At 39.3% G+C, this 72,089-nt stretch overlaps 1 long non-coding RNA gene and 1 pseudogene across 3 annotated transcripts; both read right to left on the reverse strand.

Moving 5' to 3' along the window:
• Positions 1–4,334: 4,334 nt before the first annotated feature.
• LOC144710880 (9-cis-epoxycarotenoid dioxygenase NCED1, chloroplastic pseudogene) lies at positions 4,335–10,920 on the reverse strand (annotated as a pseudogene). Its single transcript, XR_013583431.1, has 2 exons — positions 9,710–10,920; positions 4,335–5,635 (listed from the first exon to the last, which is right to left on the reverse strand). The product of XR_013583431.1 is annotated as a 9-cis-epoxycarotenoid dioxygenase NCED1, chloroplastic pseudogene (transcript).
• Positions 10,921–19,989: 9,069 nt separating this feature from the next.
• LOC144711486 (uncharacterized) lies at positions 19,990–23,981 on the reverse strand. 2 transcript variants are annotated; one of them, XR_013583564.1, is made up of 4 exons: positions 23,904–23,981; positions 22,963–23,102; positions 20,840–21,039; positions 19,990–20,736 (listed from the first exon to the last, which is right to left on the reverse strand). It is a non-coding gene; the product is annotated as an uncharacterized LOC144711486 (long non-coding RNA). The 2 variants fall into 2 exon arrangements; XR_013583563.1 differs by having other exon boundaries at positions 19,990–21,039.
• Between the last annotated feature and the right edge of the window lie 48,108 nt (positions 23,982–72,089).

The following is a 72,089-nucleotide window of genomic DNA, read 5'->3' on the forward strand; positions in this document are numbered from 1 at the left end:
TTTTTATTCTCTTTACCTTATTAGTCTTATATATCTCCCTCTACTCATCTTATCTTACACTTCAAATAATTTTCGTTATCTTACGTACTTCCCGTCTCCAATCTCAATAAACTATTTTTCCAGAAAAAGGATATAGTAAATATCCGACAACTTGCAAATTAACATGATTAATTGATGAATTTTACATTATATTTCCGTGTTTTAATAACCACATTTTCATGTTATCATATTAAAATGAAGATAAATGACTTACACTTTGATTTTACTATTATTTCTAATTTTATCATTTTTTACATGGTATTGAACCTCATTTCATTGAAGAATTATTCTTTACAGGGCCTTAAATACTTGGCTAAAGGTTGGTAGGACTTTCCTCAGTTTTCTGGAATTTTTCTATATTTTTATATAATTTTCTGACAAATATTTAGGAATGAAATGGTTTTTTTAAATTTAAATAATGCATATATTATTTATATCGCATTTCAGACAGTATTTTTAATATATATATATATATATATATAAAGGGGCATCCACGTCATTCGCTCGAAATTCAGGCGAATCAGTGGATGCATATTATTTAAATAATCAAGAGAGAGAGAAAGAGCATTATTGGCTCCTTATGGCATCGCAAATTGCAATGCCATAATGAGCAAATCATGAGCTCAAAATATATTACGATGTGGCATGGTCGGCGAGAGAGAGCTACAATTTTCATTTTTTCTACATTTACTTTTCGTGTAGTAAATGCACCCGGAGAATTGATCTCTGCGTGCATTTATTAAATAATAATATTCCTCGTACCACAGTCAGTTAGCCGTGTGCATTAAATGCACATGAAGGCCGATGATGCATGCATCAAAAAAATGGCAGTAATCTCACCACTTTAGTGATTTTTTATTTTAAAAGGGGCTGAGTAGAGCAACATGGCATTTTGTGAACCATTTTAGTGCAGGAATCATTCTACAATGATTGTGTGCTGCGGACGCGGACAACCACGTGTCAGATCGCGATCCGAGAAGGGGGAAAACGAGAAAAATATGAGGCAGCCAATCAGAAAGCGCCATTTCCTAGCTTCTTGGGGGAGAGATCAGTTAATCCAACGTCTAGGATTAATCATTAATAAAATGACGATATCTTGAGATCTAGGCATCCGATTGGGTGAAATTTTGAGGGCATGTGTGTTGCTTCCCCCTCTACAATCCACACGGTCGGATATTTAAATAGAGTTATGGAAAAAGGCAAAAATTATTTTTTTAAGCTCTCCCCAAGTATTTGGCCAGGACGGACACGGGAGTTGCTTTGGAAGTCGAAAGATCTTGATTCTACATTCAAAGTTTTAAGTTTCTGATTTGTATTTTGAACTTCTTCTTGAAAGATTCTAAAACGCCTTGGCATGGGCGAAATGTACATGCCCTAGAAGTTGTTTTGAATGAAATTAGGGTTGTAATTTGAGTCTGATTTGAGAACTGAATTTTAATCCTTAGTTTTAAATAGATTTTAAATTAGGGTTGGATTTCACCTTTTCCCCAAATTCTTCACTCTCTCCATCTATGGTAATTCATCTAGTTTCTGCCTCTAGATTTCAAAATTGATTGTTTGGAAATTTAATTCAAGATATACAAACCCTAAATATAAATTGTCATCCAAAAATTCATCCATCTTGAAGTTCAATTTCAAAATCCCTTTCTTGAGTATTAAATTCTCGATTTTAATTCTTAAAAATTGTCTTAAAATTTTATAATAATTGGTAAATTAATGATTCAAATTAATCTGCTTTTATAATTAAATTGTCCTATTTTGAGTGTTTTGACCCAAAATCTTTTAAATCAAATTTAAGTTTTTAGCTTATTTTGATTAATTAAAAAGATCATTAAGTATAATTAAGGTCTATTAATTGCAAAATTAATTCATTCTTGAATTAATTTATTAAAACTTGGATAAAATACTTGCTTTCTGCCTCCCCGTGGTTGGACTCCTTGCTTGCTCTATACTTTGTATTTTGTGATTAAGGGTATTTATAAATTTTATTGTATAAGTCTAAACGCTAAATCAACGACATTTTCACACGTCTTTTTTAGGCTTATCAATATCGTACCATATAATTCAATTATTTATTTCTCTGTTTCTTTCTATCAACACTTATTATTACATGCTATACTATAAAGTCATAATTTCTCCACTTCCTGACCCATCTCGTTCTAATTACTCATCTTAACCTTTTTAATATCTTTATTATGATTATGGCTTCTCTTAGCCAACTTTTAGCTAATCTCTTGAATAACCCTTATTATCATCTTGAGTTATCCGTCACCCTAACATAAGTATTAATTATACATCTAAAGGCCAGGACCTGTGACACTGACCTCACTCCTGATATTGTAAATCCACTTTTGCTCCATAACACCCGCACACATTACCATGGTAAGCTTCATCTAGCTGACAGAAAGTTTTCTCAGGCCAGTCATGTGGTTGCTGGCGACATTCTTCGTGTACTAGTTGGCAGGAACCAGATGATCTCCCTCCCTCTTTTGTAGTAATGCATGATATTGAGTTTAGATCAATGTCATGGTCATTGCTGACTCGAATTTCTGTTCAGTGTTGATAATATTCTTATCCTCTTTGTTCTCTCTTTGTTGTTCTTAAGAAAAATATCCAAAACTCTCACAATTTCAACATTAGTTTCAATATATCTCAAGGCTTATAGTATTTATCATTGCCCCATCTATTGCCTCCAATATTGCACCAATAAGATCTTCCACTACTACAATAGCATCCACATCCACAAGATAATTCATCTTCATGGTTAATTCTAATGCCTCTTTCTAGAATAACTTTCTCCTCCATCCTTCGATTGGTGTTATGCTGATATGATATTGTAAACTTGTTTTAAGATTCCACTTCTACCATTGTCAGCAGTCCAACTCTGAAACAGCTAAATAGAGGATGTAATTGAGTCAAATTTGTCTGGAGTGGCTTTAAGAAGCTTGTCACCAAAGCTCATTTGCTCCTTTTTCTATAGTTTCTCCGATAATCCATTGCTAATTGAACCAATTCGAGATATTTATCAGAAAGTCAGCTATAGGTTCACGTTCTCCCATGGTCAGATCGTAAAACTCGCCCCTATGGGCCTCAACTCTGGCCTTCTGTACACACTCAGCTCTTAAATTCTTCATATTCAATATCATACATGTCTAGTTGCAATTCAGCTCATCAGATATTGCGACATAGATAACTTGCCATCCTTCTTCGTCGCCATGTCTGCCTCACTAGCTTAACATGTTGGATTTAGTTTTTAGTTTATGGAGAATCAAGTATGTACATATATAATTGCATTCCTTTAAGCTAGTAATTATAATTTTTGTGATTTGTTAAATTGTAGTGATAGGATTAAGATATTGATAACAAAAAGTTTTGCTATTAAAGGTATAGAGGCTATGTCTATCTTAATAATAATAATTTGATAAATTAAAATGGACTGACGAGGTAAAAGTACAGCCTCTTCCTATAAATAGGGGCCGGGTCCTTGTGTCATATGGTAACTGACTTTTCTCTAGAGCATTCCATTACTCAGATAGACTTCAGGAAGTGATTCAGTATTGTTCCAAAATATCTCCATTAAAGACTGTTTGACTGGACTAAGAGAAGACTCAATGGATCGTGGTATGTTTTACATTCATTCTCATTCATGTATGATATTCATGATCCATAAGAACGGGAGCGAGCATCCTGTGGATCTAACGTCCCATAGAATGTGTGCCTCCAACAAAACTTGCATTCTCATCGCCCAAAGAAAATAGTTGTACTCAGAGTGATTAGGAGATCCGTATCCAGTCTCCACTATAGACCTGTTCGATGGGAAGCTGGACCTTCACACCTTCGGATGTGTTGAGCATGAAGAAATGATTGTAGATCAGGATAAGAAGACAGGAGTGAATCCTAAGTTTTAAACTTTACATTTCCGAAATAAAATAATACATATTTATAAAGCAAAAGAAGATAGAAAACTGTAATCACTAGCGAGATTTACTTTCCCAAATAGCTGACCATCGATGGACGGAATAAGTCATGTGAAAATGGGGATAGTGGCAGTAGTAACTGCATTCAACGGACTGGGCATGATGTAAAAAATATCTAGGCATCACCTCAAAGGATCCAATAGAGCTGCCATCCAATGAAGACATCCCACCAGCTTGAAACAAGTTCATGAACTTGTCTACTCGAATATGAAGGAGAAAGGAGAACGAAATAAAATATGTGTTGTAAAATCCATCCTTCAAAATAAAGGAGCGTCACCCCATCTATGAATTGAAGTAGACGATTTCATGCAGAAAGTTTCATGGCTTTTCCGTCTTTGCCTTTTGTGCGTGAAGCTCGTCGGCGTAGAGGAAGATGCCATGAAAAGTGTAGGGCACACGATTGGGGAGTGTGATCTAGGCTACCACCTCCAGCTCCCGCGACCTCGCGTCCATCACTAGAAAGCTTGACTCTTTCGCTCCCTCATTGCAGAGAAACATGATGAGATATCCATCATCCTCCTTGCTCCCCTCGTCTGGTGCCGACACGAAGATGGGCTCACCGTCGAACCTACCCTTACCAAACAAGCGTGCCGCCACGACGCAGTCCCCTCCACCGATCACCTTCCTCTTCTCCATATCCAGCTTTTCTATCCCCGCTACTTTGGGATAGAGAAGCTTGATAAGCATGATAAGCGTGCGGCCCCCCAATGCAAGATAAGCGTACCGATTCCTCCAACCTTGATACGTTGGATTAGTCACCCCAAATTCTAAGTTACCGGCCAAGAGCGGAGTCCTTGTCAGAGCCCAGTACTCAGATCAATCTGTACCATCTCCACGGTGCAATAAACCAACTCTGGCATATCTAGCGCGTGCTCCACGCACAGCACATTCGGCGCGACGAGAACGAGGACGTTGCCATCTTCTTCATCCCAGGCATTGATCGTGTGGATCAGGTTGAAGCCTGGTGTGTCGTGCCATCACATCTCTGACTCGGATGTGCCGTAGCAGGGGAGAACGCCGATCTTGGGCACCTTCCCAGTGTCTGCCCTGGCTGGAGACCCGCTGCGGAGGATCATCTCCATGGGCTGCATCATGATCTGGATGTCGAACAACAAGGTGAAACACTTGGTAATGGCAAAGTTGTGGAGGAAGGACGGCCGGGGAATGGAGAAGACGGGGACGTCCGCGCCGATCTTCTTCCCCTCGGCGTCGAAGCGGAAGTAGGTGAGGAATGACGTGACGGGGCCGCAATGGAAGCCGAAGATGTCACCGGTTACGGGGTCTTTTTATGAGTGAGCTGTCATGTTGCTGACAAGCTTCCCCCCGAAGGCGCAGCGGCCGAGCGTGGCGAAATCTCCAGTGTCAGGGCAGAGGTGGACAGCGTAGGGGAGGTCGGACTCACCAACGGCAAAGAGGCGGCCGCCGAAGAAGGCCAGGGACGTGTTGGCGAGGCCCTCGCCCTGGGAAGGGTCAACCTGCCCCGTGACGGTGCGAGCCACGCTCGCGGTCCCCCCCGTCAGCCCAGCGACATCGTGGAAGCTGGCAAAGAAGTTGGGGAGGACGTTGTGTCTTGCCTCCCTCTTGACCAAGTACTTGTAGGTGAAGGAGTTTCGCCCAGTCTGCAACACAAAGAGCAGACAACGAATTAGAGAGAACATGGGTGGAGAGCAAGAAATGAGAGAATTAACAACCACACCTAAATCTATTCACGTTGAACATACATATAAAGTTTCAGTGTGAACCAGGTCACACGTAAAGAGAGAAACGTGGATCTCAACTTGCTCAAAGAAAGACTAATTCAAAGACGAAAAAATGAGCCTACATGAATCCACGATTCTTGTTTATTTTGCCACGCCCTTTATTTCAAACATGACAGGATTAACCCCAACAATTTCCTCCTTAATCTTGCTTCTCTCTCTTGATAATGTGAAGTCCGAACTTCAAACACATTCCTGCAAACTTCAATCTTCCCAGAACTTTAGTAAACATGTCTGCTAGCTGCTGATCAGTCTCCACGTGTTCCAATTCAACTTTCTTCTCTTCCAAACATGAACGAATGAAGTGATAACAAGTGGCGATATGTTTTGAACGACTATGATGAATTGGATTTTTGCTAAAATTTATGGCTGATTGGTTCTCAACCTTCAGCTTGATTGGTTTCGCTTCTTCACTTGTTAACTTACCAATCAAACGAGCTAACCAAAAACCCTGGCAGGCAGCAACAGTGATAGCAATGTACTTAGCCTCGCACGATGATAAGGCTACTACCTTCTGCTTTTGTGAGGTCCAGCTGATTGCTCTGGACCCAATAAAAAATACAAGGCCATTGGTACTCTTCTGATCTTCTGTATCACCAGCATGATCGCTGTCACTATATCCAACCAGACATTCTCCAGCTCGACCCTTCTCATAAAAGAGTCCATAATCGAGCATCCCTTCGACATATCTAAGGACTCTCTTCACTGCCAATAAGTGTTAAGTGGTTGGATGCTCCAACTACCTACTGAGAATTCCAATAGAGTCCATAAGATCTGATCGGGTGTGAGTTAAATACCTCAGACTCCCAATCAGACTTCTGCAATGAGCTGAATTTATAGTTGAAACTTTTTCATCTCTGCTGGATTTTGCCCGTGCTTCCATAGGAGTTAATGTAGGATTGTATTCAGCCATCCCAGATTGCTCAAGTATCTTCAATCCATAAGCCTTTTGATTTAAGATGATGTGAGAATCACCTTGAATAACATCTATGCCTGGATAAGAATTGAGTAAGCCAAGATCACTCATCTCAAATAATTTCATCATCTGGTTCTTGAAATCCTGAATATGGCAGAGTCTCGGACTAGTCACTATCAAATCATCAACATAAACTCCAATTAGCAACTGAGAATCCTCAGAAAGATTCAAATAGACAGCATGCTCATGCACACTTCTAGTGAATCCAATAGAGGATAAACACTTTTCTAATTTTGAATACCAAGCACAGGGGGCCTGCTTTCACCTATACAGAGCTTTATTTAACTTGAGTACATGCTGCTCACTACCGTTCTTGATAAACCCATCGTGTTGTTTGATATAAATCTCTTCTTCAAATTCACCATTTAAAAATGCAGATTTAACATTTAAAGGATGCATCTCCCAATCTTCTTGTGCTGAAAGAGCCAACAGCATTCTGATGGTTTCCATCCTTGCTACTGGAGCAAATACTTCATCATAATCTATGCCATACCTTTGAGAATACCCCTTCACAACTAGTCTTGGCTTATGAGTGATTATTTCACCCTTGGAGTTCTTGTTTGTCTTGAATACCCACTTGAGATCAACGGGTTCGCAGAGATCTAGTAGTTAAACAAGTTCCCACGTATGATTCCTTTCTATTAGATCCATCTCTTCTTGCACTACAAGCTTCCATACTTCTTCCTTGTTGGCCTCTGAAAAATTCAGTAGTTCTTCAGTGACATTCATACAAATCTAAGGATTAACATTCACCTGAGTTGTTTCACTGTAGATTTGATCTACAGTTCTGAATTTTCTTGGCCGATCTTCTTCAGAGGTAGGACTCTCATCAGAAACAGCTTCAGCTCTTTCTCCATGCTCCATGTTGGATATATTTTCAATAGTCTGCTCGAAATCATCATCAGCAAGATCCTAGAACTTGGAAAGTTTAGATGTACCTTTGTTCTTGGATTTGCTGTCTTCTTCCCAGTTCCATTGACTTTCTTCTAAAAAAACCACATCTTTGCTGATATGAAGTTTACAAGTAACTAGATCATAACACCTGTATGCCTTTGTTCCACTTTCATAGCCAATGAAAATCATTAGCTGACTTCTATCATTAAGCTTCCCCAATCTCTTTCCAAGCACATTTACATGCACCAAAGAGCCAAACACCCTAAGGCGCTCAACATTTGGTTTTGAGCTAGTCCATTTTTCATACGGAGGGGTACCATCAAGGCTCTTAGAAGGGCATCTGTTCAAAATATAAACCGCATTACTTACAGCTTCTCCCCAGAATTTTGGTGGCAGTTTATTCTCTTTAATCACGCTTCTAACCATAGACATAATGGTCCTATTTCTTATTTCAATAATGCCATTCTACTGAGGAGAATAAGGGGCTGTCATCTGATGTCGAATTCCATGATCATCACAGAATTTGCTTAATTCATCTGAGTTGACTTCTCCTCCATGATCTGATCGAAAACATTTGATCTTCAATGATTTCTGTGCTTCAGCCAATGACTTGAATCTTTTAAAGGCTGCAAAAGCTTCAGATTTTTTATTGAGAATAGAACTCCACATTAATCTGGAAAGATCATCAACAATTAACATGAAATACTTACTCCCCCCTAATAATGATGGAGAGATAGGCCCACACAAGTCGCCATGAATCAGTTCAAGCGGTTGTGTTGCTATGTGAGTCACTACTGATGAAATTGGAGTTCTATGTTGCTTTCCAGTAGTGCAGCTTTGACATATTTGTGAAGGTGCTTCAAGAAGAGGCACCCCATTCACCAGCTCCTTGCTAGTTGCATGAGCAACTTGAAATTCAAGTGCCCAAAACATTGATGCCAAAGCCAAGCTGAAGATTTATCCGCATCACCCAATAAACACCTGTTGAAATCGGATAACTTCAAAGGATATAGTCTCCCTTGAGTTCTTCTTGCAGATAGAAGAAAATTCCCATGCAAATCATAGATAGAAAGCATTCCAGCTTTTAGGATAACCTTGTATCCTTCTTCATCAAGTTGCCCCATACGCAGAATATTTGATTTCAGCTTGGGATTATAAAGAGGATTTTGAAATTTCAAGATCATACCATCTTCATTTCGTTAAGTAATGTTACCTTTGCCAAGGAGCTCCACCTTTGCCCCATCACTAAAATGTACTGCTTGGGTTGAAGTTTCTCCAATGTCTTGAAATAAGCTCTTGTTTCTAGTCATATGATTGCTTACACCAGAATCAAGATACCACATATTTTCTTCAAGAGGTTGGCCACCTGATCCTTGAAGAAGAAGCTCCTGAACCTCTTCACATCTCGCCATAAGAAGAGTAGAGTTGGGCTTCTCTTCAACATCTGCAAGATGTGCTCTCGCCTCCTTCTCTTTGTGGCATTCTGATGCAAAATGTCCATACCTGTTGCAATTGTAACACTTGATCTTGGATTTATCTCGTGGTCTGCCTTCTTCTACCTTCCCACGATCTTCATTGTTTCTCCCACGACCATGACCACGTCCTTGACCACAACTGAGTTGTCTGCTCTGAGGAAAACCACCATCTTCTCTACCTCAGTGAATGGTGGCGCGGTGGGGGTCCTCAATTCACTCAACTCTCTAGCATTTTGAATCATAGTGCTTCAATCCTTTGATTTTCCTATCTCCTACACACCCACTAGGTATCCTAGCCATTCGGAAATTGACTCCCATATTATCCAAAATCATGGTTTGTTTAATTTTTTGCATGATCATGACCCGCTATATAAAGCCAAACTTCCCTATACATGTAATTCGAATTCATGGATGAAGAATATCTCCTAAAGGTGGGTTTTTCAATTATACATGGAATTATATGTCACAAATAAAATTAAAGGTTTGCACTCCTAAACACATAAAATGTTCTGCCCCCCACTAAATCATGCAATGTCCTCAATGCATGGGAATAGATCAAAATTTATAATTCGGAAGTTCAGAATTGCAAACCTGCTTAGGCGTGATCTTTGAAGAACTTACTAATGATGAGCTGACATCTCGTGTTGTGTCTGAATTGTACTGCTTAATCTTCTTCTTTATTCCTGGAAAGGCCATAAACTGAAAACCAAATAAAAGAAAAATTGAGAGCTAGGGAATCAGGTTAATTCCCCTTATTTGCAGAATCAAAATGCAATAAAAAGAGAAAAGTTATAGAATCCAAATCCTAGGTTGATGCTTCGTGTACGGTGGGTTTGATCGGATTTAGCAATACTGTTGCTGTAGGTTGCGATAAATCTTCTGCTTCCACATATGGTTTTTATCGCATACCATTTACTGTGAACTCCTTCCCTGTCTTAGTATCAAAAATCAAAACAGCTCCATTATCATATATGTCAGTAATTATAAATGGTCCATCCCATCTTGATTTTAATTTTCCTGGAATGATTTTCAACCTTGAATTATAAAGCCAAAGCTTTTGTTGTTTCTGAAAATGCTTACGGTTAATGTTCTTGTCATGAAAATGCTTCATCCTTGCTTTATAGATTCTTGAATTTTCGTAAGCTTCGTTCCTCAGCTCCTAGAGTTCGTGCATCTGCAATAAATGCTGTTTTCCTGCTGCATCTAAAGAGAGAGTAAGTTTCTTAATAGTCCAATAAGCTTTATGTTCTATTTCCACAAGAAGATGACATGCTTTACCGAAAACAACCCTATAAGGAGACATCCCTAGTGTGTTTTATAAGCAGGTCTATATGCCCAAGGCGCATCATATAACCTACTTGACCAATCTTTCCCATCAGGCCTAATAATCTTTTTAATAATTTTCTTGATCTCTCTATTTGAATTCTCAATTTGACCATTGGCTTGTGGATGATATGGGGTAGTGATTCTATGTTGAACCCCATATTTTTTAAGCATGGTACTGAATTGAGAATTGTTGAAATGACTTCCTCCATCACTAATAATTGCTCTAGGGCAACCAAACCTGCAAAATATATGCTGTTGAATGAATTTAAGCACTACTTTATGATCATTTGACCTAGTGGGGATTGCTTCCACCCATCTGCAAAGATAATCAACTCCCATCAAAATGTACTCATGTCCATCTGAATTTGGGAATGGTCCCACAAAATTGATTCCCCATAGGTCAAATATTTCTACTTCAATGATGGGCTGTAGTGGCATTCTATCATTCCTTTTGATATTTACCACAGCTTGACATTTTAAACAATGATGACTCTAAAATATGTCATCAAATAATCAAGTTCTCAAGTTTAAATTCATTACAATTATCTTGTGAATTCATGCTAAGTTCATGCATATGTATTGTTTTATGAAATCACTAACCCCACTTGATTCTTTGAATCAAGTGGAATATATTTAACGTTTTATGGCTAGTGAACATTCAGAAACAGGTTAAGAAGATCAAGGAAGAGAGGAGGATCAACAGAAGTGGGCAAAAAATTCGAAGTGGCAAAAATTACGAAAATGCCCCTGGGCATGACTTAAGAGAAAACCTATAAATACTCTCTTGAGAGAGGAGTTTAGGTGTTCAGAATTTTCTCGAAGGAAACTAGGGCTTGGAGAAGAGGATTTCTGCACCCTCCAGGAGCTGATGAGGTTTTGGAGTTGGAGAGGAAGAACAGACTGAAGATAGCTTGGATTGAAGAACCACGCCTCGCCGCAGGGCGTGACACCCGGCGTGGGAAATCGCAAGCTTCAGCCCTGTAATCCTCTCTTCTCAGACAATTTTGGTTGGGTTGGAAGAGTCACAAGATCTTCCAATGTTTCCCAACTGAGGATTGTTCGTTTAGATTTGATTTCAGTTTAAACTTTGTTCCTTTGTTGTTCAAATCGTCTTCCCAAATCTTCCAAAAGAACAGAACTCCTCCGCATCTCCACCACGCCGTGTAGGAAATAGCCGCGCCAGCCGTGCGCGTCAGCGCAGCGGCAGCGCAGCACAGCGCAGCCGCACGCAGACCCAACCGCGCAGCACGCAGCCACGCCGCAGCACGCAGCGCCGCAGCACGCTGTTGCGTGCAGGCATTCCGTGCATAGGCAGCCGCCGCGCTGCATAGTCAGCGCGCGAGGCCGCCAACGCAACACCTTGCGCGCAGGTTATCCTGCACGGTGTTCGATCCTTTGCCCCTAAGGGCAAAGGATCTGTCTACAGAGAAATTCTCTGTAGACGGCTTGATTAAGTTGCACTTTAACGTACTGAAAAGGAATTTCCTGCTGTTTTCTTTTGCTCCCTGTGGATCGACCCTCACTCGCCCTAACTTGTGAGGTTTATAAATTCGTTGAATAAGCTTAATCCTCACACATGTTACTGATAAATAACCAGTAAAAAACACAGTAAAATTGAGCTTATCAACTGGCGCCGCTGCCGGGGAGCACGGTATTACAGTAGAAAATTCTATTTTCTCTGAATCTACAGTTATCTCTCTAAACCTACAGTCATTTTGGTGAATCTACAGTCATTTTTGTGAATCTACTGTCATTTCTCTAAATCTACAGTCATTTTTGTTGATTTTTCTAGAGCTGCAGGACTTGACAATCCTTAGCTCATTGTTATTCTAACCGTTTGCCGTAGATTTATGGTAGTAACACGCTCAGGAGCTGGTGAAAAGTCTGCAGAAAAAGACATTAGAGACGCCACTCCAGATTCTACAGTGACAGAACCAGAAATTCAGCAGAGAAATATGGCTGAAGAGATGCACCAGAAGAATGAGAGGAGGAGGACTATGCTTGATAGGTCCACACCGTCGGGAAGCTTGCGTCAAACCGATGTAAATCTGAACATCGGTGACGGTATTTCCTTTCGATATGACAATGCATTAATTCATTCCTTACCTGAATTTAATGGACTGCCTGCTCAAAACCCATTAGAATTCCTTGATGATTTCCACATTAGGTGTTCATCTCAAAACGTTCCAGGGAAATCTACAGAAATTTTAAAAATGAAATATTTTCCTCTAACCTTAAAAGATAAAGCATTTTCCTGGTACCGCAATTTAGGAATCACTTTTAATTCATGGGAAGAGATGCAGGGAAAATTTCTGCAGAAATTTTACCCTCTCTCCAAAACTAACTTTTATAGAAGGGAAATTCACAACTTCCATCCTCATGATGGTGAGGCGTTTAGTGAATCATGGGAGAGGTTCAATGATCTGTTGAGGAAGTGCCCTCACCATGGAATTGAACAATGTCAACTAGCTCAGATATTTTATGAGTCTCTCTCTGATTTTATGAAAAACAAGGTAAACCTCGCCACGGGTGGGACGCGTTTATACTGCATATGAGGATGAAGTCTTTGATATTTTGGAGAGAGTTGCAGAAACTGATTTGCAGGAGATTGGAGCCAATCAGAATGGGAGGAATGTGCAGCCCAAGAGAGCAGGAGTTCTGCAGGTCAACGCCAAGGAGGGAGAGCTACAAGCGGGCCTAAGGGAGACCAACCAGAAATTGGAGGAGCTCACCTCTACCTTGAAGAATGTCTTCCTAGGTAACTCTCCCATCATTAAAGCTAAGATCTGCTCTCTCTGTTTTAGCAGGGAACATGAAGATGGAGCTTGCCAAGCCATGGAAGAAGAGGTGAAGGCTTTCAACCAGCCGCAACAACCATGGGCGGGTCAAAGCGGTCAAATTTCCAAACGGAGAGGCCTTCCACCAAGGAAACAAGCCGGCAGCTCAACCCCGTTCAGCAGAGACAACAATTCCAGCACAGGCCTCCACAACAGTATCAGGTTTCATCGCAAACTCAACCTGATTTCTCCACATTAACTCCCGTCATTTCAGATATGATCGAAAAGCAAAATCAAAAGTTGCGGCGGAAATGGAGATGCGGATGCAAGTGATGATGGAGTTTCAAAGCGAAGCAAATGCTGGATGCTCAAGAGCAGATGAGGAAGATGCTAGAAAGCCTCAGACCTGTCCAATCTGAACACCAAGGTATACCGTTAGATTCTCCTTGCACATCTTATAAACTTCCCACGAAACCGTCCATCAATCCATGCAACTTGCATCATGTGCAGCATTCCATTCATGATGAGACGAATAGAGATGATCCTGAGGTTCTAGCCATCTCAAAATTGAGAAATGGGAAAGAACTTCAGGATCCCTATCGACTTCTATAGAGAATTCTAAGAAGGAACCGAACCACAAGAGGGAGAAGGAGAGGACCCCCTCGTGGAGGAGCCTCTACCTTCTACGAGTGGGCAACATGTTCCCTACCCTTCCGCTTTAAATAGAAAAAAACCGATATTTGATTATGAAAACCGACTGCTAGAGAATTTTAGAAAAGCCACCATGACTGTTACTGTCGAAGATATGCTTAGGTGTGCACCTTCCCTAAAGAAGTACCTTAAGGACTCTTGCACCATTAAGAAGCCTAGGGAAGTGGTTAAATTATCTGAAAATGCCTCTAGCATTCTTAATGCCATCCCTATCAAAATGAGAGACCCGGGCCCCTTTCATTACATGCGAAATAGGAGGAAACACCTTCTCTAAAGTTTTATTAGATACGGGAGCAAGCATAAGTATCATTCGACCGCATTATATGAGGAGAGTGGGTTTGGAGAGTTGGAGGAAATTCATATGGACCTACTACTAGCCGACGGCACTGTTAGGCAACCCGAGGGAAGGTTAATCGATGTCATGATCACTGTAGAGAATTGTGAAATCCCTGTAGACTTTATAGTGACAGATGTAAAGATATCGGAGACATTAGTTTAGCTCCTATCATCTTAGGTAGACCATTCTTGGTTACGGCAAAAACGATTATGGATTGGGAGAAGGGGACGGTTGAGTTTAAAATTGGAAAGGAGAGAGTTCAACTGGATATATCGAAAATGATGAAATGTCCTGTAGGAAGCAATGAGGAGTTAAAATTGTGTGCAGAAGATGAAGGAGAGGATGTGGTTAAAGAATACTTGTCACAAGTAGAGGGTAGAGAGCTAGAGGAGAGATCATAGACCCCCTTCGGTAGAGGTAGGGCCAGAATTGAAACCTTTGCCTCATCCTCAAATATGCATATCTAGATGAGCAGAAAATCCTACCGGTAATCATATCTTCATCACTATACTTTGAACAGGAAAAGGACTTGCTAGAGGTACTTAGGGAGCATAGAAATGCCATAGGTTGGACCTTTGATGATATTAGAGGAATTCCATCTTTGATCTGTGAACATAGGATATTTTTAGAAGAGGAAGCAAAACCTTGTAGAGAGCATCAAAGGAGACTCAACCTTACATGAGAGAAGTTCTTGAGAAAGAAGTGATTAAGTGGTTGAATGCAGGAATAATTTATGCTATATCCGACAGTAGATGGGTGAGTCCTGTACACATGGTACCAAAGAAATCTGGAATTACCGTGAAGTGAGCGAAAAGGGGAATAGGTGCAGAAAAGATCGACCACAGGGTGGAGGGTGTGCATTGATTACAGGAAATTAAATAAGGCGACAAAGAAGGATCACTACCCACTACCCTTCATAGATCAAATACTAGAAAAACTGTCAGGGCAGCAATATTTTTGTTTTCTTGATGGTTATTCAGGATACAACCAAGTAAACATCCATCCTGATGATCAAGAGAAGACAACATTTACGAGTCCCGTAGGGACATATGCCTTCAGGCGTATGCCCTTCGGGTTATGCAATGCCCCCGCCACATTTCAGCGATGTATGAATGCCCTATTTTCTGATTTAGTAGGCGAATGTTTAGAAATATTTATGGATGATTTTTCAGTATTTGGATCTACCTTTGAGAACTGCCTCCTAAGCCTCACCAAAGTATTGAAGAGGTGCATTGAGTCCAACCTTGTCCTAAGTTGGGAAAAATCTCATTTCATGGTGCAGGAGGGAGTAGTGCTGGGACACACGGTCAGCAACCGTGGATTGGAAGTGGACAAGGCCAAAATCGAAATCATCCAGGGCCTTCCACCTCCAACCAACCTAAAAACCCTTAGGGGTTTCCTCGGCCACGCGGGTTTCTATAGACGTTTTATCCTTGATTTTGCTAAAATTTCTAAACCTCTTACAAACCTTTTATCGTCTAAAAATAATGATTTTGAACTAACACTAGAGGCTAAAGATGCATTTTATAAATTGAAAGAAGCTTTGGTTAATGCACCTATCCTGCAAGGGCCCGATTGGACCCTTCCTTTTGAACTAATGTGCGACGCTTCTGATTTTGCAGTAGGTGCAGTGTTAGGCCAAAGAATTGATAAGAAACCCGTGGTGATCTACTACGCCAACAGGACCTTAGTGGACGCACAACTGAATTACACCACCACCGAAAAGGAGCTGCTGGCCATTATTTTCGCTTTAGAAAAGTTTAGGTCTTATTTACTAGGTAGTAAAATAACTGTTTATTCTGATCATGCAGCTATTAGATACTTGTTAACGAAGAAAGAGACTAAACCGAGATTGATTAGATGGGTGCTTTTATTATAGGAATTTGATTTGGAAATTAAAGACAAGAAATGGTGTGAAAATGTAGTAGCCGACCATCTCTCACGAATCATAGGCGCCCCACCTGAACAAATTAATGATGCATTTCCTGATGAATTTGTCCTAACTGCACAAGGAACATTCGTTCCTTGGTATGCACATATTGTCAACTTTTTAGTTTCAGGACAAATTCCTACAGGTTGGACTTCCCACGAGAGAAAAAAGCTACTCAAGGATGCGCGATTTTATTTTTGGGAAGATCCGGAGCTGTTTCACCAAGGACAAGATCAAATTCTCCGATGATGCATCCCCGAGAGCGAGCAACGAAGCATCCTAGAATTCTGCCACGCAAAACCAGGAGGGGGTCACTACTCGGCCAAGGTAACAGCTCATAAGATTGTTGAATCGGGTTTCTTTTGGCCTACATTATTTCATGACGCCAGAAATTTTATAACAGTTGTTTAGCATGCCAAGCATCCATCAATATCAATAGGAAAGATAGAATGCCCCTACAACCCATCTTAGAAGTGGAAATATTTGATTTATGGGGAATTGATTTTATGGGTCCATTTCCTAGTTCTAACGGTTATGAATACATCTTGATGGCTGTTGACTACGTATCCAAATGGGTAGAAGCCATTCCCTCCAAAACCAATGACAGTAAGGTAGTGACCAATTTTATTGAAAAACACATTTTTTATAGATATGGATGCCCACGAGCGATCATTAGTGATGGAGGTTCACACTTCACAAATTACAACTTTAGGAATCTCCTCAAAAAGTTTGGTGTTCATCATCGAGTCACTACCCCATATCATCCTCAAGCCAATGGACAAGTTGAATTGTGCAATAGAGAGGTGAAGAAAATTTTGAGGAAAATAGTGCGTCCAGATGGGAAAGATTGGTCCAGGAAGCTAGACGAGGTGTTATGGGCTTATAGGACAGCTTACAAAACCCCTCGGCATGTCTCCTTCCGCCTTATCTTTGGCAAAGCTTGTCACCTACCACTTGAGTTAGAACACAAGGCCCTTTGGGCTATTAGAAAACTCAACCTAGATTTGGATAGAGCCGGCAAGCATAGACTTCTTCAATTGAATGAGTTGGAAGAGTTAAGAAATGAGGCTTATGAGAATTCAAAGATTTATAAAGCCAAGATGAAGATGTTTCATGACAAGAGCTTGAGGAGAAGAATTTTTGTGGAGAATCAAAAAGTATGGCTTTACAACTCTAGACTAAAACTCTTTCCAGGTAAATTGAAAACGCGATGGGATGGTCCCTTCCTTGTTCAACAGGTTTTTGAGAATGGAGCCGTTACAATTTTAGATCCTACGTCTCAAAGACGATTCACTGTGAACGGGCAACGGCTCAAACCCTACTTAGAAGAAGAAGATCTTCACAGCCCCATGAATATTACGTTAGAAAAGCCATCGCATGATAGCTCATGATCCGATTAGTTTTTGTTTTTACTACATTTCATATTCTCTCTGCTTGATTACTTTCCTTGTTTTGTTTTTGTTTCTGCATTTTTGTTTCTATTCTCGTGTGCAGCCACTCCGATCCACGCCCACCTAACACGTCCCTGGACAACACGCATGCTGATCGCCGCCCTTCCTTCCATGGTTTGGTATTCCTTTCTCCTTCCTCTCAATTACGATTTGTCATGTAGGAACATGCCTTTTATTGAGGGGGGGTGGGGAGTACATTTACATGCATTATCCATGAAATTTTTTTCGTTTTTGCATGCACAAACCATGGATATTTGATGATCTTAGGAGATGATTGTCCAATGATATGCATGATAATTCGATTCTTTTCAAAAGGGTAGAAATGCAAGAGTGGCCAGCTAGGTAATCCTAGGTGAAGTAAGCCTAGCTAGGTGCACTACGATCCATACCACGACAGTCATATCTATTACCATTATACTTCTCTCACCTCACCATCCACCTCGGGTTGAGTTAGCACTTACATGCACGAAAATTTTTAGCTTTAGTGGAGAGTAGGGTTAGTGTTAGCTCATTGGCAGTATTATTATGACGTGAGTGAAGCTCCCTGACCCATGAAGGATACATAACTTCGTCGGGGGAATAAGCTGCCGGTCTACTAAGGACGGCACATGGGTAGTGGATAAGCGCCACCAAACTATCAAGTGAAAGCTGCACTGCGCATAAACAAACAAAAGCTTGCATCATAGTACTCAAGTTGATTGTCATCAAAAATGACCAACAAGCAGCAAATGCCAAATAAAATAAAGGTGGAAAAGCTGTCTCCCGTGTGTTTGAGCCGATGCTACTATAGCCATAGTATTGAGCTAGCATTAATGCCACTCTCTACGCCTCGTTCAGTAGTGCGCTTGGGGTGTTAACTCGATCTTATTCCATATACTATGTACTTACTATATGTACTCCATAGATCATGTGCACTTAGTTGAGGTTTAAGGCTGAGATAGATCCTAAATTTCTTCTACGCTGGTCAATTTTAATTGCTGAAAATACTCCTTGATAAGAGCATGAATCAAAGTTATCGGAAGTCAAAATTCACCTTGAGATCATCCTTTAATCTCACCTGCATGTCATTACTAAGGGACTAGTAATGATCTAAGTTGGGGGGTGTTTGATGACTCTAAAATATGTCATCAAATAATCAAGTTCTCAAGTTTAAATTCATTACAATTATCTTGTGAATTCATGCTAAGTTCATGCATATGTATTGTTTTATGAAATCACTAACCCCACTTGATTCTTTGAATCAAGTGGAATATATTTAACGTTTTATGGCTAGTGAACATTCAGAAACAGGTTAAGAAGATCAAGGAAGAGAGGAGGATCAACAGAAGTGGGCAAAAAATTCGAAGTGGCAAAAATTACAAAAATGCCCCTGGGCATGACTTAAGAGAAAACCTATAAATACTCTCTTGAGAGAGGAGTTTAGGTGTTCAGAATTTTCTCTAAGGAAACTAGGGCTTGGAGAAGAGGATTTCTGCACCCTCCAGGAGCTGATGAGGTTTTGGAGTTGGAGAGGAAGAACAGACTGAAGATAGCTTGGATTGAAGAACCACGCCTCGCCGCAAGGACGTGACACCCGACGTGGGGAAATCGCAAGCTTCAGCCCTGTAATCCCTCTCTTCTCAGACAATTTTGGTTGGGTTGGAAGAGTCACAAGATCTTCCAATGTTTCCCAACTGAGGATTGTTTCGTTTAGATTTGATTTCAGTTTAAACTTTGTTCCTTTGTTGTTCAAATCGTCTTCCCCAAATCTTCCAAAAGAACAGAACTCCTCCGCATCTCCACCACGCCGTGTGCAGGAAATAGCCGCGCCCAGCCGCGCGCAGCCGCGTGCAGCCGCGCGCAGCACAGCTGCGCACAGCCGCACGCAGCACCCAACCGCGCGCAGCACGCAGCCACGCGCAGCACGCAGGCGCGCGCAGCACGCTGTTGCGTGCAGGCATTCCGTGCATAGGCAGCCGCCGCGCGCTGCATAGTCAGCGCGCAGGAGGCCGCCAAGCACGCAACACCTTGCGCGCAGGTTATCCCTGCACGCAAGGTGTTCGATCCTTTGCCCCTAAGGGCAAAGGATCTGTCTACAGAGAAATTCTCTGTAGACGGCTTGATTAAGTTGCACTTTAACGTACTGAAAAGGAATTTCCTGCTGTTTTCTTTTGCTCCCTGTGGATCGACCCTCACTCGCCCTAACTTGTGAGGTTTATAAATTCGTTGAATAAGCTTAATCCTCACACATGTTACTGATAAATAACCAGTAAAAAACACAGTAAAATTGAGCTTATCAAACAACTAGAGCATAACTTAAAAGCATCTGAAAATAAGGTTGGCCAAAAGAATGCACAATTTAAAACTTTAAATGCAGTTAATTTTGGAGCATAACGTCCAGCACATAAAGAAGAATGGGAAGCATCTAAAATGCTCCATTGTTCTTCCTCGGGTACACACCTTCTAAACACATGATCAACACCTAATTTAAAAAGTTCAGGTTCATCATAATAGTAATAATTAATATCTTTGTGAAACTTCTTTCTATCATTAACATCCCAATCATTAGGTACTAATCCTATGACAAGAAAATTTACAATATGAGCATACCATGGAAGCTTTTTACTTTGAATTTCTAAAATATATTCATCAGGAAAATCATCATGGATAGGAATAGATAATTCTGTAGATAATCTAGAAAGATGATCTGCAACAGTATTATCTATCCCATGTTTATCTTTAATTTCTAAATCAAATTCTTGCAAAAGTAAAATCCACCGTATTAATCTAGGTTTGGTTTCTTTCTTATTTAATAAAAGCTATAAAGCTGCATGATCTGAAAAGACAATTATTTTACTATCTAACAAATAAGAACGAAATTTTTCTAGGGAAAAAATAATAGCAAGCAATTCATTTTCAGTAGTTGAATAATTTACCTGTGCTCCTCCTAAAGTTTTGCTTGCATAGTAGATGGCAACTGGCTTCTTGTCAACTATTTGTCCTAAAATGGCTCCCACTGCACTATCAGAGGCATCACACATAATCTCAAAAGGCTTACCCCAATCTGGAGTTTGTAAAACTGGTGCTTGAATTAAAGCCTCTTTAATCTGCAAGAACGATGCTTTAACATTTTCCTCAAAAACAAATAATGTATCTTTAGAAAGTAAATTAGTTAAGGGTTTAGAAATTTTAGTAAAATCTTTAATAAACCTTCTGTAGAAGCCAGCATGCCCTAGAAATCCCCTAAGTTGCTTTAAGGTTGTGGGTAGGGGGAGGTTCTTGATAACCTCGACCTTGGCCCTATCCACCCTTAGCCCATCCTTTCTAATATGGTGCCCTAGGACAATTCCCTCCTCCACCATGAAGTGGGACTTCTCCCAACTTAGAACCAGATTGTTCTGTACACATATCTGCAAAACCTTAGTTAAATTAGATAGACAAATATCAAATGATGGACCAAACACTCAAAATTTTCTAAGCAATCCCCTACTAAATCAGAAAACATAGTAGTCATACACCTTTGAAAAGTAGCTGGTGCATTGCATAACCCAAAAGGCATCCTTTTAAATGCAAAAGTACCTACTGGACATGTAAATGTTGTTTTCTCTTGATCACTTTTGTTAATTTCAATTTGGTTATAGCCTGAGTATCCATCAAGAAAACAATAAAAGTTTTGACCTGAAAGTCTTTCAAGAATCTGATCAATGAATGGTAATGGATAATGATCTTTCTTTGTCACGCAGTTAAGCTTCCTATAATCTATGCATACGCTCCAACTAGAAGCTACTCGAGTTTGAACTTCATTACCATTTTCATCATTCGTCAGAGTTATTCCTGTTTTCTTAGGTACTACATGAATAGGACTTACCCATGGGCTATCTGAAATGGCCTATATGAAATCAGCTTTTGGCCATTTCATGATTTCTTTCTTGAGAACCTCCAACATGTGCGGGTTGAGTCGCCTTTGAGGTTGTCTCGTTGCTCTAGAATTTTCTTCTAAGAAATTCTATGCTCACAAATATTTGGACTAATGCCCTTAATGTCATTAATTGTCCATCCTATAGCAGAGTTGTAAGTAGATAAAACATCCAAAAGCTCTAATTCTTGTTCAGATGATAACAATGATGATATAATTACGGGGAAAGAATTGGATGGTCCTAAATAAGCATATTTCAATGATGATGGTAAAGGCTTAAGCTCAATTTCAGAATGTAATGAAATATTTGTTGGCATGGAAGAAACATCCTCACTTGTGTCTTTTGGATATTTCATTAATTTTGAGATAAATAATTCAATTTTTTCATCTCCTACTTTATGTTCCACTGTACCCTTATCCCAATCTGTTGTGGCTTTTGCCGTAGCTAGGAATGGTCTACCTAGAATAATAGGAGCATGGCTCAAATTTCCTGTTATTTTCATATCTGCAACTATGAAATCAACAGGAAATTTACAGTTCTCTACTTTCACAATAACATCTTCTAATTTTCCATAAGGTTGCCTAATTGAACCATCGTCTAATTGTAATTCGAGAAAAATAGGTTCAAGTTCACCAAATTTAAACTTATCATACAAAGCTTTAGGCATTATGTTAACACTAGCACCTGAATCAAGAAGTGATTTGCTAAAAACAATTCCTCCTATTTCACATTTAATGAGAGGAGCCCCTGGATCTCTTATTTTTCTAGGAATATCATTCAATAAAATTGAACTAATATTTTCAGAAAGTTGTACCCTTTTCTGCTTCCTAGAAGGGGTACATAATTCCTTCACATATTTTGCATAGGAAGGAATATTTTGTATTGCCTCAGTAAGGGGAAAAGTTATGGTTGCATTTTAAAATATTTCAAGCAAATGAGAAATTTCTGGTTTTTGCTTGGTTATATTTAATGCACTAGGAAATGGAATGGGTGGTCTATAATCAACTGGATTAGGGTTTGCCATCTTTGGATGCCTTTCCTCATCCTGGCAACCCTTCTCTCATTGAACATTTTCCATCTCTCCAGTTTCTTTATCTTTTGCTTCCTGCAATCCTACACCCTTTTCATGAGGATCCAACAAAACTTTCCCGCTTCTTAATTTTGAAATTACATGCACTTTCTCATCATTATTCATATCTTCTTCACAACAATGTAAAAAATTATTCGTAAAACCAGTGCATGATGCAACATTATTATTTTCACTAATGCAAGATTCATTCGTATTTTCAGAAGACACACAACATGATGATTCTAAATTTCTATCTACACACAACATGATATTCTTTGGATTAGTATTAGGCTGGGTAGGGAGTTGACCTGGATGTCCTTCTCTTAAAAGGATTTCTTCTGTTTTACCTTTCATTCTGAGAGCAGGTTGTTGTGCTTGAACGCCTTGTCCTCGCTTGAGCATTTCAATTTCCTTTTTGTGTTCTTCTAAGGTCTGCATCAACATCTTCCTTTCTTCATGCATGCTCTTTCTCTCTTCCTGCATTTCCCTGATAAAATCCATTAAAGTAGAGTTCCCGGCAACGACACCAATTGATAAGCCAAAAAATGTTCGTAAATTATGTCATTGTTAGGGCTTTTAGACTTATACAATAAATTTATAATTTCCCTTAATCACTAAATATGAATATAGAGTAAGTAAGGGGTCGAACCACAGGAAGGCAACAATGAGAATTTTTATCAAATTTAAATAAATTAATTCAAGAACGAATTAATTTTGCAATTAATAAATCTTAATTATCCTTAATAATATTCTTTAATTAATCAAAATTAAGTAATATTATAATTTCGATAAGAAATTTAAAGATATGAATATTATAATTTTAAGCTTAGATTAATTCGGATTATTAATTTCCCAGTTATTTTAATTTTGAAGACAATTTTATGAATTAAAATTGGGAATTAAATAATCAAGAAAAGGATTTTAAATTGGAGTTCAAGATAGATGAATTTTTGATTAAAATTTTATTTTTAGGTTTTTTATATATTAAATTAAATTCCTAAATAATAAAAATCGAAATCTAGAGAGAGAAACTAAACAAGTTAACCTAGAGAGAGAAAGTGAAGAAATTGGGGAAAAAATGAAATCCGACCCTAAATAAAAAATCTAATGAAGCAGAAATGTTTTAAATTGATGTAGAATTAAGGATCAAAAATCAGATCTTAAATCGGAATCAAAATGAAGTGCTAATCTCATTCAAAACAAACTTCTAGGGCATGTATATTTCGCCCATGCCTTGGCGTTTTAGAATTGTTCAAGAAGATGATTGAAATACAAATCAGAGACTTACAAATTTGAGTTCAGAAGCAAGATATGTTGACTTCAAGAATCCGTCTTGCGTCCTTCCTGGCCAATTGCTTGGGGGAGAGCATCCAAAAGTGATTTTCGCCCTTTTCCAGACCTCCATTTAAATATCAACCATCTGGATTGTAGAGTGGGAAAAGACGAACCTACCCTCAAAATTTCAGCCCAATCCGATATCTAGATCTCAAGATATCAAGGTTTTAGTGATGATAAATCTAGGCCTTTGGATCGTTTTATCTCTCCTTCAAGAAGCTTGGAAAAACGCTTTTTGATTGGCCCGCATAATCATTTCTCGTTTTTCGCTTCCTCGGATCACGTCCTGACACGTCGTTCTGGGGGTCAAAAGCACGCAGCCATTGGTGTGTGATTCCGAAATTCGAAGGGCTCAAAACAAAAGAAAAGGACAAAAGGTCTTTTTTAAAAATAAAAAAAATTATTCTCTTAGCCGCAATCTTTGACCATTCTTCTCTCTCTCTTCTCTCTTTTATATATTTTAAATCATAAGCCACTTATGTTGACTATTCTTCTCTCTCTCTTCTCTCTTTTAAATCATAAGCCGCTATTCTTCTCGCTCTCCTCTCTTTTATATATTTTAAATCATAGCCGCTTATGTTGACTATTCTTCTCTCTCTCTTCTCTCTATTTATTATATAATAATAAATCATAGCCGCTTATGTTGACTATTCTTCTCTCTCTCTTCTCTCTTTTATATTTATATAATAATTATCCACTCATTCGCCTTAATATATAAATAAATAGATATAAAATACCAAATAAATTAAATATGTATTATTTAAATATGTAAAAATCATTTCTTGGCTATATAATGGTCAAAAAATTATATTAAAATATGGAACAATTCCAGAAAAATCATGAAAACACTTACCAAGCTTTAGCCAAGTATTTAAAGCCTTGTAAAAAAAAATATTCTTCACTGAAATGAGGATAAATTCCATGTAAAAAAATGATAAAAAATCTGAAATAATCTTAAAATGAGAGTGTAAGTGATTTATCTCTATTTTAATATGATAACATGCATATATAATCATTAAAACAAATAAATATAATGTAAAATTCATTAATTAATCATATTAATTTGCAGGTTATCAGCCGTGGAAGCTGGTGAAGTTGGGGAGGTAACTGTGGCCGGCCTCCCTCCCGACCAAGTACTTGTAGGTGTGCAAGAAGCGGGAGGAGAGCGTGACGGGGCCTTCGGAAGAGGAGGACGAAGAGGGTAGGAGGAGGGAGTGAAGCATGCTGTCATCGTCAAAGAAGTGATGGATTCCGCGGGGGAGGTGTTGCGCGTTCGGCCTGTTGCGGATGTAGGCGCCGCCGTGGGAGACACGGGTGGATCTCGCCGGAGAAGACTGTGCAGAGGGTGGGGCTTAGCTCGCGGACCGGCGCTCAGTTATCGGCCACCATGCGCTGCGGGTCGACCGTCGGCCAGTGCACCACGGGGTCGATGAAGTTGTTGATGATCGCGTCCAACGCATTCGTCAAAGAGCTCGCCAGCGACAGTGACGGCCCTGGGGGCCACACCGGTGGTGGTGTTAACCGGTCTTTCGGCCTTGCCTCCATTTTGGGCCTTTTCTCCATTTCAGGTGGGGATATTTTTGGTGAGGTGTGGTCGTTCGTGAGTACAGCGGAGATGGGCAGGGGCCGACGAGGCTTCAAACTCGGCAAAGGGGCCGGCTTAGCGGGGAATGCTATGAACACAACTTCCATAGAAACTCGGTTTCTCTCTCTCTCTCTGCTTTTTACTCCGAGCATGTGTGGGGGGTGCTATTTACAAGAGGCAAGATAGTGACCTCGGGGAGTACGCAAGAGAATTTGAGGCATCCGACTTTTCTATCACCTTAATAGTAAAGCACCCACAAAGATATTAAATCGGTTAACGAGTGCGGCTTCGCATGATAAGTTGGTGGCTATCAGCGGGCGGCGGGCAGTGGCATGGCCGGGCCACTGTAGAAGTATACATCTTCCATTCACGGCAAGTTAAGTAACCATGTCCCCACATAGGAAAATATCTTTATTTTTCGGAGGTGAACAATAAAATAAGGAAAGGAACACATCATTATGTCACTTCTAGCATTGTTTGTGTAAGCTGGATACGTATATTCGACCGATATCTCTCTCTATATCACTGTATAACCTTACTACTCTGATGAATAGACAAATGGATAAATAAATAGACAGATAGATAGATAGGTAGATAGATCGATAGATAGGTAGATAGATCGATAGACAGGTAGATAAATAGGTAGACAGATAGATAGATAGATTGATTGATAGATAGATAAATAGAAAGATAGATAGATAGAGAGATAGAAAGATAGATAGATACATAATAGATAGATAAATAGATAGATAGATAGATAGGGCAGTGTAGTCGTGCTTAGTGGGGTCGGCAACCATGAGGTGTGACCTGGCAAGGGCACCAAGTGTGGCAACTTGCGTGGGTGAACTTGTGTGGGCGGCAGCACCCAGGCGCAGGAAGCCTAGTGCGTGCCGGCATGGAGAGATGGTGCACGCGCGCAGGCATGAGCAAAATGTGTGCCTGCGCTGGCGCAACAGGCAGCGCGCGCGCGCATGACAAACAGCGCACACATGCACACGTAGACAGTTACAGCACACCCACCAAGGCTGATGAGCGGTGGTCATGCTAGTGCGGCAAGCAAGAATAAGCAGAACACGCACACGGACGCCTTGCAGGTGTGAATACGTAAGAGTCGCAGTAGCATTGGTGGATAGGGTCGCGAGCGAGAGTGCGGGCATCTTGATGTAGGATTATGGGTGGGCACGATGAGGGCTGGCGGCGGGCGCCTACAGATAAATTCCATTTGGCCGTAGACATCCTCATCACTCTGACAATGTTCGAGAGGCCACCATCGCCGTCACTCGGTGACATGTCCACGCTCGGAGCTTGACGCCTCCCTCGAGTCGGATCCTGCACGTACAACACGTAGGATGCATCTCATTGCATCGTAGTTCCATCCCCTATTAGGGCTTATTTTCCATTAGGTGACAACACCATCGACGTTCGGTACCACTGTCTAGGTACCGAGCCATAATACTCGGTGCCGATCGGACGATTCCTTGGCGACATCTGTCATTAAATTGATATCAGAGGATCCTATCGATACCCGCGTAGACAACATTCGCGACATCATTCTGCATCATCTTGATATCCGCAGGGATGACATCCGCGATGTTGTTCTGCATCAAGTTGGTATCAAAGCATCATCTTGATACCTGTCTAGATGAAGATACTATTGTCGTCCGGCAGCAAACACGGAATGGACGAGGCCCAAACATGAAGGCCCGTCCACAATTTGAAATGAAAACAAAAGACATGAAAATACAATGAAATAAATGATCACAACCTGTCGTTAGGCCATGTACTTGAAAGTCGGGTCGCGGATGTCAACACGTCCGGCTCAAAATGGCTGTTGGCGTTGCTTGGTGAAATGGTCCCCCATCAATTGCGCTGCCTCTAGTTCCATAAATTTCTGATTGTTGCTATTCTTAGTTCTCATGGTGGCATAATAATCTAATTTCAATCATTTGTTTATAATTGAATGAAAATATTTTTTGTTTTTATCACCTTATTACATCCATTTCTTATTTGCCATTTGTTTGAGAAAAGGTGAAATCCGACACTAAATTAAATATCTAATAATGTAGAGATGTTCTAAATTGATGTAGAATTAAAGATTAAAAACCAGATCTTGAATCAGAATCAAAATGCAGTGCTAATTACATTCAAACCATTTCTAGGGCATGTACATTTCGCCGATGCCTTAGCTTTTAGAATCGTTCAAGAAGAAGGTTGAAATACAAATCAGAAACTTACAGATTTGAGGGCAGAATCAAGAACTGTTGACTTCCAAAGCAACTCTGGTGTCCTTCCTAGCCAAATCCTTGGAGAGAGCTTCAAAAAGTGATTTTTGCCCTTGCTCGGACCCCTAATTAAAGATTCAACCATAGGGGTTGTAGAGGGTGAAAAGACAAACACGCCCTCAAAATTTCAGCCCAATCGTACGGCTAGATCCCAAGATATCGCAGTTTTATTGAGGATTAATCCGAACCGTTGGATTAATTTATCTCTCCTCTAATGAGTTACAAAATGGCGCTTCCTGATTGGCTGTCACATTTTTTTGTCATTTTCCCCCTTCTTGGATCGTGATCTAACACATCGTTGTCCGCGCTCGCCGCCCGCAATCATTGGAGAATGATCGCCCTCTTTAAACGGCTAGTAGATGCCACATCGCCCTTTTCTTTATTTATCTATCAAATAGGATAAAAGTGACAATTTTACCCGCATTATTTGACCTATGCTTTGTCAATTTCTGCATGCATTTAATGCACGCAGGGAATCAACGCTGCATCATCTTTAATCACGTGTGTTGGTTAGCGCGTGCATTTAATGCACGCGGCGAACCGACGAGAGATTTATTAAAAAGAATTGAAATCATACCTTTTTGACTTGTTTTTCACCTAATGAATTTCTCATTATGGCATCGCAATGTGCGATGCCATAATGAACTAATAATGCTCTTCTTAATGTATTTATGTATATAAAAATGCATCCACGTATGTGCCCGAATTTCGGGGGAATGACGTGGATGCCCCTTGATATATATATATATATGATTATAAATAATACCAAATAAATAGGATATGTATTATTTAAATAAGGAAAAATCATTTCTTGGCAATAGAATGGTAAGACGATTATATAAAAATATGAGAAAAATTCTAAAAAATAGGAAATCCCTTGCCAACTTTTAGCCAAGCATTTAAGGCCCTATAAAAAATACTTCTTCCATAAAATGAGGTTAAATATCATATAAAAATTTATAAAAATTAGAAATAATAGCAAAATCAAAGTGTAAGTCATTTATCTTCATTTAAATATGGTCATTAAAACACGTAAATAAAATATAAAATTCATCAATTAATTATGTTAACTTGCATGTTATCATATAGATATTTCCAAACATATTCTGATTCGAGGTTTTAAGTTTTGCCTTAAGATTTCATAGTTTGTTGCTAAGATTTATCACGAGATCATTGTGCTGAATTTGTTCCCAAAAATTTTCAACTAAGTCGAGGAATTGTGGATGTTTAGTCCACATCGCATGGAATCTAAAAAGTGGATGCCTTGCAATTGTACGAAGCAAGTATTTTTTTAAAAGAAATAATCATTGGTGAATGATCTGATAATCTGCAAGGCAAGTATTTTATAACAAAGTTATGGTGAAGTAGGGATCTATCATTCATCAAGACCATGTCTATTATTTCCTAAATTTGTTCTGACCCTCTTCGTCCATTACATCAGGATAAATGATTCCCTTCATGGATAGGTTCTGATAATTCTAACCACATAATGCCTGAGTTAAATCCATCCATATCGTTCATAAAGCATTCTGATAATGCTAACCGCATAATGCCTAAGTTAAATAGATTTGCGGAATTTATATACCACATCAGATTTCTAAAACCAGCAATATGGGATTTACAAAGCTGCACTTCTTAAACGCGATCAGGCTGGACTATTGATAGCAAGAAAATGATTGTGGTCCATCGGGTCGCGATCTTAAGAAAAACACAGTTAAATCCAACTGGGCTTCCAGCCAACCCGGCCTGAAGCCCGTATTCAAAAGGGTCTTACTTAAAAGCAATGTTAAAATCGTGAGTGTCAACCTTCTTTTGGAAGATTGAATGTTCAAGATCGTCTTTCTATTTCTATTTTATTTTATTTTATTTTACTCCAGGCAACAACTGATCCTGCAGCGCCGACTTGGATGGATGAAATATGAATGCGTGGACGAAGCGGCTATAGGGCAGTTAACGGAGCAGCTATCTACTGGAATTAAAGGGGTCCACGGTTATAATTTAATTGTAGCCATTGCACCCCAAACACTATGGTCTAATGATCAAAAGTCATCGTAATTTTTTTCGCTTTTTTCCAGCACCGTCTTTGTCGCCAGAGCCGTTATTCCTGCTACGAGAAGATGGGTTTCCGCCGATTTGTCACCGAGACGACGGTGGAAAGTCCCATATCGGTCAGGATGGTACGTAGTCCATTCCTAACCTATAGAAATCTATGTAAACAGCCTTAAACAGATCTTTCCATGCCGGAATATTGAACTGATCTTTTGAAATTTAATGGCCGGAGGAGAAGATCCTTCGCCTTCTTATCGTTTCTCCTTGGTCTCTCGGTCAAAGGCGGTGACAGAGCAGTGACCTGAAGAGGGGTCAGTGAGATAAAAGAGTGTAGGAAGGATAAGAAGGCTTACCTGAAGGACCATGCACCGGAACGAGGTCTGGAGCCATCGCCAACCCCAAGCTGCAGCCAAAATCTGGTAAGTGATTTGGTTTTCCTCGGTAAATGCTTAATTGATTTAGAGTCTTTGTAGAATCAATAATTCAAGAAGCATATCATATCATCAAAAAATTCCCTCGAAATTGAGTGAAGTCGATTTAGAGCAAGAACATAAAAAAGAATTGAAAACACTTTAAAGAATTTCGTCAAACACTTAGTGTGTCTTTTTTTTAAACGATTCTTAAACAAGCATTTGAGATATTTTAAATCCCACTAAGAATATTTAATAATATATAATAAAATCTAGGAAGATATACTTCCTAATATACATACATCTTAAAGTAAAATACAGTAATATTCGCTCTCGATTCTTATGAAAAAAAATAGATATAAAATCCATTTTTTCTCTTAGGCATTTTATCGAGAAGGTCCCTTGCAAGCATTGACCCTCACAATTCTCCAATTAAAAGTCCTCTAAAATTATAAAACTTTTTCCTAAAATCGTTAATATATATTTATTACCTATGCATGAAAGTTGAGGTCTAAATAACATGTGCAGAGAGGACTTCCTTTATAAATCAAATTTAAATACTTCATTGTCCTCTCTTAGACATTACAACAAACACATAGTGGTGTTTGTTGATCCTCCTACTCATTAGCTGAATTTGAATCTAAGAGCCAATCCCTATGGAGAAGACCTTATTCAACACTATACATATCTTAGTAAGATTACAAATTATAAATTTTACTTGATCAAGGTGAAAATAATAACAATGACAAAATTACACCCCATTTCGCCTTCGTCAAATTGTCGCTTTTAATGGAGATTGGCATCCCTTAGAATAGATTTCTATTTTTGTGTAGTATTTCTTTTATTATATTTTAGTTTTATTCAAATAAAAATATGTTTGATTACTTACCGGAAAAAGAACAATTGAACTTGCATTCACTTACTTGCTTGAGTTTAATTTTTTTATGGATTGCTATCAAGGGCGATTGATTGTGAAATTCTATTATTTTATTGCAGGAAAGGAGTTGTCAAATATGAAGGTAAAATTTTATTTGCCTTCCAGATACTTGCCTATTTGTTTTAATATTTGATGATTTGCTTCTTTGGTGATATCATGATGCTCATATGATTGAATTTTATTTTCATCCAATATTCAGGTTATAGATTTTATGTCTTATACTTGACTAGATAGGTGAATTAAGAAAAACTGCATAGTGATTATCTCACTATAGATAGACAGCTTATTTTACTTCACTCACTATGTTGAGTAAGTCGACATACATCGTTGCTAAGGAGGTGTCATCAACAATGCAGTCATCTATGGAGTTTTTTTAGAAGCTTGCCCTATGGCCTGGAATAACCAAAATCTGAGTAGATTATGCTTGGAAGAATATTCCAGGTAAATGCCTTATAGGAATGACACTAGCACTTGTGCATCTTTCAATGGAGGCACAAACTTTAGGGTAGAGCCTTTCATGATTGATCTCTTACAAGATTTTGATGGACATTCTATGGAAAATCCTTCTGATCATCTTTCAGATTTCCCCGATGCATGTGACAATGATTACCTTGGTCACATCCCACTTGAGACGGTTGGATGAGATTATTTTCCTTCACCCTCAAGGGTTCAGCTCTTGAGTGGTTTAGGATAATAGCTATGGATTTGTATACGTGGGATCAGATAAGTATGAATTTAAAATGAAAAACGGAGGCAAGGAAAGCACACGCTTCCATTGCTCATACCTTGAGGATGATTATGAGAATTTTTACCATGATGAAATTAGTACAGAAATCAGAGATCAAAGGCAGCGTGAACACCTCCGTCTACTTGGGAAAAATCAACACTATACTAGTGAGTACCATAATTCACCTTAGGGAGAGAGTTTTCCTTTCCCTGAGCAGGATGGGAGCTCAGAACAACACCCTTCTTATCCTAGTAATGAAGCCGCACACACCATGGATGAGCGTCATTTTTCCTCCGCTGAGCACTCCATGAAGGATATGACGATAAAGATGATGGAGCAACTAGAATCAATCAGAAATAGAAATGAAAACCTGATGAAGATATTAGATATATTAGAAGCCCATTGTCATAGCTCTAATCTCTTCATCAGGTTTTCATTTATATTGCCACAAAACAATAACTCAATAAGTCTTGAACTATTGCGTCCATACCTCCTTGTGCGCTAACTCCTTCTAAATGCCTGGTCACGCTTCATGCATGTGCTCCATGGGCCTTCCCTGTCATTAAAAGTACCAACATGTATTCATATTAGGAAAAACATTTTGGAAATGCATATGCAATGAAATCACTTAACTCTAATGCTGCATATATTGCTCCCAGAATTATAGTCATTTTGTTTAGTTATTAATTTTTACTCGTGATGCCTTGTACTTGCTAAGTTTATCTTTTAATAGAATAATAATTTGTGGTGCTTTAAAACAGATCCATTAACTTGAACATAAAAGCTGAGCATTCATTACATTTTGCTAGTTTTGTGGTGCTTTAAAATATATTCAAGTTTTTTGTTAATCATGCACAAACATGGTCAACTTGGCTGTAAATAGACGTAATTAACTATCATTTATAATGCTTCATATAGAATTCTCATGTACCCCAAGCTTAACACATTGCGAGCCCATTAGCTATGCATTGAAACTCGATTAAGAGTCTCTAACATGACCCACGGGGACAATGTAATCATTTGATCCCAGCAGTAAAAGTATGCCTTGTTGATTACTAGTTGATGTGCCATTTATGGTCATGAGTGTCTAACTCCATAGCTTGGTCGACCTTCATAAAGTATGTTAGGACTTTCTCAACGGCCAACGCTCAAAGCTTACGCTTCAATTTGAGTTGAGGTCAGGCTCATTTGGGGGTATCATGCTATGAGAACGAGATGATCCTCACTCACTCATCAAATGGGTTAAATCGTCACCACTCTTCCTCATGGGTGTTCTTTCACTCATAAAAGAGGCTACTCATTTCTATAGATCCTCCTCAAACACATCTCTCGGTTAGAGTGCATCGTCAATAGTGTCCCTATGTGTTTATTCCAAACAGGTGGCTCAAAGAAAGAGGTGCGGTCGTTCTGGAAAGGCTAAAACCTTGAGTGCACAAATGTGTATCGTCTATAGGCAAGAAAGGTTCCACTGATGAACTAGTATCCCAGGTAATTCACATGCATGGTAGAGATGGCTGAACCCTTTTTTTTGTGCAAACCGCAATTTAAGTGCATTGATGGATGTGAATGGTGATGAGCTGACATTGAGCTGAGATGTAGAAAAGTACTTCCGATCCTTGTTTCTTACTTTGTTTCCCTTTTTCTTTCGTTCTCTTCCTTCTCTCTTTTTTTTTGAAAGTAATTGTACCAGAGAGAATACGTCCTCAACTAACATTGAAACTGCTTTTCACGGTGTGATACATGAATTTCCCACCGTTTTTATTTTGTTTGCATTCTTTCACTTCTACTTTCACTGCCAACTATCAATTCAGACATATGCATTGGATAACTGATGGCAGTCAATCACCGCTTCATGAAGTGCTGTTTAGTGGGTGCACCTAAACATGTAATCCCTTGGGATTTTAAAATCATCACTCCACTGCCACCTCCACTCCGTCATCGCCGTCGTCAACAACCTTGCATGCGATCCCGTATCACATAAGTTTTACATTTTCAGTATTTCAAAATTATTTAAAAATCAGAAATAAAATTAAGAACAATTCCAGAAAAATCATATTATCAGTTTACACTTATTTTACCATCTAGAAAATCTCTAACTCCTGTTTTTAATATTTCTAATTAATTTTTGTGTATGTTCAATTCAAAAAAATATAAAAATATTTATTTTTTATTTCTTTTGTTAAGACAAATTAGGAAAGTTAGTGTAAAAAGTTTTTTCATTTTTCTTTGTATTTTTTATATCATTAAAATCATAAGAAATAGTATAAACTACCTAAAAATTCAGAAAAATTACAGAAATTGTCTATTTCAAGTTTAAAACAATTTTCCTAATCTCAAGCTGAAGAAACAATTCTAAATTAAACTTGTTCCTCTCTATGGATCGACCCCTTACTTTTCCTATATTGTCTTTAGAGTATTCAAGTGGAAAAATTTGATAAATATTTTTGGTTTAGTCTGAATCAAAACAATGACATTAAACCCCTGAATTTCTACTTATCACAATGCTAAATAAATGTCTTCTATATAAATGCCAAGCAAAATGACCAAATGAGTTAAATGCGCATTTTCGCCACATGGGTGGGCGATTTTTATGCTTGGGTGCTACACGTGGGGCTTTGATGGCTGGCATGGTGTGCCCTTGATCTTTGTGTGGTTGAGTGTCAGCTCCTACACGTGTTGTGCTTGCCATTTGCAGGCAAGCACTATCGTGTGTGGTTCAGTTGCTTGGGTCTTCACAAAAAAACACTTATTTATTTAAATCCCTTCCTTTATTACTTCCGTCAACTTTGACTTCATTCCCAAAAAATATAAACTTACATACTACACGGAGCATTGAAATTATTCAATATTATAATATTTCTAACACATTTTTACTAAGATAAATATTGGACAAATGAGTTATGCAAAAAAATTATATCAAACTATATTCTTTTACCATATCCTCCATTTGATGCATGAGATGAAATTTCATGTTAAGGTGAGAACAATATAACTAGAATGATGCCACAGTGGCTTAAAAAATGTACAATTTCATGCCTAATTTTTGGTTTATTAATATCCATTTTTAAATGTGGTCAATTGTCATGATTGGATCATTTGTCTTCCTCGTTCAAGCCAGCTCCACCTTGTTCACTTTTAGTTCTCCAGTGAGCCGAAAAATGTTGTGGTTTAATTGGCATCAAAGTTCTTTATCATCGCTTTCTAAATTGGATCCACATAACATAACAATTAAATAAGTAATTCAGATATCTTCCCTTCTAGTTCGAGCACATCACATATGCCCACGACTTAAGCATGTTGTATTGCATGGAATATAGTTTCATTCAGACTATTTTGTTATCGACTCATGTCATCAAGCTATTGGATTCAAGGCAGTAACTTAGATGAAACCTTGACAATTCACACAATGACGAAGAATAATAGAATCATAAAAAACATTTTCCAATCCTTAATGCAACCACCCTTTCTTGGTTGGAATCATTAATGGTTGGAATCATTAGTTAGTTCCTGAGACAAGGTAAATTGTTCTGCTGAAGTGTCCAGTTTCAAAACCCATCTATGCCATTATAGCACATTAAATATCCCATTCAAATTGGATGATCCATGCTGTCCAGCGACTGTTGTCATCGTGCCATTTGGATTGCATGTCGAGTGAAGGGGAGACACGAAGAAGTCACGACAAACAATATGTACGCGAAGAAGTTCATCCTGAGCAATATTTGTTCCAAGACTTACCCTAATCATGCTTCAGTTTTTGTAGAACCCAAAAAATTGAAGTACATCTTATCACGTCCAAAAGAATGTTTGTATTTTACCATCGAGGCCCAAGTATCGCTATAGTTAATCACTTTAAGGTTCTGCCAACATTTATTGGGCAAAAAAAATATTTAGTTATATCATACATATACCAGAGTCCATAGATTGAGTTTCTAACCCTTGTGGAGCCAATTCACACCTCGTGCTCTTGAACTTAAAAAGTCTACTATTGCTCTTGTAAAACCTTTCTTTCCTCGGGTACCATGTACATATAATCCTCATCCACATGACAGTCCAGTAACGACTTAGCATATGGTCAGCAGAAAGAACCCTAAATGGGAATCTGGTTCGTACTAATGCATACAGGAACCACTAGACAATCCTTCTCAGATATGCCATTACCTTGGCTAAGGACTTCATCACATCCTCCTCTTTGAGCTAACTACTTTTGTACAGATAGTGGATGATAAACATATTGTGATATCTTGATAATTCAGTTAGTCCTTTCAAGGACTCATAGACTTCATTATCAGCATCACATGTGCATTATAGTGTAGATATTGTATAAAATATAGTTTAATTAGAAAGGGACATGTGTTGAACTTTCCAGCCACACACACTTCTATCACAAGCATTCTTATGCATTTATTGGAATCCCATTTATTTTTAATTATTTTATCCATGTTTGATGTATGCCTCTACTGATAATGTGTCATGCCAAATCAATGATTGAAATTTTAAGCTCCAAATAACGTGGTCCAATGAACATGGCTTCCAATGGTCACTGAAAAACCACTTATTACTTATTAAATTTTGTTTTTTTGTACGACACGCTCTGGTATATTTTAAGAAAAATATATTTTATTCATAATAAACATCTAGTATACTCGATTTAATAATGATATTTAAGTAATATTTGTTTAGTGATGACAAACTCCATATTGTCACCACCCTTGATTATTATTGTTATGCACTATTGTATGAAGAATGGGGACACATATTATTGAGCTTTTAAATCATTTATTGGAAACCATGTTATATGTATCTTATTTCTTTGAAGTAGAAAATCCTTCATCAGGTTTATGCTATAATTTTGTTGCATCATGATCAAAATATGGTGTTTCATCTTCCTCTTTCTCATTGATTCGAATCACATTTAAGTTATGTGTTATAGCTATCATTTTTTAAAAATTCTGTATAGATGGTGGATTTGAAAATTCAGTATTAAAGTTCATGTTATTTATAAATATACAAAAAATCATGGTTTGTGACAAATAATCTCATAGCAGTGGGTCCACTACAAATACATTCTATACGTAATTTGGATTAATATCAAATCAGGATAAACTGTTACATTAATAAAATAATTGACATATATATGCCAGAATAAAAAAAACAATTTCCCTCGGAAAACTGAGATAAAAACTATAATATATATGGACTAGAATACCATGTCTTTTATATTAAAAATTATTTAAAAGTGTAGTAGCCGGTGTCTTTTAAATTATAAAAATAAACTGAACTTCGAAAAGTTTGAAAGGAAAAAACTAAATAACAATGGACAGTTGACAAATTAGAAGACATGTCGAAACACATTAGGGCACTTCGATGTTTTTATTGTATTCTAATACGTCTATAAGTTGATAAAGAAGTGTCACTAGAGCTTCCATGGGAGTTATTTAAGTAACATAAACTATTTCAACATACATTATAAATTTTTTATAGTTTTACTTTATTCATAATACAATAATATATAACATTATTCGTAACTTTGTGATCATTATGAATGATGAGTCGAACGTATCATGGTGCTCTACAATAGTATTGTTTCATGTTTTGGCATTGTGAATGAATGTTGAGGTTGATTCAGTTTTTTAAATGTAAATATACTACTCATCCCAATATCTGACGCCTAGTGGAACACAGATCGAGCATTTGGTCCAGATCATAGACAATCAAAGAGAAATTCATGAGTGACAAAAGACATGTAAATATTCGTGTTGACCTTCGATATAAAGCTTGGATCACATGTAAATCAGTTTAAAATAATATTTTCTTGAAGAGAGAATTTGATTTCACCTAACCCGCATTCGAAAGGGATAATGTATGAATAAATGCTACACATTTGAGAAGCCAGCTATATTTCGGGCCTCAATTTTTATGCGTAGCGTAACCCTTGTAGTTAAATATTTTATTCTCAAGAGCATAGGGATATACGCTATTTTATTATGGGATGTAACGTGCGCCAATTCGGCCAAAAGGGGACAGGGCTGACTTTCTTTTTTAAAACAAAAAGCCATATTGGCAGCAAAAGATATCAGATTTGATACATTGTGGAAAAGAATATGATCGATACGAGATAAAGATATTGTAAGAGTAACTCAAAATAAATGTGGAGAAAAACTCAAAATCTGGAAGTCAATAATGCTTAAAGAAGAGGCACCCTCACGTTGTTTGCTCCTTATGTTGTTGCAGATTTATTTCACTCGTAAAATAAGTCCAACTCCATTAGTTTATTTGGGAACTTTATAGCCCTGATGGTTGTTTGTAAACTAGAAGGCGCCAAAATGCCTCCTTGAAACCTGCCTTAGAATCTTTATCCATGATATAAGGTTTGAACAAACATTGCGTGCGGTCAAGCAAAGCGAGATCAGGAAAATAACTAATATATCCGCATCATATTTATGCATCCTCCATTTTGATCTCCCTTCTCGATAGTTTCTCAAAGCGGCTCTTCCAAGCCATGCAGTCTTACCCTATGTATATTCTTAAAGACCACACTTAGGACTATTCTCTGTTAATTTGCTCATAAATATTGCAACGAAATGGGGACATTAGATGTTTTTCTATAGCATTTTTACCTACTTAGATGTTAGCTATTAAGTGTCCTTTCTTAACTCGTTATCGGCGAAGAATGAGTTTGACGTCCTCTAGGGTGCAAGATGATACTAGTGTTCTGCGAACATTAAGCATATAGATAGGATAGTTACCAGTCATTGGGTGGACACAGAGACGAGGGAGAACATGACAGTCAGACAATGACGATGGCGAACAAGCCAACCTTAGCAGATGGCTCTCGGGGGGACGGTTCTACGGCAGTAGGTCAGAAGAAGGGCCAGGTCATCGGGCACGATCACAAGTGGGCCAAGGAACCCGCGCTGGTTCGCAAGGCAGAGGTAGGGCCCAGTCTGCCGGTATGTGGTGGAGGTAGCCCACATTTGAGACGGGTTAGAACTGGGCCGCACACATCTAGGCGGAAGGGCAAGATCGGGCAGAATAGAGGCTGTGGCGGAGATGGCGGGGGCGGCAAATGACAGATGGGCCGGGGGAAGGGGTCGATGGGGAAGAAAAATCTTGACCCCTGTGCCCACGCTGTGTTGGGGTGGAGAAGAGACAAAATGAGCACAAGGCCCACGACTCCGCCCTTGAAGGCCATGGCAGGTGCACCCAGTGCTTTGCTCTGGCTTCTTACTAAAGACGGGACAGTAATTTATAGAAGGATGGAGATTGTGTCGTGGTAACGTCGTCGTGTGAAAACTGCTGTGCAGATCACTTCCAAGTAGACATGGTTGTTCTAATTGGTTTGTTTAAAATGAACAAAAAAATTGCACAAACGAATCGCATAGGGGTCTGTTTGGTGTGCTGTTCTTTGTACGTGTGAAATCTCGAACAGATGTTCGACCAATTTGCACAAACAAACAAATTCGCCCAAAACAAAAAATCCGCACAACCGAACAAAATTTGCACAACCAAACAAATTCCCACAAACGAACAAATTCGCACAAACGAAAAAATTCGCACAAAATGAAAAAATTCACACAAACAAACAAATTCGCACAAAACAAAACAAATTTGCACAACCGAACAAAATTCACACAAATGAACAAACTTGCACAAAACAAACAAATTTGGCACGAAAAAGAACATAACAGTTCAGAAATTGCATAAAATGAACTAAATTACAAAAAATTATTATGCCTCTACCAAAGCATATCATACAAAAAATGTTCTAATTTATTATGACGTTATACTAATTCACAACTCACAAGTCGCAAAACACCATATTCTGTATACTTCTATCAGTGCAAATCTAACAGTCATTGAATCTAGTGATAATGGCATTTATATTTTAATGATACCTGATATGTGAGGGGTTTATGTCACTACTGTCACTTAGATTTTGAAAAAAAGTTTGGATTATTTTAATGAATTCATTTGGCAGAAAGTTAGAAGAGGGGATTACACTGAATTCATTTTGGTAATTCATTTCATTTCACTGGCTGACACAACTGAGTTCAACTGGTTTTAAACGAAAGTAATTAATTAATTTAATATATTATTGAGAATTAATCTCATTAAAATGACTTACATGAAAAGGAATGTACTTCCATATTTTTCAAGAATTTGGTTGGAGGGTGGAATGATTAGATTTCAATAATTATGCATTTAGGTATTTGTTCAATTATAATATAACTTCTTTTAGTTCTCATACCTAAGAAAGAAGGTATGATGGGTGTATCCAAAATGTAATGAATTCAAGATGCCATTTTTGAAATCAAATGCTAGTTTTCTCAGATAGAGAAAGAGCAAGAGAGAAGGAGAGGAATAGGGAGAGGGAGAGGGAGAGAGTGAAAGAGAGAAGAAGAGGGAGAGGGTGAGGGTGAGTAAGAGAGAGGAAGACAGAGGGAATGAGAGCGACGATGAGAGTGTGGGATAGAGAATTGGAGAAGGAAAGGAATAGGGAGACAGAGATACAAAGAGAAAACGGGGATTAAAGACGGAGAAAGGGAGAATTTGATAGATAGAGAGCAATGGAGAATAAGAGAGAGAGAGAGAAATAAAATGAAAGAATTAGGAGGAGAGAGAGAATTGGAGATAGAAAAAGAGAAGATCAGAGAATGATAGAAAAGGAGAAAGAGATAATTAGGGAGAGAGAAAGATGGAATTAGGGATTGTGAGAAAACTAGAGACAGAGTTAGGGAATGAGAGAAAAGTAGAGAGGAGAAAGTGAGGAAAAGAGAGAATCAGATAATTAGAGAGAGAGCGAAAGAGAGAATCAGAGATAGAGAGAATACCAGAGAATGATAGAAAGAGAGAAAGAATTAGAGCGAGATAATGAGAGAATGAGAGGTAGATTACGAGTGAGGGAAGAAGAGAGAATGAGAGAGAGGTAGAAAGAAAAAATTAGAAATTAGAAAGAGAGAGAAATAGAGAATTAGATGAAGAGAATCTTGTAGAGATAATTGGGGAACTAGAGAGAGAGAAATAGAGAATTAGAGATAGATAACTAAAGAAATAGATAGATAGAGAGCAAATTAGAGATTTAGAGAGAGACAGAGAGATTCAGAGATAGAGAGAGAAAATCACAGATTTAGAGAGAGCACAATTCTGCAAATTTTCTCATCAGTAATTTTTCTTCAAAGGCCGCAATCTCTCCTCATGGCGGGAAATTTAACTTTTGAAGCAAAATTAAACACTAAGTGGTGAACATTTCCTTGAGTATATATGTATTTTAATCCACCAACTGCAAAATAAGTCACTTCAAAATTGAAGTCCCTCTTCTTACCCAAAACTTCAAAATTCCAGTCAGATTTTAGGATGGGTATTTCTAGCTGTAGAACCAGCTTTCTGCCTCCTGCCCGAGTATGCTCTTTTGGTGATGGTTGCATCCTGAGTAGCGCCCTGAGCTTGATGACCAGCACTCCTGCTCTGCACAGGTAAGGAATATCTTATAATTGGAGACAGAACTAGAGAGACGAAGAGGAAGAGAGAATTGAAGGCATAGCAAGGGAGAATTTGATAGATGGCGAGTAAGGGATAATAAGGGAGAGACAGAGAATCAGAGTATTAGAGGGAGAGAGAGAATTAGGGATAGATAAGGAGAAAAACAAAGAATGATAGAAAGATATAAAGAGATTATTAGGGCAAGAGGAAGAGAGAGTGACCAAGAGATAGAAAGAAAATATTAGAAAGTGATTGAAATAGAGAATTACATAAAGAGAATTAGAGAAAGAACTGGGGGACTAGAGAGCAGTAAAAATAGAGACTTAGAGATAGACAATTGAAGAAATAGAGAGACAGAGAGCGCGAATTAGAGATAGAGAAAGAGCTAATCAGAGATTTAGAGAGAGAGAAAGAAGGATTCAGAGATAGAGATAGAGAAAATCAGATAATTAGAAAGAGACAGAATTTGAGAGACAAAGAGAAAGAAGGAAATAAAGTCAGAGCAACGGAGAATTTGATAGATAGAGAGTAAGGGAGAATAAGAGAGAGAGAGGGAGAATCAGAGAATTAGAGGGGGAGAGAGAATTAGAGATAGATAAGGAGGAAAACAGAGAATGTTATAAAGATATAAAGAGATTATTTGGGCGTGAGGAAGAGAGTGGTCGAGAGATAGAAAGAAAAGATTAGAAAGTGAGCGAAATAGAGAATTACATGAAGATAATTAGAGAGAGAATTGGGGGACTAGAGAGCAATAAAAATAGAGATTTGGAGATAGACAATTGAAGAAATAGAGAGATAGAGAGCGCAAATTTGAGATAGAGGAAGAGCTAATCAGAGATTTAGAGAGAGAGAAAGAGTGAATCAGAGATAGACATAGAGAAAATCAGATAATTAGAAAGATAATAGAATTTGAGAGAGAGAGTAAATCAGAGAATTAGAGAGCCAGTGAGAAAAATAGAAGAAAATAGGTTTTGAGATAGTGAATTAGTGAGAGGGCAAGAGGAAGAGAGAATTAGACATAGAGTAAGAGAAAATCAGAGAATTAGGGAGGGACCGTAAAAGAGATTCAGAGATGGAGAAAATTCAGAGAATGAGAGGAAGAGATGGAAGGAGAAAATTAGAGAGCAACAAACAGAGAAGCAGATAATTAGCAAGGGAGGTAAAGAGAAAAATAGGAAGAGAATGCGATATAGATATGGGAAATTTAGACAATGAGGGAGAGAAAGAGATAAACAGAGATTTAGAGAGAGACATACAAAATTACAAAGAGCGAAAGAGAGAATAAGAGCGTTATTGAGTAAAAATCAGAGAGAAAGTAAGAGAGAACCATATAGTTAGAAGGGAATTAAAAAGATTGCATCAGAGAATTAAAAAGAAAGAAAGAAAGGAGAATCAAAGAAATGTACCAAATCCTGACTTCTATTTCCGCCTCCACTCTGACCCTCGTCCGAATTTGGCGCTAGAAATGCGAGTTCCGAGTAGAGCTGCCAAATCGGCCGGGAGAAAGTCCAATGATTTCAAGCGCGTTCATTCTCCCCGTGATGGTGTCTGCCGGCCGTCGTCGATACTCGAGAGAGATGGAGAGAAGAGGCGGGATTGAAGAGAAGAGACGGGATTCCGAGGACAAGGGACCGAGGGAGGGAGACTGGGATAGTGGGGCTCTGAGAAAGAGAATGAGAATAAAATGTTTTTTCAAAAAAACCCTTAAGACAAATTCGCACAATTCCCACAATGCGAACCGCACATCCGTCTGGTCATTTTCAAGATTGTTCTGTTCGGAAATCTGAACAATTTGCGCAATTCTCTTCAATTTGCACCAACGGAGCAGAACGACCATGATTGCTTCCAAGTTCCAAGTCCGCACTCTTGGGGAGTTTAGGAGCTGGTGGAAGTGATATTTCGCATTTAAGGGTGATGGGTTGGATTGCTGCGGGTCCCAACTTCGACACTAACCTAAGCTGAAAGGGTTTGACTTTGTGATAGCTTGAATTTTCAAAGATGGAGCGGACCACGTCCGTGTGTTTATTTTATCTTTTAAATATTGAGTAATGAATTCTTTATTGCCCACGAGAGTTCCATCCTAAGCGGGGGATGCGTTAAAGAGGCTTCTTAATCAATAATTGTCAGAATGGGTCCCAACTATTGGGGGGATATGATATGGCCAGATTTTGTGCGTCCAAATGGCAATTTTCTACGTATGCCCTTTTCATGTTTTGGTACTGATCGGCCCACACGCTTCGAATAGACATGATGACGCATGGCCATTGGTGGAGCCGTTAAGACGATGAGATAGAGTTAAATGGCCTCTGGCCTATTTCGCAGATTATATATGCAATCTCTTAGAGGGAAAAGATTTTTTAGGGATTAATAATTAAGAGATTTTGATGCAGGACAGCTAGATGATGGATGCAAAATGACCGAGGAGACGGGAAGTGAGGATGACAGGTTCTGGATGCTAATAGGGTGTAGGATCGGAGGGATAAACAAGACAACAAATCCACAAGATCGGTTTTTTAAAATTAAATCCGATGAAATAATGGTGGTGCACCCCTTTCCTCGTCGAGGGCGGGACTACTGTCTTCAACCACCGCGACAATGCCTAAGCACCAAATCCAATGCTTCAAATTCGCATTCGCAGTGAAAACTCACGAAAGGCTTAATCCACTATTCGTTGAAATTCAAAGAAGCTCAAAGCAAATCCGGCGGCGGTGGACGAATTCTCGAGAAATACTTGACGTAGAACACACGACACCAAAGAGTTCAGGCGTACCTCGGCACCAGAGTGCGTGTTGAGGCTGTAGGAAATTCTGGTCGTAATTTGGCTCGGCATTCCGGGTGTTGCGTGACCCACTGGACAAAATGACTAGGCGTTTAGCGCATTGAGCGGCCCGGGCAAGGGCGTGGGGTGAGCAGTGAAGCAGATGGATGACGTGCGCTGGCGCAGGCGGTGTGGCGTGCGTAGGCGCCAGTAGGCGCTGGCGCACGCAAACCGACGCGGGCTCGTGTGCGTGGGTGGTGGTGGGTGTTGGCATGCGCGGGCACCGATGGCGTTGGTGGGCACTGGCGTACACGGGCGTCGACGTTTGCTAGCGCTGGCGGGCGTTGGCGTGCACAGCACTGGCGGGCTCTGGCATGCGTGCGCACCTGGGGAGGCTGGCACTGGCGAGCACTAGCGTGCGCAGGTGCTGGTGGGCATTGGGGAGCACAGGCGCCAGCATTCGCTGGCGGGCATTGGCGTGCTTAGGCGCCACCGTTCGTTGGCGCTGGTTAGTATTGGCACGCACGGCGCCCCCGGGCACTAGCATGCATAGGCGCTAGTGGGCGTAGGCGCTGCCGCGCACTGGCGTGCGCCGCACCGACGGGCGCAGGCGGGCGTGGGCGACGGCAGGCACTAGCGCCGGCGGACACTGACGCTTGTAGGCGCATGCATGTGTGGCACCGGTGGGGCAGGCGTGTGCGGGTGCCGGCCGAAGATCTAGGTCGGATCTATGACCGGGGGGCGAAGAAAAATAGAGAGAGGGAAGAAGAGGAAGAAGGAAAGGGATAAAGGGGCGAGAGATAGAGACGCTGGTGGAGCGACGCAGGGCAGAGATGGTGACAACGGTGGCGGTGATCAGAGGAAGGGGGGGCCTAGGGCAAGTCCTCGAAAAAGAGTAAAAAAAACTCAATTCCTGAGCTATGACTTGTCTAACTATTTCTTGGAACATTGGCCTATACATATAGGCCTTGGAGGAAAGAGACAAATACAGTTAATAAAATAAAAATAAAGACAGGCGACGTGGTTTTGTGTCATGTCAAAGGGCAGTTTTTGATTTGTCATTGGCGATGTGTCATGATACGTGACAAGGTGTGCTTAGGTGGAGGCATGCTTGATGCTGGCACATTGACTTGGTCGGGTGACGGTGGCGGCGTGTCCTCAGCAGTAGTGTCGACATTGGATGACGGTGGTGGCGCGTCCCATGTTGATGCGTTGACGTTCGTCACCACCAGATTTCAGCCCATATTTTTTCATGACGCCATTCATTTTGCAGAATAGAATATGACAATCAAACGTGCTTTGCCAGTTGACTGAGCCATCTGGGTTTGATGCATCTGTTTCTCTCTCCCTCTTGCCTTTTGTCTTTGGCCTTTTTATTTTGTCTCTCTCTTTCTATAAATCTCTTGAGATCTGCAGTATCTCTCATCTCCATCATTTATCTTTCTGTCGGGTCCCCACTGTCATCTCTATGGCTATCTACCGCTTTCTTCCGATCTCACCTCTGTATCTCGTGTCTCTTTACATCTCATCATCTCCGTCTCTCGTTTCGTCTACTCTCTTTTCCTATGAATGAAAAATAGAGTCTAAATAAAGGCAAAATGGGTCAATGAAGTTCACACGCGTGCCTTATGTGACCCTAATATGGCCTTAATACGGCCCTTATACGGGGCTAATCCCCTATTACTTGGTGTTAAAACAATGTATGTTCAAAATTTCGAGATTGCACAAAGAACATCAAGGAGGGTGAGAAGAAAGAAAAGAAGATGAGAGTGAGAGAGAATGAGATCAAAGAAGGATATTGATCGTTGTTATTCCACAACTATAAGTCATTATATGGGTTAGTGTTCATAGTGTTGTAGTGATACTAGATTTAATAAGTTTCATATCCATTATTACCGTTATAATCAGTATAACAGGACTATCTGGATGTTGCTGGATTGTCTACATTTTCTATGTATGTTGAATCCTATGTTCTATGTTTCCTGTATTTAGTCCTAATGGCTACAATCTTTCACTAGTATAGAGTACTTAACAAATCACTTCTACTCTAATCTTCTGTTAAGTCTTACTGGTAGGAATCGTACTACAAGTTGGCGAGTGAAACTCTTCAACGCCCCCCTCTAGGTCATCAGCAGCATTGATGACACTGAGCTTGCTAGTGATACCAAAAAAGCGAGATTGAAATAGTGTCTTGGTAAGGCCATTAGCTAGTTGATCTTCAGTGTTGATGAACTATATTCGTAGTGTCTTCAAAACAACTTGTTCTTGGAGAAAATGGTAGTCGATCTAAAGATGTTTCATCTGAGCATAAAATACTAGATTTGCAGCCAAATAAGTAGCACCAATTTTATCACAGCATCTTGTTGGAGATGTATTTGTTGAGATCTGAAGCTCCTTGAGTAGTGATTGTATCTGTAGTACTTCAGCTGTTGCACTACACTGTGCTTTGTATTCTGATTCCATACTTGGCTGAGCCATTGTTGATTGTATTTTGGAGCTCCAAGAAACCAGGTTCTTGCAAAGATTTGTCAAGTATGCACTTGCGAACCTTTGGTATCTCTGATCACTTGCCAAATCTGCGTCACTAAAAGTATTGATGGTTAATTCTAAGTCTTTCTAAATGAGTAGATCATGAAGGAGGGTGCCTTTGAGGTGTTAAAGTAACTGTTTCAGGGCTACCCATTCATCAGCATTGAGTGAATATTTACTGTAAATGCTATATCCAGCCTTATGAGAGTGAGATATTGAATAGCCCCAACAAATTGACTATAATGAGCATCATCAATTGCGTGAGTCTTATGAATGGAGGAGGGGGTTCCCTCCTCCATTATCAGAGATGATAATGGTTTGATATGTAACATATGTGAACATTGAAGTAATGACTTGGGATACATTGGGTTAGACAATATATATCTATCAGGATATGGAAACAATTCAGTGGACAATAAGTATTTTGCTAAACAAATGTCACAGACAGTGAACTGGTTATTTAATGGCTTAGTAAGACATGAATATTATTATGGTGATGGGACAATATTAATCTACCATCTACTTAAATCAAGATAAAGTTTGGGTTTGTACTATGGTATTTTAAAAATAAATTAGTATTAGTTTTTGACTCTGTGAAACCAACATTCATAAGACAAGTTGACAGTTTATGAAACTAGGCTTGAGCAGATTGCTTTAGACGCTAAACTAGTTTCTGAAAGTGATACACATAATCAGGTTGAACAGAACTCTTAAATCTAGGAGGTTGTTCCATATACGTAGTTTCTGCCAAGTCCCCATGCAAGAAAGCGCTGGACACATCTACTTGACAGATCTTTTAGTTATTGTTAACTGCTAAGGAAATTATTCATCTAATGGTGGTTAGTTTGATTACAGGACTTAATGTTTCAGTCAAATCGAATCCCTTCTATTGGTTATTCTACAGCTATAGATCATTACATTGGTATTGCTAGCACCGGCCTGCTCATGTTGACTTTGCACGAGTAGGTGTCACACTGAAGATTGCCTCAACACAAGCCACATTGGTCGTGACAACGTCAACGCACCATCTTCGAACACGCCGCCTCCTTCATCCGAGACGCCCCACATCCTGACTCGTCGCCAAACGTCAACTAAAGAACTGTCTTGCTAATGACCAGGTCAACGCACCGTCATCAGACACGTCGGCATCAGATGCGTCTCCACTTACACGACACGTCCCGCATCATAACATGTTGTCAACGCCAGATCCAAAACTGCCCTTTTACGTAACACGATAACACGCGTCTACTTTATTTTATTTCTCGTATTTTCTCTTTCCTCCAAGGCCAATATGTCGGCCAATGTTGGAAGAAACAATTGGCAAATTTATTTTCAAGAATTGAAGTTTCTTTCCTCTTGGAAGATTTGCCCTAGCCCTCTCCCCGTCCCATTCCAATCACCATCACCACTGCCGCCGCTCGTCGTTGCCACCGTGACCCCTCTTCGGAGACCGCCGCAGCCCGCATAGGCCACAGCCCACGCAGGCCGTCACCGCCCGCACTAGCCGCAGCCTGCAGAGGCCATCGCCCGCATAGGCCACCGCCGGCCGCACAAGCCGCAGACCGCATAGGCTGACGCTGCCCGCACAAGCTGCTGCCCGCGCAGGCCTCCGCCCACGCAGGCCAGTGCCCGCGGAGGCCGCTGCTGCCCACACAGACCGTAGCCCGTGCAGGCCACAACCACCCACGTAGGGCGTAGCCCGCGCGCACCCTCCGTGGCCCCAGCCGCCCTCGGAGCCACTTACCACTGTGCATAGCATAAAGGTTTCGGGGGGCTACACCCTATCGAAGCGCATGTAAATTGCCAGTGCCAACGACGCATCAAGAATCTCTCGCATCACCACGACGCACTACTCTAGTGTCGAGGCACTTTTGCTGTGTTTGGTGATCGTGTTCTTCATCTAGTATTCTACAAGTGTTTATCCACCGCCGTCGGATTTGAATTGGATTTTTAATCTTCAAGCAACTAGTTGAAAAGGCCTTTGAATCTTCTAGCAATCGCCTTCTGAATTTATTGAACGTGTCGCGTTGTTTTCATCGCGGTGGTTGAAGATAGTACTCCCGCCCTCGACGAGGAAAGGGGCTGTACCATCATTATTTTCACTGGATTTAAATCTTTGAATTCGATCGTGTGATTTGCGGTCTGTTTTATCCCAACCCTCCCCCAATCATCCCAGTATCTGGTTCCCATTGTCACCCTGTCCCCATCTCCTCTAGCCGTCCTACATTACCACGTCATCCCCTAGTCATCCTGCCTCGCACATGCTCACTATTCACCCTATCATGGAGAAGTATCTAAGACGACCCACCTAGATTGCAGATCTTGATAGATCTAATAATAAAATAAAAATGGGAGAAGGGGACTAGATTCAGATCAAGTCCAAATTAGACGTGGGCCAAGATTACACCTAATATATTAACCTTGCTACAAGTCTCCGATAAAAATATATTGTTTTAAAAGATAATGCATTGGATGGGGGTTATAGAAATAAAATATAGCTAAGCATATATAATAAAAGTCTAAACACTTTGGGTTATTGATAAAATGAAGGTCTCATAAAAGTGGGCCTTCTCAGGTAAAGATTAACTAGCCTTATATCTAAGTCATACAGAGTATATGTTTCCAATGTAGTTGATGGTCCATCTCAAAGGCAAGCTAGTGCTAGACCGGACAGTCTACATACTACATGAATTTTTTGAAATTTAGCTTAGATATTTAATATGCTAGTCCTTGATTTGAGCATGAATCCAGATAAGTAGGCTCTCACATGAAAACAAATTTCTCTATTACACCTTATGTTTACATGTCATTATTTAGTGTAGGTGTTGTTCATACAAAAAGGCAAACTCGTATTAGATGACACATGGATTATGTGATATAGATATATGATGATTATTTTGTTGCTCTTCTAGATGGTGAATTCAGGAAAAAATGCAAACTTATGATATAAAGAGATCCTGTTATCAAAATCTTCCACTATACCAATATATTAGTTGCAGTTATTATCATTGTAATGAGATGAAGCAGTAATGTTTCACCATGATCTTGTAATGGATTTTAAAGTTTAAGTTGGTACCTAGTGTACACATGTTCGATTTTGGTATTATCTTATACCGAAGATAGAGTAAACTAGAGTCACCTGGATCCGAACCTAAGATATGGCTTTTAAGTTATCCTTGTCTAAAACATATGTGTTTCATTATTTGTAATTTTATAGCAAAAACTAATAACGTGTTTGAAATCCATTATTAAATATGTAAATAATTTATGTCTCAATAACCACTTTATCTCATTATTGAAATGATAGTAAACATGTAAAGTCACACAAATTAATATGTAAACGAGTATGCTATTTCTATTTATAAAAAACTCCAAACTTATCAATTGCCAATCACTTAACAATGCTCATTAGGATGATTGTGGCCTTGCATTTAATTTGATAAAAAAGAAGACATGGGTATGAGGTGTTCGAAAATATAAATCACATGCTTATTATAAGTACTCCCCATAAAAATTTAGACACTCCCTTTTCCAGGAATATGAAATCGACCGCTTAGTTTATGAACTGATATGCGTCATAAGGAGCATAACCTACATTTTTCTAGGTATGACCCTATGAGTCTGGGACTTCCTCCCGTCGCTTTTTAAACTAGTTGGCCTCACAGCTCGTGCACGCAATATCTCTCCATCACCTCATTTTTTGGCTTTTTTACTAACTTTCTTTCCACCTAAAATCAGGAAATAGGTTTCCTTCCTATCATACGTCGGCACAAACATTTAAGCATATATTTTAGTGAAAGGTTGCCCATGGCGCTCATATCTAACTAAGGGTAAATAAAGAGATAAATGGTAGACAAATAAAAGAAGGTATCATGAAACGATTAGATAAATAATACTCAGATAGGTATTCCTGAAAATAAAATAACGAGTATAATGTAAAATAATGATGTAAATAGATATTAGGATGTAAAGTCCTTTAAAATAGTAGAGAATGAAGGCATATTTACATTAACAAGCACATACATAAATTGATTTAGTGTGAATTAAATGCATGTGTTGAGGATTGACATATGCAATACTATTCATACATTTTACTTTTCAAAGTACATATACTAAATGATGAGAAACTCAATAGTCCATATAATGTCCATTATCAAAACGACATCATTAAAGATTGTAAAGGAAACCTAAAAATGATGGAAACTTCACATAAGTATTTTAAGGTATTAAGTTTTTGTCACAAATTTTTTAAAATTTAACTATTACAATTTGTTTAGCTTTGTAATGTGTTTTGCAATGTAAGTTGTGATAATTTTAATGTTAAACATGGAACATACATACAGAAGAAGTTTACATTTCGGAAAAAAACATTTTCTTCTAAAAAAATCAAATGATCACAACTTTCATATTATTATGACTTTTATGGAATTTATTGTGCTAAATGAGTAAAATGATCTAAAGTTTTATGCATAGCTTTAACCGTGAATTTATTTGATTTATAAAAGGGAAAATATTGTTTTTGGATTTTTTGTAGTTTTTTTAGAGGTGATCGATCTCATCAAAAAATTACAGAAATATTAAAATGTATCTTATATTTTCATTAATTTATTTAAAGGCGCAATAAGCTATAAATATGAACATGAGTTTTATTTGTTTTTTCCATTTGTGTTTTATTTTAAAATGCTACAAATACATAAATTATGTTTATGGCACTCAGCAATAGCAGTTGCACTGGTGGCACCTATTTAGTCAAGGTCGTTCACCTATTCACGAAGGATGCCAAAACCCTTCGCTCATTGTAATCATGACATTCCACAATCTGAAAGAGCTTCGTCGTTAGCAGTCTTACGCACCACTCACGGTTCTTTAACTTCTCCTCTAGTGCTTTCCGAGTGAAACATTCGCTGTTGTGTGTCCCTAGGAACTCTGCCACCATCTTCACCATTTGTCACCATTGAACTCCTTTCTCAGGGCCTAAGCGACTAGCGGTCTTCATTTGCATTCTATCTTGTCCCGTGTGCAACTGATTGCTTGGTGACTTGACCATACAGCCCATCAATACTGCCACGGATTCTTAAAATCTTCCCTTGAGATTCATTGTGTTGGTCGGATGTGGCCTGAAGCCATTGTTTGAACTCAGATTGTCAATGGTGGCGAGTAGTTTGGCCCCCGCTGTCGTGTCTTTGCAGCTCTTTCAGGTTATTCATTTGATCGTATCGTTCTGACCAATTTTGACTAGGGTTGTGGATGCTCTTTGGCAGTGATTGCTCATCTCACTACGTTCATATTCAAGTCGGTCTGTGGGTCATTAGCAGCCTACCAACCTAAACTTTTTTCTTCGTGTTATCTCATGATCTCCACCTTAAATCAGCAGAAATCCATACTACTATTCGTTATTTTACAAATTGCATCAACCAACTCCCAACTTCGTCTTTATTTTTTTCATGGCGTAAACCAACGCAACGAGACCATTGTATTGTTTTACATTAAATTGGTATCAGAGTTGATTGTGCGAACCATCGTGCTTAGCATCGTCGAGCCTATTGAAAGTTATAAAAATTATTATTTTTTATTTAGTTTCTTTCATTTTTGCATGTCTTGCACACATTCATTTCTCGAAGTTCATTTTACGTGCATTCATACTTCACACACACACATATATTGTTATTCCATCATCCTAGATAAGAAACCCTACAGAATGAAATATCTGGTCATAAAATGGTTGAAACACGCAACCAATTACAGTCCACCGTGGATGGTACGTCATATGACGAGGATTTTGTTTACGATCCCGAACTCCCAGATCTTCCACTAGTAGATCACATGCTAGCACTTCCTCAGGCCCCTATGCCTAACTTCGTCGAGCCTGAGTCATCTACCTGAGGTAGTAGGGATCCACTCCGTGGTATCTGACTCCCCCAAGCAAGCCATCGACGACTGTGGCTCCGCCTAAATCCAATAACCTAGGACAGACTATAGTACACTCGGCGGTGTTACTAGTGCGGAGTTCTCATCATGTTGCGACACGAGTAGATAACTTTGTCCAACGACCTGGGAAGGTGCCAATCAGAGATAGGTCCGAGTCCCAGCCGCCTCCCAATGAGCCACCTCGACAATTCGAGTAGCTGACACACCCCTATCAGCCGCGTTAGATGCCATGGGGACAACAACAGCGAAGACAACCTTCAGTCGCCCAATATCATCCTCCACGACATAATGAGGACCGATAGTACTATCAGGATCGGTCACAGAACTATGCGAATTGGAGATTTCCATAATGAGAGGAGGCATCGGCGATGCCGGAACATCGGCCCGAAGGACCTTGACATGATTACCAGGGCTGACTTAACGAGCCAGCCCTAGCACAGTGCCCGACGCGTGATGATTATGTTCCTTCATACCCCCATGGCCACCCATTGACACAAGAGGAGCCATATTACCCGCCGGCGCCCCAAGCAAACTTAGCTCGTAGATAATCGCGCCGACCCATGCACCTGCGTACGGCACCCAAGGCTACTACGGGGCACCTAGTATGCCAACGACGATGATATAGCCGACGTATGCCCTAGTGTCAACCTATGCGCCAGCGCCGATCTACACGCCGGTGCCAACCTACGTGCCGCTACCATCCTACATGCCACTGCCGTCCTACATGTCGCTGCCATCCTATGCGCGGCGGCCAACCTATGCGCCACCGCTGACCTACGCATTGCGTGAGTCCTATGCCACTCCGACACCACCCGCTGCACCACCACCTGCTCTTGCAAGCTATGTATCATACGCGGCTCCCCCCTAGTATGGCCGATATACACAACCGACGCCTTCGGCCTCGACGACCATTGACTTGCCACTAGGACCTCGTGCACCGCAGAACTATCATCTGGTCCATCCTGATCTGGCCCCCACGCAAACATTAGAACCCTTGGATCCGTATAGACCATAGGACATCCATCGACATCAGCCATCTTGTCATCACTACGATGACGATGATAGAGATCGTAGACGAGAGGCCCTTCAAACCATGATTCAGAAGATGTCCGAATGAAAGTGCCCATGTATGAGGGCACATGGAATCTGAAAGACTACACGGATTGGGAGACCAATTTAGAGAGTTACATTCGGTGGTACGACATGGACGATGACCTTTACGTAGCATATGCCGAGGCCAAACTTGGAGGCCAGGCCAAGATATTCTAGAAGAATGAGAAAGATGTTGTGAGACGACGATGAGAGCCACCAGTTGCTTGGGAAGTAATGTCGAGAAAGCTTAATGATAAGCATATCCCTAAGATCTACATGACACCACTCCTCCTAAAGTGCATGGATCTTAAGAAGTGTAGGCACAAGGTTAGTAAATACATTGAGGACTTCAAAGAGTACCGTACGATCCACTCTCATGCACGGACTTCGTCCAAAACTAGGATCGAAGGTGCTGGAATGAAATCCAACATAAGTAGATCATGCATATAGTATCATGGAGAAAAATGAGTTCTCCGTTGAAGATACACCTTCGGTGACGGCCCTGACAACCCTTACTCTGTCCATCGCTGCAGCTCTGACTACTAACTCTCCATTGACTACTGGATTGAAAATAAGGATTCCACCCCCCACTAGGAGCACCGCTCCTCCACCGATGACGGTAACCACAGTCCCTGCCACCTCATCCGTTGTCTCGGCTCCTTGTGCCCTAACCACGAACGGTGAGAAAATGCAACGATTCAAGTGCAAGGAATTTGGACACAGACTGTCTGGCTGCCCATCACTACCTTTTTCTGGACATTAGTAGGAACCCGATCGACCCACCGCCCAAGGATGACGTAGATGTAGATGTTAATAACATGAAAATAAGAACTAATAAAATGCTAATTTAATCTTATTTTTTGGCTCTTAACGTTTAAAAATAGTAAAGTTTAGTGCATGTTATCATGATTTTATGGTACAGCAAGACTTTTCTTAATTTTCAAGAGAAATAATACTTTTGATAAATAATTCAATAATTAGGTCAATAAACACAGTTTACAATGTTAAAATTGAATTTTATAATGAAATAAATTTTTTTAATTGACCTATTTCTATAATAAAAAACAATTACCAATAATTCTTTTTAGAAATTAATAAAGCATTTTTAATGCATTAATAAATGGGTTTTATAATTTATTCTTGTTTTTTTGAATAAAAATAATATTTTTATAAAATTGACCATTATTAGGGCAGTGTAAAATATAATTCGCTGTTAAATGTGCAGGAAACGCACCATGACACATACGGTCCAATCAGAATCCAAAATAGCATATTCGGTGTGCGACACACACGCACACGCCATCGTGCGTATCACGGACCAAGCATAATTTGCGTGGACCAATAAGGTGTGACGCTACGAGTTAAGTCGTGCGAAGCTCGCGTGAACCAATGGGATTTCAGATCCACATAGTCCAACGCAAATTTGGTCATCAAATTTTGCAGCGATAAATTGGGAAAACAGGAAATTAGGAGGCGTTCTTTATTTTGAAGGTTGAGGAGAGATCACCTGGCTCTCTTGAAGACTAAAGAACACCCTATAGTGAATATGGAGCTGGAATTGGATGACAAATCTGATAATCCACCACCGTGTTCTTCCCCAAAATTCAAGCATCAATTCGTGTACAATCTAGTTGTTCATTGCCCGGAATTCATTCAAGACGACTACAAGTTTATTCATACTATTTCTAGGCTCAATTTAAATTCAATTTAACTTAATTTCGTGCACAATTTTAGCAATTTATCAATTCCGTTCAGTTAAGGATTTTGTTTAAAATTCAATTTTTAGTTATTTTAATCTTCAAATTTCCTTTGTTTTCTTATCCTTTTGTATTCATCAACTAATGGTAAATAATGTCTAATCGAATAGAATTTTAAATCGTATAAATTTAGTTCATTATTTCCTTCATTAGAAAAATTTGATCAAGCTTTGGTAAGTGAAGGTAGTTTAAGGAATTTTGAAGTAAATGGGATTAAAATTTTAGTCCTGATTTGTTTATCCAAATTCTAGAGTAAATGTGGATAAACGAATTCTGAATGGTAGTTTATGATCTGTTAAGAATAGGTGAACATTTATTGATAAAAAGAATCGTGAATCAATTAGAACTTAATGAATTCGCTAAATACACTGTAATTTTAATAAACAACCTTAAAACACAATCCAGACAAATTAAAGTTTTTAAATCAAATGAAATATTAGTATCAATGGTCGACTTCTAATCTAGTTTTCATTATCAAACACGTAGATAAAAATAGTATTAAGATTACAATAATTTACAGTCGATGTGGCATGTAATTGATCCAAATTAGGGGATTATTTAGCAAATCTTATTAAGAATTGCAAAGTAATCGTAAATTTGACTCTCATTGATGGCCAAAAATATGAAACGCAAGTCATTGTAAGTCTCTGTAGTTGTTGTAACTTGAATTTAAAAAGTTATAAGGTTAGATACAAGTTACTAGCATTTTCTATAAGTTGAATTGAGTAAAAGAAATTGTATAAGTTGAATTTAGCGTTCAAAGCGCTAATTCGATAAAAATTGAATTTCACCATCGTCTCCCTAGGGTTTGATCCCTTGAGCTAAGGGATAATAAATTTTATTGGTTAGGTTTGGAAACCCATAATTAGAGAAATTAAACATGCACTTTTTGAGCTTATCAGATGTCTACCTAGGTGAGTGCCCTGAAGACGAGGTTTATGAGGAATCATTAGGGTGCATCCAGATTACCCACATAGTTTCATCGCCCATTTCACTGGTAGTAAATTTCGGAATTACAGCAGAATACTATGTATCATGACGTCTCTTGAGTACCAAGACCTAATTTAGTTGCTTCACAAGCGCCACTAGCTAGGACCTTGTGGATGTCAGCACCGACACCACGAGCATCTCAGGCTCGTCCACCGTTAGTGATGTGCATTGTTACACCATCACAAACTCCTACTCAGACGGTCATTCTTACTGCCTCTACAGACAGTCGGCGTCTAACTGGGATGATCTTGCACACTACATGGCAATCTTTTACGTCTATGTAAAGATCGGTGGACACACATGTAACTTGATTATCGATAGTTGGAGCAGCATAAATGCAGTCTACAAAGATACCGCTGCCAAGCTCGACCTCACGTTGATGCCATATCCTGCTCCTTATAGTGTATCATGGATTGACGCTTTGACCCTTCTGGTACAATTATAGTGCCACATGCGATTTAAGACGAGCATTTATGACAAACTGGTGTTATGCGACGTCCTGCCTATGAAGATCGACAGTATTATACTAGGACGTAAGTGGTTGTTCGACAACAATTTTTAATTATTAGGCTGAGCAAACACGTGTTTGTTTATGTATGATGAACGTAGATTGATATAGTATCCACTAATACGAGCACCTTCTCAGCTAGTGTGGACCGTACCGATACCGGCTTCCCCAACGAAGACAACGTTGGTCACCAACGATTGTATATTCAAACGAGAGCTTGATCAGGAAAGAGAAGACTTACGCGTATGTCTTGTTGTCACCCGAGATGTTCCCTCAAAGGAACTATGACAGACGCTTGACGTGCCTGACGTGTTTGGGCTTAGTGAGCTCGTAGCTGATTTTGGGGATGTTTTTCGTAAATAACTCTCCAACAAGCTCCCACATATGCGTAGCATTCAACATGCCATTTATCCTGCTCCTAAAGCTTCACGCTTGAACATAGTGCATTATTAGAAGAACCCACTAAAATACGAGGAATTGTATCGCCATGTAAAGGAACTTCTAGCTAACGACCTCAGATGGGAGAGCCTCAGCCCCTGTGATGCATTATGTTCATCAGTAGATTTGTCATCATTTATTTCGATGACAGATTGATCTTTAGTGGGTCCTGCAAAGACCACGTATGACACATTCAGGATGTGTGCACCTCGCTTTAGAGAGAAAAGCTCTATGCTTCATCATATTCGGCCAACATCCACCAAAGATCAAGGCCATCACATCAAGGCGCAAGCCTAAGGATGTTCATGATGTATGCAGTTCCATGGGCTTGGCGACTTTCTACCAAAGGTTTGTTCTCAGATTTAGCGGTGGTACTGCCCCTTTCACCAACCTTATCAGACTTCGTGAGTTGGAATCGACGAAAGGGGCTAACAAGGCCTTTGAGGACAACAAGTGACGTATGAAGAAAGTGTTGGGTTCTAGAAGCCTTGTCATGGATGAACAAATGCAAACGATTCGCAGCGGAAGACTTGAACAAATCGAATGACATCGATAAAACTATTGAAACAAAGTGCCTTTACACAGATTGCGTTCGTACTTTCTTAGATCCCAGAGTGAGACGAGTCGAGCTGCTCACATGTGCAGCCTCTAGACGTATCCACGCAATCTTTGGCATGCCGAAGCTCCTCCTTCTCCTTGATGAGGCCCGTTCTACCTCCACCGTCGTCGCTACGCCATTGCGATGGCATCGGGCATGGAGACGGGTGTGGGGAGAGTGGAGAAGTGGGGAAAGGCCCCTGAACAATTATGGCTTGGGTGAATTTCATTCAGGGCCTTCCCCTATTTATACTAAGTGGGTATTTTTCATAAAAACCCCCAAAACTTAAGTATATCTTCCAACGTTCAAAAGACCATTTGCGTGTGATCCTCTAGGCCCATGTATCAGTCTAGTTAATGACTCTAGTGACACAATAAACTTCATAGGCCATCCAAATTAATTAACTATATCATCATATAGAAAAATTAATGTCCGATCAATTTAACCCAATTGATAGGTCAAGCTTGCAACACATGGGGTGCCAAGCTACACCTCGTGTCTTAGAAGATACAAAAGAGCGTATATCAACTCACTCATGGAACCTGTTTGTTATCGGTTACTGTGTACGTATAATCCCTCATCCACTTGAAGCTCCTTAGACGACTTAGGGTATGGTCAACTATCAAACCCTAATCGGTCATCCGAGTTAGTACTGATGCATTCAGAAATCATCAGAGAACTCTTCGCCAATATTTCACTACCTTGGCGAAGGGCTTCATCGCATCATCTTCCTTGAGCTGTCACCTCTTATACTGAGGGCGGACGATCCCATCTTGACCACTCAATCATCTTCGTGAACTTCTTAGTGTACCCAAACTAGGACTGTTTATAATCCCATTATTAGAGACTCGTTGGCCATAGCTAAAGTACAACCGTCTGTCCACAAGACATCTTTGGTATCTCAGGTCTAAGGACCATACAACTGTGATGTGAATGAACCTGATTGACAGTTCAATATAATACTATTCAGGGATTTATATGGATCAATTCAGTGAACTATTTCCACTAAAGAGCACCACTATCTATCCTTAGTGTCTCCCAACTAATGGCTACGCAAATGGCCATACTCATCATATGAGTGAGGCTAGATAGTGCTACTCTATCCAGATACTTGAATGTCCTTCTTGCATATCTTTAGAATATGAATGTTTAGAACACATGCTTAAAGACTAGTGATCTCCGTATTATGATATCATCATAATTCACTAAGTCCGATCATGTATTCATGGACTTTATAATAAACATCACATGTGCACTATAATGAATATGTTCTATTAATGAACATGTAACGAGATGTGGAATGTGTGATTGGCTTGCCGGCCACATATACTTCTATCAGAAAGCACCCGTTCTACGACTGGCCAACATTAATAAGGTGTTTGAAGTCGCTTGACACTTCAAGTGTAGGTATTGGTGGCTTCCTTAGCCAGGACAGACACCTGGTCCAATACTTCAGCAAAATTGAATGATATGAGGCGTTGATATGATAACTATGATCGCAAATTTTAGACCCTAGTCTAGTCGCTTCGACACTAGCGACATTATCTCCTCTTGAAGGAATTTGTGCTCTACTCAGACCATAGTGCCCTATGACACTTGCATGACCTAAAGAAAGTCACCAATCGACATGCTCGATGGATAGCTTATTTACAAGACTATACGTTTGTCATCCAACATAGAAAGGGAAGGACAATGTCGTAGGTGACAGACTTAGCTAAAGGCCAGTCTTCCTACCCTTGATAAAAAACCCGAGTTTTGGGATTTGATCAAATCCCACAAGACTATTCCGACTATCCAGACTTCAGGAAGATTATCAGTGACGTTAGCGATGGCTCAAAGTCTGAATATTGACATTATTGCAGATCTGATGGCTACCTCTTCCATGGGAAAAGATTGTGCATACCGTGCACTTTTCTAGGAGATTTCCTCATTTGGGAGACGCATGCGGGTGGTCTGAGTGGACACTTAAGTGTCAAGAAGACCATCCAATCTTTGGAGTCGCAATTCTACTAGCCATGTCTAAAGAGGGACATTGGGAAGAGTGTCTCCTGTTGCTTGACTTGCTTGAAGGCCAAGATGATGAAGCAAAACACGAGGCTGTATACACCCTTACCAGTACCAACACATCCCTGAGACGATGGTAGTATTGATTTTGTTCATCGCCTACCAAAACATCTTGATGACATGACCTATTCTCTAAGACAGCACACTTTATACTGTGTTCCAAGACCGCCGATGCATCGCGAGTAGCACACCTATTTTTTGACAGATTTGTCCATTTGCATGGAGTACCACAGTCGATCGTATCGGATTGCAATGTGCGATTCACTAACTATTTCTGGAAGACCCTATGGGTCTTGATGGGGACGAAGATTATATACTCCACGACCTATCACCCACAAACATATGAGAATATGGAGGTAGTCAAGCATAGTTTAGGGAATTTACTTTATTCGATCATGGGAGACAACCTCTCTACTTGGGATCATGTCCTACCCTGTGCTGAGTTTGCATTTAATTCTTCGATGAACCGTACCACTAGTCTCACTCTGTATGATATCGTTTATGGGTAGATACTTCATAAGCCTTTAGACCTTACCCCAGTACAAAAGCATTCTAGAGCTTCCGAGGCTGGCATTGCATTCGCACAACATATTAGGGACATGCATCATGACATACATGCGTGCATTACATCGCAAAATGAAAACTACAAGGTTCTCGTCGATATAGGTTGCAGGCCAATCAGTTACATTGACGGAGATCTAGTTATGGGCAGGTTAACGCCTGAGAGGTACTCTCTAGGTGTCGATACAAAGCTCCATGCTCGTACTGCCGGGCCTTTCCCGATAGCTAGTGGGATCAGCGAGAATGCCTACATCGTGGACATTCCTTCTGAATGGGGGATCTCTTCCACCCTCAACGTTATTGATATAGTCTGATACCAACCTATGCCATGTATCATCGAGCCTCACAGCCCCTCGAGCCTTGGTGGTGAAGAGATTGAGGGACACAACCCATCTCCCCCTATCCTGACCCCTTTGAGGCATGGGCGTATCGAGTCAGAAATGGAGGTGGTAATTAACGCTACAGGGGAGTGGTGGGACCGCAAGTTCCTGGTTCGTTGGCAAGGTCGACCATAGTCAGATGACACATGGATTTTAGAAGTAGATCTTCAGTGACTACAACTACTGCTCATCCAACCTTTGGACGATATCTTCGGCTTTAACTCATCAGAGTCGAGTTCCGTCCATCCGGGTAGGATGATGAAGGACCCTCGAGAAGCTCCTATTCAATCCCCCCATCAACGGCGACGTGACGCCTGAGCCAACGCGAAGAACCCCACCTTCAAGTACACGGATTGAAGATTGATCGGGTAAATTATGCAGTTTATTTTACACTTTTATTTATGTGTAAGGCCTTCTAAATGGGCCACTTGTTTAGGCCTTGTTTGATTTCTGATGTGAGTGTTTAAATTGGGGAAGGTCTCTCACTTGGACCATTTCCTAATGACCCATTAAGGCATTAATCTGTATAAAGGGGGGTATGCCTTAATGGGGAAGAGGATTTTGCATTTTGAGAAGTCGTATTGTGATATGCTTGTTCTTTTTTTCACTTTGGAGGGACCCGCATCAAATCTGTTGAGAAGAGGCAGTTACCACTTCAGCACAACCAGGGAGTGGTCGACGGTGCCCGACATCTGACTTCTGGTGGATTGGGTCTATTCGTAGAAAATCATCGTCGTTACCTGCCAAGTATACACCGATAATTGGTCTCGATCTTTAGTCGGGGTCTTTCACCTATTTACGAATGACGCCAAAGACCTTCGGTCATTATAATTGTGCCGTTCAATAATGTGAAAGAGCTTTGTTGTTAGTAGTCTTCCCAACCATTCACGGTTCTTTACCTTCTCCTCTAGTGCTTTTCGAGTCAAACATTCGTTGTTGTGTGGGCACTGTCCTTGGGGATTCTGCCACCGTCCTTTGCCATTGGTCGCCATTGAAGTCCTTTCTCAGAGCGTCTGTGGCAAGGGGTCATCATTTGCATTCTATCCTATCCAGTGTGCCATTGATTGCTTGGTGACTTGACCATACAGCCCGTCAATACTGCCACCGAATCTTAAAATCTTCCCATGGGGATTCTTGTGTTGGTCAGATATGGCCTGATGCCGTAGGTTGAACTCAGATTGTCAACGCCAGCGAGGACTTTGGTCCCTACCGTCGTATCTTCGCGACTCTTTTGGGTTACTCGTTTGATCATCCTTTGTGACCAATTTTGATGAGGGTTGTGGACGGTTTTCGGGCAGTGTTTGCTGATTTCACTACTTTCGTATTCGAGTCGGTCCGTGAATCATTGGGAGCCTACCGACCTATACCTTTTTCTTCATGTCATCTCCTGATCTCTGCCCTAAATCGGCAAAAATATGAACTATTACTCATTATTTTAAAAATTGCATCAATCAACTCCGAACTTTGTCTTCATATCTTTATTGTGGTATAAACCAACGCAACGACACTATCGTATTGTTTAACATCAAATGGGTATTTTAATAATTCTCTCAATGTATAAATACACTTTTCCTCCCTTATTTACCCTCCTTATGGACGTGCTCTAGCAAGTGTCTGGCCAACAGGACAAGGCATTTTTTAGAATCCAGTGAACCTGGTTAATGTAAGTTTATTAAAGTTTTCTCTTCATCCCATATACCGTTTGCATTGAAAAACATATGAACCTGGCAAGATATAAGAATCCAGAGTTGAAAGGAAGCATTGAGGGCTCAGTGATCTTGCATTGAGGTTTTGGGATCTTAGATTTCTATTTTCCCCATCATCATCCGTCCATTTACCCTTCAAATCCATCATTTTCTCACTCTGAACACTCCATTTATCAAATTTCTCTCTCTATAATATATTTTTTTACCTCTCGACCTTCATATACATCCCTTGTTACTCCCTTAAAATTTCATTAAAAATCTTCTTCATTTGTACCTTTAAATTATATCTCAAACTCCTTGTATTGTCTCGCTTCATTTTCTCTCTCTCTATCTACTCATTTTGGCCTATTCTAACTCTATAATTTGTCCTTTCTCTCTCTATAATTTTATTAATATCCATAGTTCATCCCCTAAAAAATTCATAAAAATATACTTCATTCCACCTTCCAATTCCTTCTCAAACCGTCTCTACAACATTTCTTCATTTTATCTCTCTATCTCTTCATTTTCTCTCTCTATTCTCTCATGTCAACCTTACATCTTTATCAACATGTTTATTTATCTCTCTTATATATCTCCCTGTCTCTATCTAGATCTACAAGCATTCCGCACTTTCAATCCCAAAAAAATCACATTCAAATATCACTTTCTATCATTTAAATACTCAAATTTTCCCTCTCCTAGCCGTCACCATGCGCTGCGTGTGGTGCCATGGGGCGCTTGTGCGGCAGGGACCGCCCTCTGCCCACCTGTACGCGTGTCGACAGAGCACATGACCGCAGGGCACAGGGTAGCCCTATGCAGGACTTAGCCAGATCAGCTAAGTCATCACCATATTGGGTCAAGCCTAATAGGGCTTAGTCCATTTGGCCAAGTCTTGTCTTAGCCAAATTGGGCTGAACCTTTGATGGCTGACTCACTAAGGCCAACCCTATACATGCAACACCACGCCCGCCCACCCATCCGGCTCGACACTACCGCTGCCGTCGTCGTCGCCACCACCCTTGATCACTCGCACATGTAAATTTTGTATTTTAGGTATTTAAAATTAATAAAAAGGCAGTAAAGGTCAGAAAAATAGGAAAAATCAAGAAAAACGATTTAATCAATTTATAGTCATTTTAACATCCAAAAAATATTCTAAAAATATCTAACTCTCATTTGAATATTTCTAGTGGTTTTTGGTATATATTGAATTCCAAATTAAATTATGAAACGATTTATTTTTGATTTATTGTTTTAAGAAAAGTTAGGAAATTTAGTGTAAAAATAGTTTCTGGTTTTTTTATACTTCTGCTTTAACTTAAATCTTGGACAATTCTATAAATACCTTAAATCCAGTAAATTCGCATAAATTAATTTTTTTTGATTTTAAATCACTTTCTTCATCTTAGTCTTAGAAAAAACAATAGGAAACTAAATTTCTACCTCCTTGTGGATCTATCCCTTACTCTCCCTATATTAAGTGTAAAGTATTTAGGTGGAGCATTTTCATAAAAATATTGTTGGTTAAGTCTGAATAAAAACAACAGCATAAAATCCTAAATTTGGACTTTTCACATTGCTAAATAAATATCTTTTATACAAATGCCAAGAAAAATGACAAAATGAATCAAATGCACATGCTTGGCCGCTTCACATAGGGCTTTGGATGCTGGCAATATGTGCCCTTGGTCTTCGCGTGGTTTAGTTGCTTAGGGCTTTACAAAAACCATTTTTTATTTAAATCCCTTCTTTTATACTTCCTTTAACTTTGACTTCATTCCAACAAAATATAAACTTACATACTAGAGGGTGCATCAAACTTATTCAACATTATAATATATCTGACACCTTTTTACAAAGATAAATATTGGACATATAAATTATGCAAAATTAAAATAAAATGTATTGTTTTACCATATCCTGCATTTAATGCATGAGATGAAATTTCATGTTAAGGTGAAAGTAACATAACTAGAATGACACCAGAGTTGCTTCAAAAATGTATAAATTCATGCCTCATTTGGGGTTTATCAATATCTCATTTTGAAATGCAGTCAGTTTTCATGATTGGATCATTCTTCTTCTTCTTCGTTTAAGCCAAATCCAGCTTGTTAACATTTGGTTCTCCACTTAGCTAAACAATGTTGCTGTTTAATTGGCACCAAAGTTCTTTATCATCCCTTTCTGAATTAGAACCGCATAACTTAACAATTAGATAAGTAATTCAGATATTTTCCCTTCTAGTTCGAGCACATCACATATGCCCATGACCTAAAAAAGTTGTGTTGCATGGAATATAGTTTCATTCAGACTATTTTGGTTATCAAGCAATGTCATCAAGTCTTCAAGCTATTCGAGTCGAGGCATTAACTTAGATGAAACCTTGACAATTCACACAATGATGAAGAAAAATAGAATCATTAAAAATATTCTCCGATCCTTCACGAAATCAATTTTACTTGGACGAAACAATAGTTCCTTATACAGAGTATAATGAGCTGCTCAATTTTGCAGCTTCTAGACCCATCTACGCCATTACAGCACATTAAATCTCCTATTAACTTTTCATGATCCATGTTGTCCAGCCACAATTGTCATTATGCCATTTGGATGGGGTGCCAAGTGGAGGGGAGACAAGGAGAAGTCAAGTTGAAGAATATGTACGTGAATAATTGTACCCTAAGCAATATATGTTCCAGGCCTTACCGTAATTATACTTTATTTTTTGTACAACACCAAAACTTGAAGTACATCTTATCACCTCCAAAAGAATGTTTGTATTTTACCATTGAGGCCCAAGCATCACCATAGTTAATCACTTTAAGGGTCCGCCAACATTTACTGGGAAACAAAAGTAATCATTTATACCATACATATAACGCAATCCATAGATTGAGCTTCTAACACTTTTGTAGCCAAGTCACGCCTCGTGCTCTTGAAGTTCGAAAGTCAATATTGCTCTTATAAAATGTTACTTTCATTGGGTACCATGTACATATAATCCTCATCCACATGACAGTCCAAGAATGACTTAGCATATGGTCTGTTGCCAAAACCGTAAATGGGCATCCAGTTACCATGGCTAAGGACTTCATCACATCCTCCTCTTTGAGCTAACTACTTTTGTACAGTTATTGTCTGATATATAATTAATAATTAAATAATATTCATGAACATTTTTCTGCACTTGAGCTAAGACATTCCAGAATTTCATTATAAAAACTTGCAGGTCACAGTCAAAGCATACCCATCTAATGACTACTTGCAAACTCTGGTCTGAAGCAACCTGATTGGAAATGTGGTATAATACAATTGTGAGATTCATACAGATAATATAAATACTTGCCTTAAAGGTCATTCTGTATCAGTTCTTAGTGTCTCAACGCTATTAGCTATCCGAACAGTCATAATATTATATGAATGACACTATATACTCAATTCTATCATAGCATTAGGATGTATTTTAGACATTTCCATTGAATAGGATTAATTATAATAAATGTTTCGGGACAACTGATGAACATACTGTGATATCTCCATAATTCTATCAGTCCTTTCATGAAGTCATAAACTTCATTATAAGCATCGCACATGCAATATAATATAAATATTGTATAAAATGTTGTTCAATTAGACATGGATGTGTGTTGAACTTGCCAGCCACACTCACTTCTATAAATATCATTATTATCCATTTATTGGAACCCATTTACTTTAAAATATTTATCCATCTTTGATGTGTGCTTCTGCTCCTAGTGTGTCATGCCAAGTCAATGATTGACATTTTAAGTTCCAAATAACGTTGTTGAAAGAACATCACTTCCAATGGTCTCTAAAAAACCAGTCATTAGTTATTAAATATTGAATTTGTTACGATACGCTCTGGTATAGTTTAACAAAACTATATTATTCACAATAAACATGTAGTGTACTAAATTAAATGGTGAAATTTCAGTAATATTTGATTAAATATGACAAACTGCATGTTATCACCACCCTTGGTTATTATTGTTATACACTATTTGTATGAGGACTGGGGACACATATTTATGAGTTGTTGAATCATTTATTGGAAACCATGTTTATATGTGTCTTACTCATTTGTAGTACTAAAGACTTAATAAGAATCATGTTATACTTTTGTTGCATCATTATTCATAATATGACATCTCATCTTCTTAGTTTTCATTTATTCGAATCACATCTTGCTTATGTTTTATAGCTATCATTTTATAAAAATTCTGTGTGGGTGGTGGATTTCAAAATTCAGTATTAAAGTTCGTGTTATTTATAAATATAGAAAAAATTGTGGCATCCGACAAATAATCTCATACCAGAGGATCCACAACAAATACATTCTACATGTATATTTAGTTAATATCAAATCAGTGTAAACTATTATGTTAATAAAAGAATTGACATACCTATGCTAGTAGAAATAATATTTCCTCTCAGAATACTGAGATAAAAACTATTATATATGGACTATAATACTACATCTTTTATATGAAAGATTATTTAATAATGTAGAACTGGTATCGATTCATGCAATGCAGTAGCCAGTGTCTTTTAAATTATAAAAAATAACTGAACTTTAAAATTTTTGAAAGGAAAAAAACTAAATGAAAATGGACAGTTAACAAATTAGAAGACATGTGGAAACACATTAGAATGCTTGGATGTTTTTGTTATATTACAATAAATATATACGTGGACGAAGAAGTGTTAGGAGAGCTTCCATGAGAATTATTTAAGTAACATAAAATATTTCAACATATATTATTAAACATTTGAAATTTTATTCTGTTCATGGTGCAAAATTTAACATTATTCATACGTTTGTGATCATTATGAATGATGAGTGCAGCGTATCATGATGCCCTAATATAATATTGTTTCATGTGTTGGCTTTAATGTTTATTTTAAGTGTGCATGAATATTGATGCTGATTTAGTTTTTTAAATGTAAAGATATTACTCATCCTAGTATCTGATGCCTAGTGGAACAGAAATTGAGCCTTTGGTCCAGATCATAGACTGTTGGGCGCACACACTCGCGGAAGCGTACTTGGACGTGAACGAACGCAGAAGATGTCGAGGATGATCCCAAGACGATACGAGGAAAAACGCCGAGGCGTAGTCGTGAGCCTCGTCACGTCCCCGCGTCGTCACCGTCAAGAGAGCACCAACTCCAAGAGTGAGAGAGAGGGAAGGAGGAAGAGACTTCTAGTTCAAATGAACTTTCAAGAAACTCTACTCAACTCAAAGGGAGAAAAGAAGAATACATCAATGGATGTTGGGGTGAAGAAAACAAGGGAAATGGGGGGCCTTTTATAGGCACAACCCAAGGCCTAAATGCCCCCCTAAAAACTAGGCACGATCCTAGAAAGTAGGCACGATCCTATTCTCATGAATGTGCTAGGTCATCGTACATTATAAGATGTACCAAGTCAACCCTCCGATCCTGAATTATAGGGATGGGGGATTTGACATTTTCTACATAGACAATCAAAGAGAAATTGATTAGTGACAAAAGACATGTAAATATTTGCGTTGACCTTCGATATCAAGCTTCGATCACATGTAAATCAGCTTAAAATAATATTTTCATAAAGACAGAACTTAATTTCAGTTAACCTGCATTCAAAAGAGATATTTGCAGATAAATGCAACGCGTAGGAGAAGCCCACTATATTTCGGACCTCAATTTTTACGCGTAGCCTTACCCTTGTAGTTATTATTTTATTCTAAAAAACAAAGGGATGTATGTTATTTTATTATGGAATGTAACGTGCCCCCATCCGGCCAAGAGGGCGACAGGGCTGACTTTGTTTTTTAAAACAAAAAAGCGTACTGGCAGCAAAACATTTCAGATATGGTACATTGTCGAGAATAAGATGATCGATAAGAAAGAAATATATTGTGAGCGCAACTCAAAATATGTGGAGAAAAACTCAAAATCTGGAAGTCAAGAATGCTTAAAGAAGAGGCACCTTCATATTGTTTGCTCCTAATGTTGTTGCAGATTTCTTTCCCTCTAAAATAAGTCCAACTCCATTAGGTTATTTGGGAACTTTATAGCCGTGATGGTTGTTGATATACTAGAAGGCGCTAAAATGCCTCCTTGAAACCTGCCCTCGAATCTTTATCGATGATTTCAAGGTTTGAGCAAACATTGCGTACGAGTGGTCAAACAAAGCGAGATCAGGAAAATAACTAATATATCCTCGTCACTTTTGTGCATCTTCCATTTTGATCTGCCTTCTCGATAGTTTCTCAACGCTGCTCTCTCAAGCCATGCAGTCTTACTCGACGCATATTCTTAAAGACCACACTCAGGACAATTCTCTCTTAGTTTGCTCATTAATACTGCCACGAAATGAAGACGTTAGATGTTTTTCAATAGCATTTTTACCATCTTAGATGTTAGCTATTCAGTGCCCTCTCTTAACTCGTTATCGACTAAGAATGAGTTCGACGTCCTCTGAGGTGCAAGACGATACTAGTGTTCTGCGAACATTGAGCATATAGGCGGGATAGTCGCCAGTTATTGGGCGGACACAGAGACGAGGGAGAACATGGCGGACTGACAATGATGGTGGCGAACAAGCACACCTCAGCAGATTGATGGGTATTGCTCAACCTCGCCCCGAGGACCGCCGAATCCCGTTTCTAGAACGTCGGGGTTTTTCCTCTTCTGGTAACTCTTTTCTGTTCCAGGTCGTTACGGAGCTTGTTACAGACTAATCTCGACCACCCACTTGAACGAGTTATTACGGCCAGGATTTGGCCACGTCAGACAGATGCCAACTAAGCCGTGGAGTTAGTTAACGCTTTTCTTTCTCTCTCCACGTGTGATAACACCCTAATTTTGGTCTTTATTTCATGTTATTAGCATGATTTATGCATTTAAAAGGCTTCAATTTGGGTTGTTATCATATATTTACACAAAAATAATGCTTCCAAGTAATTTCTGATTTTTCCCTAATTTTCTGTTAATTATATGAATTTTTAAGGATTTATTGAAGCTCGAAATAATTATTTTTGGATGAAAATGGCACAGTTAAAAGTTTATTTACATTTATCAACATGGGAATTAATCAGGAATTTTCTAGAATTTTCTAGAATTTTTACAATTTTTAGGAATTTTATGGGATTTATTTCAAGAAGCAATGCATTTATTCTATGAAAAGGGCATATTTATAGGAGAAAAAATGTATTTATGCAATTTCTAGACTTTTGGGGCCTTTTTGCAACGTTTAGTTGCAAAAGACCCTAACAACTCTCGATGCCACGGCAGGCGTTAAGATCCTATTTAAAATCATTCAGGGTTTTATTGCAATTTTTAATATATATTTTTAATGTTTTAGGAGAAATCGGAGGAGAGAGAGTGCGCCAGGGGCATATACGCAATTACTTTTGGGCGGCGTCCAAAAGCAATTCCAGGCTTTTTAAGGACTTTTCTGCAAAAAGGAGGATTCAAAATGCGCCAGCCAATGAGAGAGCGACACGTCATTGCGTCTTTAAAAATGAAACTAATAAATAAATCAATTTTAAATCCAATGGATTAAATTGGTTTAAAATTGATTTATTAATAACTTTTGATCCTGAAGTCCGATTGAGATGATTTTTTTATATCTTTGTTTGTCTTGATCCCCTCTTTCTATCTGTACAGTTAGATCATTCAGATCTAGCCTACATTGATAGATAAATATTAAGTACTAAAAGGGGGTAAAATGGTGATTTTTACCCTATAACCTAAGTATAAAAGCTGAATTTCGAGAGGGGGAGCTCATTCTGGAGGGTGCTTCATCACAGCTGCAAGACAGAGAGGAGTCCCAGCCTGGATCAACAGTTTTGGTATTTTTTTTCTTTCATTGTATTCAAACTTTTGTGCATTATGAATGAAATAGGTTAAGTTGTTTGTTTCTTCATCTCCATTCTAGTCTGAACTTCTAAATCGCTTGGCTTGAGCGGCATGTACAAGCCCTGATTAGGATTGAGAGGAGAAATTGAGGAATTTTACCTGGGCATTCAATTGCATTACAAAAGAAAATTATAAAAAAATTTAGTTTTAATTTTTAGAAGTCTCAATTTACCCCATTTTAGTTCTGAATTATCAATCTGAAAAATCAACCCAACTCATTTTAAGAACCCTCTTTCAACCTCTCTAAATGATTTCTTGGATCCTTTAATTAGGATCAAAGAAGGAAATTTAGAGCTCTTAATTCTTCTAATCTTCCCATCTCTCCTACCCCCCTCTCTAAATTCTCACATAATTAGGGTGACTTGATCCTCATTGAAGATCAAATTCACTCTAATTAGGATCTAAAACACCAAAAATTAAATCAAATTGAAATTTCTACTTGCCTCCCTTGGACGACACTCATACTTATCACTATACATATTAAGTAGAGTTTTATAAATTTTATTGCATAAGCCAAAAATTCACAACGACAAGGGCTAAAAATTTGCGTAATTTTCACCCCTATTTTCGGCTTATCAACGTGTAAAACTCCTTTAAAGGACAGTATGTGTTTGATGAAATGATACGGTGATTTTTTTTTCACGAGTCTTCTTCTTCTTTCTTCCTCTACATTCTTTGCCTGAATTAGTAGGTTCTTGAGAAACTCTCAGCTTCCCACAGCCAACAATTGGTATCAGAGCTTTGGCTTGACGTCGTTGGGATCCTGAAGATGGCGAAGAAGGCGGGAGAATGAGGAATGGAGATGGCGGTTCCGGCAACGACGCCCCTCATGCTCACCAAGACGAACTACCGTGTCTGGGCAATGCGAATGGAGGTACTACTCGAATCCCATGATTTGTGGTCGGTCATGGTGGACAATGATATCCCAAAGAAGGACAGAATGGCGCTCTCGGTGATCTTGAGCGCAGTGCTGGAAGACGTCATGGTCGTGCTGGATGCGAAGAAGATGGCCAAGGAGAACTGGGAGATCCTACGGCAGAGGAATCTCGGCGTGGACAGAGTGATTCAGTCCCGCATACAAGGTTTGAAACGTGATTTTGAGATGCTAACGATGTCCAGGAATGACTCAGTCGTGGATTTCGCGATGAAATTCACGCAAATTCTCTCCGAGTTGCGGACTTTGGGCGAGGTGGTAGAAGAGCGAGAAGCTGTGCGGCGATTCTTGAGGGCAACCCCAGAAAAATTCGACGCACTCACCTTGTCCTTGGAGCAATATGGGGACCTGGACAAGATCAATCTCGATGAAGTTATTGGCTCACTCACCGTCCACGAGTTGCGACTCAAGGAGCGGGAGGCTCGTGAAGAAGAGCAAGCTTTGCTGGTCAAGTCCATGAATAAGTTGAAGATGAAGAATGGGGAAGGATCCTCATCTCTTGGTGGAGGCCGAAG

The sequence above is a fragment of the Wolffia australiana genome, chromosome 13 (assembly GCF_029677425.1).
Source record: "Wolffia australiana isolate 7733 chromosome 13, ASM2967742v1".
Taxonomy (NCBI): Eukaryota; Viridiplantae; Streptophyta; class Magnoliopsida; order Alismatales; family Araceae; genus Wolffia; species Wolffia australiana.